This window comes from Hypanus sabinus, chromosome 5 (genome assembly GCF_030144855.1).
Source record: "Hypanus sabinus isolate sHypSab1 chromosome 5, sHypSab1.hap1, whole genome shotgun sequence".
NCBI lineage: Eukaryota > Metazoa > Chordata > Chondrichthyes > Myliobatiformes > Dasyatidae > Hypanus > Hypanus sabinus.
This window is the reverse complement of record NC_082710.1, coordinates 162,742,602-162,814,690: the sequence shown is the minus strand read 5'-3', so window position 1 is coordinate 162,814,690 and position 72,089 is coordinate 162,742,602. Positions and strand designations below refer to the sequence as shown.

At 45.2% G+C, this 72,089-nt stretch overlaps 1 protein-coding gene across 1 annotated transcript; it reads left to right on the top strand.

The window, feature by feature from the left end:
- The first annotated feature begins 26,614 nt into the window (after positions 1 to 26,614).
- LOC132394526 (uncharacterized) lies at positions 26,615 to 58,228 on the top strand. The gene is made up of 6 exons (XM_059970801.1): positions 26,615 to 27,137; positions 27,803 to 28,219; positions 37,650 to 37,751; positions 41,494 to 41,549; positions 53,314 to 53,430; positions 57,428 to 58,228. Exons 1-6 carry the CDS (start codon positions 27,071 to 27,073, stop codon positions 57,557 to 57,559), a joined length of 891 nt encoding a protein of 296 aa, XP_059826784.1. The 5' UTR covers positions 26,615 to 27,070; the 3' UTR covers positions 57,560 to 58,228.
- The last annotated feature ends 13,861 nt before the right edge of the window (positions 58,229 to 72,089 follow it).

Here is a 72,089-nt window from a genome sequence, read left to right as displayed (position 1 = left end):
GCTCTGGCAGCCTGTTCTATATACCCAACACCCACTATGAAAAACTTGCCTCACAGGTCCATTTTACCTTTAACCTTAATTCTACGCACTCTAGTTTTGAACTTTCCTACCCTGGAGAAAACACCTTGGCCATTTGCTTTTCCCATGCACCCCCACATCATTTTATAAACCACTATATGGTCATCTCTTAACCTCCTTACTCCAGGAAAATGTCTTCTAGCCTATTCAGTTTCTCCTTCTACCCTAAACCCATCAAACCCAGTAACATACTCATTACATTTTATTTTGTGCTCTCTCCAGTTTAATGCATAGTAGAGTAGACAGCCAGTCTCTTTTTTTTGCCCGTGATTGAGATTTCAAACACTAGAGGGCATTTATTTGAGATGGGAGTGGGAAAGGTACAAAGGAGATGTACAGGGCAAGTTTTTTTTACACAAGGAGAGATTGGATAAGATGGGACTGTTTGTCCTAGAGGAAAGGAGGCCAAGGGGCAACGTTATGCAAATTTCTAAAATCATAAAGAGATTTTCAAAGACTAGGGGAGTCTAAAACTAGAGGGCAGAGGTTTAAGGTGACAGGTGAAAGGTCAAAGGGGAACTGAGGGGCAAGTTCTTCACAAAAGAGCATGATGAGTCTCGGGAATGAGTGTCCAGAGGAAGGGTATTTTTGGACAGGTAAATGGATAGGAAAGGTTTATGGATATGGGTCAACTGCAGATAAATGAGAGTAGCTCAGGTAGGCTCCTCGCTGGGCATGGATGATTTGGTGTAAAGGGCCTGTTTCCATGCTGTGTAACTCTATAACTCTGTGAGATGGGTCAGGAGAGTCTGTATCCAACTGGTCACTATCATTTGGAACAGCTCTGGCCCAGAGTTTCAAGCAAAAGAAAATCTGCAGATGCTGGAAATGCAAGCAACGCACACAAAATGCTGGAGGAACTCAGTAGGCCAAGCTGCATCTATGGAAAAGAGTACAGTCGACGTTTCGGGCTGAAACCCTGCTGCAGGACTGGAGAAAAAAAGATGAGAAGTCAGACTGAGAAGATGGGAGGAGCAGAGGAAGAAGCATGAGGTGGCAGATGATAGGTGAAACTTGGAGAGCAGGGAGGGGGTGCTGGGAAGTTGATTGGTGAAAGAGATAAAGGGCTGGAGAAGAGGAAATTTAATAAGAGAGGACAGAAGACCATGGTAAAGAGAGAAGGGGAGGAGCACCAGAGGGAGGTGATAGGCAGTTAAGGAGATAAGATGAGAGAGGGAAAAGGGAATGGGGAATGGTGAACTGGGGGGGCATCACAGGAAGTTTGAGAAATTGATGTTCAGGCCATCAGAGGCCGCCCAGATGGAAGCCGTTGCTCCTCCAACCTGAGTGTGGCATCATCGCAACTGTGGAGGAAGGCATGGATGGACGTGTCAGAATGGGAATGGGAAGTGGGTGGCCACTGGGAGATTCTGGTTCTTGCGGACGGAGCGTAGGTGCTCCTAGTGTGGCCTCCTGTATACCAGCTAGCCCCGACATCGACTGGCAGACCATTTCGCCGAGCTCTGAGGTCTGTGCAGACTGGATGGGTCACAGGGTTTGCTTCAGCACTGTAATTCTCTATGGTTCACCATGAATTAACAGCAAAGCCCGGAGTAGGAATATACGGATCTTTATCATGTTGTAGTGGGTTCACAGGTTCCATTGCTGGAGCCTCAACATCTTAGAATTTATACAGATTACTTGATGAAGGCACCAAAAGAATGGGTGCTAAACTTGATGAAGGGAAAATAGGTTGTATTGTGAACACGGGAAGGTGAGGGTGAGTTCTGAGTGGACAAAGGAGAAGAATGTGAAGAAATGTCAAGCTACCCACTTTGGAAGGATCTTCCTGGAAGAAGCATGCTGGTGATTATTTATTGTTTTTTTTAATTGAAATCAGTGAAAATCTTTGTTTGTTTGCCACCATACAAATCATTCTAGAGGTAATACAAAGCAATATCAGAATGCAGAATATAGTGTAAAGGTCACAGAGAAAGTATAGCTGTGATAGGCAATCAGGCAGAAAAGGCACAATGAGTTAGGCTGAGAGATACGGGTAGCCTCCAACCTGATGGCATGAACATTGGTTTCTCTAACTTCCTCTCTCCTTCTCCAGTCCCATCCCTCTTACCTCATCTTCTTACCTGCCCATCACCTCCCTCTGGTGCTCCTCCTCCTTCCCTTTCTTCCATGCTTTTCTGTCCTCTCCTATCCGATTGCCCCTTCTCCTTTATCTCTTTCACCCATCAACTTTGCAACTCCTTACTTCACCCCTCTCCCTCTCCCGGTTTTACCTATCACCTACCACCTTGTAGTTCTCCTCCCCACCCCCACCCCCCCCCCCACCTTCTTACTCTGACTTCTCTTTTTCCCTGTCCCGATCTGAAAAGTCAACTATTTACTCTTTCCCATAGATGCTGAGTTCCTCCAGCACATTGTGTGTGCTGCGTGAGAGACCACCTTTATTGTACAGTGGCCAATCCATTAAGCAAGGAATCTGTGGACCCTGGACTGGGAACACCTACAACTATACCTTTCCTATTCCATGTCTAAATGACTTTAATACATTATACTGTGCAACATTGGCCACTTCTTCTGGTAATGCATTCCACACAGCCAACAGGCTCTGTATGAAGAAGTTGCCCCTCAGGTCTCACTATAAATCTTTCCCCCTCATTTTGAATCTATATTGGACTAGTTGAGAACCTAAGTTAGATTAATTCAGTTCCTCCAGCAGTTTGCTATATACCTCAAGGGGTTCCTTTGTACTGAAGCACTGGCAAAATAGGTTGTCAATCTGCTTTACACAAGTGGGCTGAGAAGTGGCAGATGGAGTTCAACCTGGAGAAGTGTGAGGTGGTACACTTTGGAAGGACAAACTCCAAGGCAGAGTACAAAGTAAATGGCAGGATACTTGGTAGTGTGGAGGAGCAGAGGGATCTGGGGGTACATGTCCACAGATCCCTGTAAGTTGCCTCACAGGTTGATAGGGCAGTTCAGAAAGCTTATGGGGTGTTAGCTTTCATAAGTCGAGGGCTAGAGTTCAAGAGATGCGATGTAATGATGCAGCTCTATAAAACTCTAGTTAGGCCACACTTGGTGTACTGTGTCCAGTTCTGGTCGCCTCACTATAGGAAGGATGTGGAAGCATTGGAAAGGGTACAGAGGAGATTTACCAGGATGCTGCCTGGTTTAGAGAGTATGGATTGTGATCAGAGATTAAGGGAGCTAGGGCTTTACTCTTGGGAGAGAAGGAGGATGAGAGGAGACATGATAGAGGTGTACAAGATATTAAGAGGAATAGACAGAGTGGACAGCCAGTGCCTCTTCCCCAGGGCACCACTGCTCAGTACAAGAGGACATGGTTTGAGGTAAGGGGAGGGAAGCTTAAGGGGGATATTAGAGGAAGGTTTTTCAAACAGAGAGTGGTTGGTCTGTGGACTGCACTGCCTGAATCAGTGGTAGAGGCAGATACACTAGTGAAGATTAAGAGGTTACTAGACAGGTATATGGAGGAATTTAAGGTAGGGGGTTATATGGGAGGTAGGGTTTGAGGGTGGGCACAACATTGTGGGCCAAAGGGCCTGTAATGTGCTGTACTTTTCTATGTTCTATGTTCTATGTTAACTGGTGACATAATTTCACTCAGTGCACAGTGGACAACCGGAAGAAGAGTAAAAGGACACTAAAGTATAACCTGTAGATGCTAGATATCTGAAATATTTTGTGCCTCCTTGTGATGTTGAAAGATGCCTCTCAGCTCAATAAGTCTATTGCAGTTCATGAGAAATCTGATCCCTAACTAGCTTCATTGCATCTATTCTTCCAGTGCTCCAATCAATTGCCCACCTCCCCATCCCTCTTAGATTCCATGTCACCACTGGGTCCAAGTAACCTGTCACCTGAACTGCATCCACCCCCCACCACCACCACCAAGTCTGTGAGAGGTAGGAGGAAATAGTCCGTGAGCCAGTAGGGTTGGTCAGTACCATCTGAGGGGAGCAATGCTCATAGTGATTTTTGGCAAGGTATACATCTCTAAAGTTGGAAAATACGGGATAGCGTTGCACCAGTTGTAGCTTTATGCATTTTATAACACTACCCTAAAATAAGCATTTCTGAAAAATGGCCAATATAAAGTACAACATATATATTCAGCCTAGTGGTATTTTGTCATCAGTGATCCCTCAACATTGAAATTTGTCAGAGTGATAACTGAGTTCAAGCACTTTTCATCAAATGTTGCTCTAAAATTCTACATTGAAAACTCTGCCATTGGTGGCACTCACAGTACAGTGCCCACTTTCAGTAGAGTGAATCATCTCATTTTTAAAAAGATATTTGTCTGTTGTTTATTTGGGAAAAGTCAATAAAAACCCTAGGACACATATAATCACATGGATTTGTAGAGAATTTATTCAGGAATTCAAATGTAATCACTTTTTGTATATATTCCATATTAACATCAGTACGGCAGAAAATGTTACCCCACCCTCTGAAAGGTAAAAGACCTCATTTGGAGAGATTTCTGGAGTTTTATCAATGTCATGATATTTTCCATATTGTTGTATCAAATCAAAACAATCTTAAGCTTTTGTCATAGCATATAGAATTACAGTACAATAACTCATATGTGGGGTTCCACACTGCCATAACCTAGGCCCCATTTGGCTGTAAAATGAATATATTTACTCAAAGACTGCTTTCCATAGTTCATTTTCATACTTTCATAACCTATTAATAATCATAATAATTTTCCGAGTCTTCCACGTTTTTCACATCTTCATCTGAACTTTCCACACTCTCTGAGGGGGATGCCTGGTTCTCACTGTCTGCCAGTCTACACATGTCAGTACACCTGAGGCCATTTGCAACACATGTACATCTTGGGAGTGAACATTTTTTTGGATGGCTACAGGCCCGTAGATCCAGGATGACATCGGGTGCTGGCTGGCCTTCCATCCAGTGTGTGTCTCTGTTCACTGTGGCTTAATAGCCTGGTCCACAGGGATCTGCCCAAGGGGGTTGTTACTGGACAGCTGCACTGAGAATTGGTCTGTCCTGAAGGCCTCAAACACTGAAGGATTCTTTTCTGGGAGGTTCATCATCTGAGCAAAGTAAGGGGACAGGTACCTGGCATAATTCATCTTATCATAGGCAAAACACCATGGTTCTTATAGCATGGAGGTGCAACCCTCAGTCCCTCTCACGAGAGGCGTGCAGAAGCCCAAGTACCACGTTCTTTACCATGTCAGTGTATGGTATCCAGAATGCAGATAGCTCTCCATTATTGTGATGGAGTTGTTCCAGAATGTCTGTCCACTGGGTTATCAGCTCAACTAAGAGTGGACTTTGCAGCAGATTGTTCAGCTTCTGTTGGTTCAAGTCACTGGCCATGTCACTCACATGGTCTAAGAATGATTTGATCACCCCACCCCTCTCTGGAATGTTGTCCTCAACCCACGGTGTGAACTCTGCCCGTGTGAGTCTCATCAGTGCTTCATAGATGTACTTGTGGACCCTGACAGCACGATTGTAGTGTTTACCATTAATGACTCCATTGATGAACCTCTCTGCGACTATTCCAGCCTCTATGCATACGCCCTTCAGACCAGCATCCAAAAATCGCTTTCCTAGGATGGCTAAGGCATTACATATGGTATGGAATGTCCCCATCCTGAGAAGAATGTTGGAGAAGCACTCTTTGTGCTTCCAGGCAATTTCAATGGCTTTTGCATAGAGTGCTTGATCCATGACTACCACAATTGTTTCCAGATGAAGTTCCTTCCTGATTATCAGGATTTCAATACTGTAGTCAATTCTGTGGCTGGTGAATTGAAGGTTGGCAGATACTCAACAATACCTTGTGAGTTCTTGGTCGCTGGCACTGATATTAAAACCAGTCCAGTTTGGGATTGTCTGGCTCTCTGGATCTGTTTGCCTTGCAAGTGTCCACAGCAGGTTCTTCCTGCAGGCAAAAATAGCAGCTTTCTTGGTTTCCTGGACACAGTGTTCCCTGGTTGGGAGAGGCTCTGGGCCCACGTGCACTTGCTCATATACCTCCAGTTCCTGGTCCTCAATCGTGACTGATCTCTGCTTCAGGTTCTCAATGTGTGGAAGCTCAGCTCTTGGCAGATGTGGTCCATAGACTCTGGCCTGTACCACTATGCCATTGACTGTATGTGATGCACCCTTTTCAGTGAGGGTTTCCTCAAGTCTATCGATATTGTCCCATGCAAGACTGGTGAAGGCATGAGGCTTAATGGAGGCTGGAAGTACATTTCTCTGGTTGGAGGCTGTTGCTAGCTTTTGGCGACACAGAGTAGCGTCATTTTCTTCAGGTTGGGAGTGAGACACCCCATGCCCAAGCCGGTTCAGTGTCTGGATGAGCTCAGTGTTACCCGTCAGTGATTTTACTGCGTAAGGAAGTAGACGGTGCCTTGGTGGTTTATGCTGAACACATGTCACAGCATAGATCATGTCCTGACTAACTGACTGAACCAGAGCAGAGTGTTTGAGTCTTGGTGTCAGGATTTCCAGTGAGTGGGTCCAACAAGAAGCCGCTCTAGCTGATCCGGTGTGGAGTATGAGCACTATTGTCCACACCAGATTGATGGAGTGGCCAGGAACTCACAGTCATCTCCTGTCTAATGATTGATCTGATATGTGATGAAGTATGATCTATGATCTTGTCGAAATTGGTTGCCTTGGCCCTCCAAACCTTCAGTTCCCTCTGTAGAGTTTGATTTTCCAAGACAACGTCCCTTAACGATACACTTTCAGGAACCATTAACAATTTTCCTTTGTCATCTGGAAATATATCTACTGAATTTCCCAGCTCAGATTCCAGTTTCCTACGAATGTGCTTCCTTGTAGAATCTTGAAGGAGTGTAACTCCACCAGATAGCATGAAAGAATCAAGTTTTGTGACCAAAGAAGTGACTTGTACAATCAACTTGTTGGGTATGATATCAGTTCTGATTTACACAGAAAGCTACCATCGCTGCAATGCTATCACATATTTTCAGCACTAGGGGTGTATACCTTGCCGAAAATCACTGTAAGAACTATTCCCCCCAGATGGTACCGGTGGCCCACATTGGCGTCCTGGCTCCCGGACTAAAACTGGAGCCCTTGGGGAACCCACGCAGTTGCAGAATGTGCAAGCTTCCTGCAGATGGCGCCAGAGTTCCAGATGGAGCCTGGGCCTCTGGAGGTTTGAGGTGCTGGCTCGACCACAGTGCCTGGAACAAAACGGTGGTTAGTGGAAAGAGAAGTGGGGTTTGTTTCATGCTGAGACCCTTCCTCAGACTCATAGGAATCAAGGGACATTGGAATAATAGAACCTATGCAGAGCTCTAAGCACACGATAGTGACCCTTCAGCTCACGATAGTCAGCCGATCTTTTAACCTTCTCTAGGATCAATCTAACCCTTCTCCCTACATAACCCTCCATTTTTCTATCACCCATGTGTCTATCTAAGAATTTCTTATATATCCCTAACGTATCTGCCTCATTCTTGGCAGGGATCTCGATGTTCTCACCACTCTCCATGTAAAAATTTACCTCTGACATTCTTCTATACTTTCCTCCAATCACCTTAAAACTTACCCCCCCCACCCCCATGTTTGCAATATGGGATAGTGGTTTAGGATTGTCTGCGGCTAATTGAACAGCACAGTGTGTAACAGACTCTTTGGAACTGACTCCTCTCCCTACCGCATTTACAACAGTCTAGTAGCAGTATGTTAGTTTTTGGGGTAATCAAAGACTAACCCCATAACTCCATCTACCCCGTGGTCCACATCGTATACGTCTATTGTTCATTTGAGGTAAAGATCCAGCCATTTCCCTCACTGATTCCATGTGGTAGGGCATTGAGCACAATCCTGTGCTCCCATATCCCCCCTCAGTCCTTCTCAGTGATCATCCCCAATTCAATCTTGCCACCTCCCTGATGCCTCTCACCCACTTTTGCGGGTGCACCACGAACAGTATTCTATCCAATGCACGACAGCTTGGTAGGGCAACTGCTTTACCCAAGACCACAGGAAATTACAGATTTGTGGGTAGAGCCCAGTTCCATCTGGCAAACCAGGCTCCTCCTGCCTTAGGAAAACAGCAAACATAATCAAGCTCTCTCTCCTATTGAGCACAGAATACCAAATCTTGAGAATATACACCCCAGGCTCAAGGGAAACTGTTAATGGTCTTGTGAATAGGCCTCCAACTGCCAGAAGTGAATCTCCTGATCCACCTCAATGCTTGTTACTTGTCTGGCTGCACTGCACGTTCTCTGTGACCGTAACACTACATCCTGCATTCTGTTCTCCTGACTGACTCAGTGTTCTTATGTCTGCCAAGATCTATCTGGAAAGGCAATACCTCAATAGAGGTATTGAGTATAGGAATAAGGAGGTCCTTCTGCAGTTGTACAGGGCCCTGGTGAGACCCCACCTGGAATATTATGTGCAGTTTTGGTCTCCAAATTTGAGGAAGGACATTCTTGCTATTGAGGGAATGCAACGTAGGTTCACAAGGTTAATTCCCGGAATGGTGGGACTGTCATATGTTGAAATATTGGAGCAACTGGGCTTGTATACACTGGAATTTAGAAGGATGAGAGGGGATCTGATTGAGACATATAAGATTATTAAGGGATTGGACACGCTGGAGGCAGAAAACATGTTCCCGCTGATGGGTGAGTCCAGAACTAGAGGCAGCAGTCTAAGAATAAGGGGTAGGCCATTTAGAGCAGAGATGCGGAAAGAATTTTTCACCCAGAGAGTGGTGGATATGTGGAATGCTCTGCCCCAGAAGGCAGTGGAGGCCAAGTCTCTGGATGCAGTCAAGAGAGAGTTAGATAGAGCTCTTATAGATAGCGGTGTCAAGGGGTATGGGGAGAGAGCAGGAATGGGGTACTGGTTGAGTATGATCAGCCATGATCACAGTGAATGGCGGTGCTGGCTAGAAGGGCTGAATGGCCTACTCCTGCACCTACTGTCTATTGTCTATTGTCTCAGTATGCATGACAATAATAACCTAACACCTTTACTTTCACACTGAGCTACTCTAGAAGGGAGCAGTTAGAGCTTTCTCTGAGCATGAAACCAACACCACAAGGTGCCACCCATTGTCAAATGTTCCATTTTCATATTATTTTGATTTTGATGGAAATAGAAACATAGAAAACCTACAGGCCCTTCAACCCACAAAGTTGTGCCGAACATGTCCCTACCTTAGAAATTACTAGATTCCCCATAACCCCCTATTTTTCTAAGCTCCATGTACCTATCCAAAAGTCTCTTAAAAGACCCTGTCATACCTGCCTCCACCACCATTGTCGGCAGCCCATTCCACGCACTCACACTCTTCGAGTAAAAAACTTACCCCTGACATCTCTTCCGTACCTACTCCCCAGTACCATAAACCTGTGTCCTCTTGTGGCAACCTTTTCAGCCCTGGGAAAAGGTCTCTGACTATCCACACAATCAATGCTTCTCATCATCTTTTACACCTCTATCAGGTCACCTCTCATCCTCTGTCACTCCAAGGACAAAAGGCCAAATTCACGCAACCTATTCTCATAAGGCATGCTCCCCAATCCAGGCAACATCCTTGTAAATATCCTCTGCACCCTTTCTATGACTTCCACATCCTTCCTGTGATGAGGGGACCAGAACTGAGCACAGTACTCCAAGTGAGGTCTGACCAGGGTTTGACCCAAGTGGGGTTAGAAATAGTAGATCATATCACTACATCACTCGATGCGGTTTAGAGTGGAGTGTGCGGCCTGTAAGCGTGATGGACTGGAGATCATGGCCTCCAACAGGACCCCAGCCACTTTGAAAAGGAAAGAAAATATGTTAAAGAGAAGAAATTAAACTGTTTTATAGAACATAGCCAGTCAGAACCAGAACAGGTCACTTGGCCCTCATTGTTGGGTAGAACTGGCTAAAACACCCAAGCACTAATCCCTCCTACCTACACCATGTCCATATCCCTCCATCCTCCTTGCACCGATGTGCCTACCCAAACGTCTCTTAAAAGCCTCTAACGTATCTGACTCTACCAACACACCAGGCAGTGCATTCCAGGCATCCACCACTCTCTGCATAACAAAACTTACCCCTCACATCCCCTTTGAACCTACCCCCTCTCACCTTCAACGTATGCCCTCTGATAGCAGACATTCGTGGATGAACTGGAAGAAGTCACCCCCTGGAGCTATATTTGCTCGCTTTTTGCTGCTGGTACAATTTGTTTTTTTCACATGTCGGCTGTTTGATGCTTTCTTGAACAGATTCCATGATGTTTCTATGTTTTGTGGCTGCCTGTGGGAGGATGCATCTGTATACATACTTTGATAATAAATGTAGTTTGAACCTTTGAAAATTTGTAACCCAGAGGGAGTGAGATTGAGATCAGAGGGTTGTGGTGTTTAAACTATAACGGCTGGTTTAAACAGAATGGTGCTGCAGTGAAGCATATTTGGTCAAATTGGCGACACGTTTATTTTCCTCTTAATACCTTCTCTGCTTTGAGGTGATGATGTGCAGATTCCACATAAACAAGAACCGGAAATGAAGCTTAAAATATGTCTCACATTTAACAATGCTAACTGGTACATTCGCGGTTCAGTAAACACTGAAGAAGTAAGCACTTAACACCTTGTTCAGGAAGAGCTAAGACATTAACTCTCAAGAAACATCTTTCATATATAAAAGGTGCAAATAAACACAAGCTTTTAATACATTCTTTAATAATAAATGTACTTTGAAACTTTAAAGTTTTCCTACATTTGCATCAGAACTATTGTACGTACATAGATATGAGGCAACATAAAAATAAAGACGTACATTAAAATAAAACACTTAATAATGGAACATACTCATGTCCCACTTTTCTAATGAGCAATATTTTGTATAAACCTGAGGACTAGTTCTGATATGTGTGGTTCCATGCCCAGCCGCATCTCTCGGCTCACAGATATTTCCCTTTATGATCTGCCACCATCGCTCCTCTCCTCAGAGTATCGTGGTGGCACAGACAGGGTCTTTTTGCCAAGGTTGGGGCATCAACAACTGGAGGACATACTGTTAAGTTTGAGGGCTGAAGGGAAAGAATTAGCAGGAACCTGAGAGGTAATTTTTTCACCTGGAAAATGGTCTGGAGGTTGATGCAGGTGCGTTAACAACATTTAAAGGGTGCCTGGAGAAGTATATGAATAGTGAAGGTTTGGGGGATATGAGCTAAATGCAGACAATTGGGACTTGCTTAGATAAGAATATTGCTTGCTACGGATGAATTGGGCTGAAGAGCCTCTTTCCACACTGTATGACCTCCTGATCAAGAGCTATCGCCACTATCACCCAGTACCCTGTCCGGCAGATGAGCGCGAGCTCTCTTAATTTCCAAATCAGTTTTCCCATTCCCAAACCTCTCAGTGGCCAAATTCCTGCCCACATCTGTTCTGTTCCTTCTTCTTGCAAGGAATGAGTCCATCCTAAGATGGGTCAACCAATCTTCTGTCGATGCTGTTGTCTTTCCTGTAATACCAAGGGCTCTTATCTTGCCTTGCAGTCCCCGCGCACCCCCCCCCCCCCGACTAATGACGGCTGGCACACCATTTGTGAGGGGTGACAGCAACATCCCATTCCCACCCCAAACATCACAGATACTCAAGTGTCAGAGTGCAGTTGGCTGATATGGTTTTTTCCTGCATCCTCTGATCAATGTATTGAACTGGTGACAAAATAGAGACCCTGGGATTACACAACCTTCTTTGGGAAAATAAACTGTTCAGCCGTGATGGAATGGTGGAGCAGACATGATGGGTAGAAAGGCCTAATTCTGCTGCTATGTCTTATGGTCTTCTGGTTTTGAGTCTGGTGGTCCTAATGCGGACACTACGTGGCCTCCCTAATGGGACTGGGACAAGCAGTGGATGAGCAGGGTGGGGGGATCTTTCATGATCTTACAGGCCGTTTCCAGCATACTATATGTTCTTGCAGGCAGGAAGGCTGGTGCTGGAGATGTGTTGGCTGGTTTTGACTACCCATTGTAGAGCCTTCTTATTCACTACAATGAAATATCTGCAGCAAAATGATAATAAGACCAACTAATCGAACTTTAAATGCAACTCCACTGATGGTTTATTGTCTGTGCAACAAGTGAGGTTTAAAATGGACGCCCACTGCTTTCATTACATCCCTTTCCAGCTTGGTAGTAAAGTTCAGTCCCCGCTGTGGCTATTCCATTCTGAATCAGAATCAGATTTAATTTCAAACATGAGGAAATCAGCAGATGCTGGAAATTCAAACAACAACACACACAAAATGCTGGTGGAACACGAAGGGTCTTGGCCCGAAACGTCGACAGTGCTTCTCCTTATAGATGCCGCCTGGCCTGCTGTGTTCCACCAGCATTTTGTGTGTGTTGTTGTTCAGATTTAATTTCATTGGCATTTGTCGTGAAGTTTTGTGGCACCAGCACATAATTTTAAAAGACTATAAATTATTTATACACACACACATGAAAATATCCTTGATGCTGGGGAGGTTAGAGCCCATGATGGAGCCGCCTAAGTTTGCAACTTCCTGCAGCTTTTTCCAGTCCTGTAGAGTGCCCCCTCCATACCTGAAGGTGGTGCATCCAGTTAGAATGCTGTCCACAGAACGGTAGAAATTTTTCAGAGTCTTTGCTGACGTACCAAGCCTCCTCTAACTCCACTGTTGTGACTTCTTTGTAACTGCATCAATACGTAGGGCCAGGACAGATCTTCAGTGGTGTTGACACCCAGGAACTTGAAACTGCTCATCTTTTCCGTTGCTGATCCCTCGATGAAGACTCGTGTGTGTTCCCTCGATTTTCACTTCCTGAATTCAACCAAGATGTGAAACCTTTCATTCTAAACTGAGACAATATCTCAAAATTATGTAAACCGCAGATTAATTCTCACATATTGTTACCCCACTGTACAATCTCATAAAATTTCATGAGAAGCTGCTTGGGCTGTTTTGTTCTGTTAATGTTCTATTATTGTGATCTATTATTGTTTTGCTTTCAAGAAGCAATGTTGGCCAAAACACTAGGAATTTCTTTCTCATCTTTTAAATATGCCATACCTTGGAATCAATCCGGACAAAACTCTAATGTTCCGAATTTCAATCTGGTCTAAACGCTGACGTTTTGAATTTCACACTGTGAGCAATATGTTGACACTAGCTGATAGACTGGGAAATGCATGAATATGGTGCCTTATTCAGCTATAAACATTATTCAAAATGCCTTATTTTTGGTATTGCAAATACATGTATGTAATTCCTAATATTCTTTATCCTCAGGCATATTTAGTTCAGTTAGTAGGATCCCATAGTTGGTGTGCTGCTTCAGTCACATTCACCACTCTGTGGAACATATGTGGTCACGGCAGCCAATTAACACGTTTCTGCTGAAATTTCCCAACCTCATTAACCCCTTCCACTCCCTGTACTATGAACCCAAGTCTATAGGACCGACTAGGGCACAACAGCAGATCATTTATTAAGAGAAGCAGGAAACGCAGTGGCGGTCGTGTTGAATCTGGCAAGTGAGACAGGAAATGCACTGACTTTGAATAAGTATACTAGTCACTTCTTTACAAACAGTAAAAATTCAACCAAACATTCATGTTCCCTAAATCACAGAAACTACAAAGCTGATTATTCAACAAACATATGTATGTTCAACATGCATACTTCGTTAAAAGTGTGTATAGAGCATACCTTCCCAATTACTATATGTCCTGCTTACGTTAAACAAAGGAAAGAAAGAGAACCTCACATAAATGCTCTCTATATTCCCAGGATATCCAATGGGAAAAGTAGCTGCAGTTCCTAAAATAACCAGTCACAACAAGGTGACTTTTGACAATCAGAATAAGGCAGGACACTCAGACTTTGAAAGTTTCAAACGTGATGATCCAACCCTCAGACTCGCAAACTCCCTAAGTTACACATAAAACATAAAAGTACAATAACCCAGTGGTCACCTCCAGCCGCTACAGTAGTCCACCGGCCTCCCTGTGCCCCAAAAGGCCACCAGTCACACCATGGAATGTAACATCAGTTCCCTGGGCATTCTTGCTGTATTATGCTGAGAAAGGCTCTCATTCAGAACATCCTTCCTTTGTAATAGCCCTCTCACCAACCAGCATGGGCAAGGCTCATCCAGAGCACTGGGGTGGCATACGTATGGCACCACATACCAACTGCACCACCCTGTGGAAACCACAAACAGGCACAGGAAATGCATAAGCAGTAAGTGCCATTCAATATCCAGCAAGCGCCAAGCTTCACAACGCCATGTGGCACAGACAGAGCTATCCCAAGATACTGTTCCTGCTCCCACTTGCTATCCACCTTGCAGCTTGTACCTGTACTAACATGCCACCTTTACCAAACTCTGTCAGGAGGGGAGAATCAGGACCTTTCAATTAGACAAGTCGTACATCACCTTGTCGTGGTGCAGAAGCTTGTGTGGTCCTGAGATCCCGAGAGCGATGCCGTCTGGAGCTATGCTCCTGGTAGGGTCAGCCATGGCGGTAAGGTCGAGGGTGAGGTCCCTGACAAAGAACAATCCAACCAAGACCTCAACAGTGGAACAAGTGAACGAAGTTACTTCGAACTCAACGGCTGTGTAGGTGGATGAAGGCTGCAACAAATTCATCAGCTCCAAATGTTGCGGTTTCCATGCCATTGGAATCAGTTGGTTGATTTGTGAAGTATTGTGTGCTTCTTGGAGTGCAACGTCAAGTACACGTTGAACAAATACACGCACAGGCATCTTCGTTCTGTTCGAAAATCATCATCTTCAACCTCAAGGGATAGCCACAGCAACGATGATAGTACGTATGGTAGGTAAATACCAACGCATTTACTCCACCAGAGTTATTAAGGGTTAAGTTGTTCCATACTCTGGGTTGAGGTTGGCTGGAATAGACTAGCCCTCCCAGCTCCCCCAAAACAGATAATTTCCCCCAATAGTCTTTTTTTGTCATCAAAGGGATCAATATCATTGGCATCCCTTCTGTGATGTAGTAAGGAGTCCTCAAATTCAGGAATCTGACCCGTTGGTCTAATGTGCAAATTCAAACAACTTCCCAGGAATGTTTGACAGGATCTCCCACCACAAGTCAGCATCCACCACTTTTGCCATTCTGTTATGCGGGCAGATTCAAATGCACTTGCTCCTGATTGGTCACAGGATATTTAGAAAACACAAAAAACTACTAGAATTTCTCTCAAAATGCTCAATTCCCTCTGAAATTTGGGCATCTTGTAATCGGAGCATCACAAGAGGAGTTTAAACTTCCTCCGGGTAGGCATTCCCGGAGGAGACTTTGCAGTGTAGTACTAATCTTCCCTTATTACTAACTGCTGTAGTTTCATTAGCTGACAAGCTATCTGTATATTCATGTCCTCTAATTTTGTAGCCCTACTCCGAGCCATCAATAGTGATTCTCTCAGAATAATACAGCACTGACAAATCTTCCAGACTCACTATCATGTTATACTGATTTCTTGCAATTGCTGAAAACCACCAAAAAACATGGACCAGGCTATCTTTTCTCCTGGGAAATCGCAACGGTGTAGGTATGGAAAATTGTGATGTCCCATTTCAACCCCAGTGAAATCTAACTGGTCTGACCGATCTACTGGCATTCTATAACCCAACAGTAAGGTCGTGAGACTCTCAGAGTCCTCACTATTATCTCTCCATGTTGGGACTCTGCATCTCTTAAACTGATGGTCTTCTCTTTTAAATAACCTCTTTAACACATTCCTGCTTAAAAAGCTAAACCTGCTTGCAGCACCAAAATGTAATGTTGAATATGGTTCTCAGATCTGGCAAGTGAGACAGAAAACGCACTGACTTCAAATAAATATATTCATTATTGATCGACAAATAGTAAAAGATGGACCAAACATTCATGTTTCTAAAATTACAGAAACTGCAAAGTTGAATATTTGGCTGAAGAACTGGAGCAGGAGCAGGAATTCAGGTTTCTGGATCATTGGGACCTCTTCTGGGACAGCTGGGACCTGTACAAAAAGGACGGGTTGCACTTGAATCCATGGGAGACAAATATCCTTGTGGGCAGGTTTACTAGAGCTGTTGGGAGTGGTTTAAACTAATAAGGCAGGGGCATAGGAACCAGTATGATCGTGTTGAGGATGAGCCAGCAGGATTACAAGTAGATGATGTAAGATGTAATATGAATTTAAGGAAGGACAAGCCAATGATTGGGTACAACTGCTGACAGAGCAAAGAGTTAATTTGTACCACAGAGCCAAAAGGGCGAAGAATGCAGGACTGAAGGAGTGCATTTAAATGAAGAATCAGGTGGATAAACTCGTGGCGCAATTAGAGATTGGTTGGTATGATGTTGTGGGTATCACAGAGTTGTAGCTGAAAGAAGGTCATCGTCTGGAGTTTAACATCAAAGGATGTACTTTGCTTTGAAAGGACAGGCAGGAAGTCGTAGCTGGTGGTGTGGCTCTGTTGGTAAGAGATTGAATTAAATCTTTAGAAAGAGATGACATAGGGTCAGAGAATGTTGAATCTTCCTGGGTGGAGTTAAGACACAGCAAGGATAAAAAAAAAACATTATGGTGGTCATATACAGGCCTCCAAATAATAGTGAAGATGTGAGGTTAAGATTGCAAAGGGAGCTGGAAAGAGCATGTAATAAGAGTAATGACACAATTGTAATGGGGGGGGCTGCGCTATGCAAGGGGATTGGGAAAATCAGGTTGGTGTCAGATCACAAGAGAGGGAATTAGTTCAATTCATATGAGATGGCTTTTTAGAGCAGCTTGTGCTCAAGTCTACTCGGGGAAAAGCTATCTTAGATTGGGTGTTGTATAATAACTCTGTTTTTATTAGTGAGCTTAGTGTGAAGAAACCCTTAGGAGGCAGGGATCATAATATGACTAAATTCATACTTCAGTTTGAGAGGGAGAAGTGTAAGTATGGGTATCCCAATGGAATAAAGGGATGAGAGAGGAGTTTCTGAAATACAGAGGAAGTTCTGAAATGGCAGGATTAGGCAACCGTGGCTGACAGGGGAAGTTAAAGGCTGCATAAAAGCCAAGGAAAGGATATATAAGGGAGCAAAAGTGAGTGGGTAGTTGGATGATTGGGACGCTTTTAGAATCCTACAAAATTCAAATGAAAAAATTATAGGAATGTAAAAGGTGAAGTATGCGGGTAAACAAGCAGATAATATAAAGCAGCATACTAAAACGTTTTTGCAGTTATATAAGGAACAACAGGGAGATGAGATTTGATATTGGACCACTGAAAATGATGCTGGTGAGATAGTAATGCAGGACAAAGAATTGACAGATGAACGTAATAAGTATTTTGCTTCAGTCTTGATGCTGGTTGTATGCTAGAGGTGCCAAGAGGGACAGGGACTGGGAGTGAGTGCCATTGCTCTTGCAAAGGAAAAAGTGCCAGCAAGCTGAAAGGTCTTAAGGTGAATCAGTCACCTGGACCAGATGGACTAAATCCTAGAGCCCTAAAAGAGGTTGCTGAAGAGATACCGGATGCATTAGTGATCTTTCAAGAATCACTAGATTCTGCAGTTTCAGAGGACTGCAAAATTGCAAATGTCATCTCACTCTTTAAGAACGGAGGAAGACAAAAGAAAGGGAATTATAGACCTTTTAGCCTAACCTCAATGGTTGGGAAAGTGTTGGGGTCTCTTATTAAGGACGAGTTTCGTTGTACTTGGATTCTAATGATAAAATATGTCAAAGTCAGCATGGTTTCTGTAAGGGGAAATCTTACCTGACAAATACGTTAGAATTTATCAAGGAAGTAAAAGTGCATGTCATTTACCGAGCTTTTCAGAAAGCATTTGATAAGGTGCCACACATATCTTGCTTAACAAGATAAAATCCTATGGTGTTACAGGAAACATACTGGCATGGATAGAGAAATGGCTGACATGCAAGAGGCAATGAGTGGGAATAAAGGGGGCCTTTTCTGGTTGTCTGCCAGTGACTAGTGGTGTTCCTCAGGGGTCAGTATTGGGACTGCTACTTTTCAAATTGTTTGTCAGTGACTTAGATAGTGGAATTGATGGCATTGTGGCAAAGTTTGCTGATGATATGAAGATAGATGGAGGGGTGGGTGGTGCAGAGGAAGCAATGTGATTGCAGCAGGACTTAAACAAATTGGAAGAAAGGGCAAAAAAGTGGAAGATGGAATACATTGTTGGGAAATGTATGATGATGAATAAAAGGAACAATTGTATAGGCTATTGTCTAAATGGGGAGAAGGTTGAAACATCAGAGGTGCAGAGGGACTTAGGAGTCCTCGAGCAAGATTCCCAGAAGTTTAATTCACAAGTTGAGTCTGAGGTAAAGAAGGCAAATGCAATGTTGGCATTTATTTCAAGGGAAGTAGAATATAAAAGCAAGGAGATAATGCTGAAGCTTTATAAGACACTAATCAGGCTGCACTTAGAGTATTATCAAGAGTTTTGGGCTCCATATCTCAGAAAGGATTGGAACGAGTCCAGAGAGGGTTCATGAGGGTGATTCCAGGAATGAAGGGGTTATCCTATGAGAAGTGTTTTGCATCTCTGGGCCTGTACTCCCTGGAATTTAGAAGAAAGCATGTGGATCTCGTGAAAACCTACCGAATGTTGACAGGACTCATAAGGAGGATGTTTGCTCTGGTGGGAGTCTGTGCAATGCTCTGCCACAGACTGTGTGGAGGCCAAGCCCACGGGTATATTTAAAGAGGAAGTTGATCGATTCCTGATTGGTTGGGGAATCAAGGGATATGGTGAGAGGGCAGGAGTATGCGGTTGAATGGGATCCAGGATCAGCCATGATGAAATGGTGGAGTGGACTCGATGGGCTGAATGACCTCATTCCACTCCTATGTGTTATGGACAGTAGAGCAACTGGAAAAGTTACTGAGCCTCACAGCTCCAGGAAGCTGGGTTCAGTCATGGTCTCTCTGCGACTACATGGGTTTCCCTGCATGCTCCGGTTTCCTCTCACATCCCGGGGAAATGTGGATTGAATAGGCCACTCTATGACGGTGATTGTTAGACACAGGGGCTGTGATGTGAACTTAGATCACAGGACAGTGCAGTGCAGGAACATATTGAGCCCACAGTGTTGAGCTCATCACCCCTACTGGGGCATAGACAACCAACACCAGGTCACCTGAGTCCTCTGGCCTGGGTCAGTCCTTCAAGTAGTCCCCAGGTGTAGCCCATCTTTTCAGATCCCTCCTCTCCCAGGGATGAGGGCTTTGGAACTTTTGCTGGCATGCTTTGGGCTTGTACGGGATGGGGTTGCCAATGCCCAACTTTCCCCCTTTAGCAGCTGGGCTTGGGAGCATCAATGTCGGTATTATAATGTTGTGCTGTACCAAATTAAAAATCATATGGCCAACTAAACTAATCCCCTCTGCCTAAACAATGTCAGTATTCCAATGTGGGGTGGTTAAGATTAGGATTAGGAGTAAGGTAAATGGCTTTTCAGTGGTTGGTGTGTCAAAGACGGGTCGACCCGATGCAAAGACACATGTACCATGGATGCAATGAGACCATAAAACAAGCGATTCCTCATCAGACTTTCACTCTTTATTCATGGCATGCTATGGGCGAAGTTACAGAACGATCTCCCAAAGAGCCAGTCCGGACACTGCCCACCTCTGAACCACAATTCTTCACAATTTACAACATTGATCATTACAGGAAAGATTATAATTATGCAAGTTAATACAGTTTTAGAATAGTTTCGATTACATGCTAAGACACAATTAGATGTAAAATCATCATTGGTTAGCCTGGATACAACATTAGTTCCTCATGCTGACACCTCCCCCTACTCTCGAAATTTCTACCCCCCCCCCCCATGCCATTCTTCCCCTGTTTAGTTATGTTATGCCTCATAACAATCTAACATTATTAGGAATGCCTAGTAAGTCACTTGTTGCTGGGTAAGGTTCCTTTTTGGCAGTCCAGCAATTACCTATAAGGTAATTGATCATTAGCTAATCATTGTCTTTTAATCTATATCCCTATTTACCCATCCCTTTACTCCATCAGGTGTGCAAGTGAGCACTTTGGGAGATTGGGGATCGTTTACTCCATGGGAATAACAACGTTCATTTTAGAAAAGCTTGGGAATTGGCTATGACTGGAATCCTTTTCTGCAATGGAAAGTCAAGCACAAACCTACTAACCACCCATACGCTCAAGGCATGCCACAGAAATGCCGCCAGAAGTTCCAAAGACCTCATCCCTGGGAGAGGAAGGATCTTCAAATATGGGGAGGATGTTTCTAAAGTGTGTGACGTCTAGGACCAAAAGGCACGGCCTTGGAATAGAGCGATGTCCTTTCAGTACAGAAATGAGGAGGAATTTCTTTAGTCAGACAGCAGTGAACCTATGGATTTATTGCCACAGGTGATTATGGAGGCCATCTCATCAGATATGTTTAATTCAGAGGTTGATGGGGCCTAATTCTGCACCTATGTCTTATTGCCGTGTGGTAAAGTTTGGCATCTAAACTTTACGGTGTTTCCAAGTCTCATTGACAGTCAGAGAACTGTGTATGAGAACTGAGAAGCACTTGGACACTTGTTAACCACAAGCATGATGTTATGTTCTTGTCAAGGCCCAGTTAGTGTGATTTCTTTTGTTAAGCACGCAATGTCTTATGCACACTGCAAAATCTGTTTAAGTTTCAACATAAAGGTTGTAGTGTAATACAAGAAAGAAACAGCCCCTTTAACTTGTCCATGACAACCATTGTGTCCACCTATGTTTTGTCCATGTTTGGTTCTTATTCCCTGAAATGTTTTCTATCTGTTTGTTTATCCAGATGTTCTTTTGTTGTTCATTATGTACCTATATCAACTACTTTCTCTGGCAGTTTGTTGCATAATTTAAACCCCTAGTTTTAATTGCTTGATATTGAGGTCTCCTCTCTATGAATGGTCCTGATTCTGTGCTGCGATTTGTGGTCATACTGTATGGAAATGGGTTGTTCAGCCCAACTTGTCCATTCTGACTGAGCTACGCAGCAAGTGAACCCCATTGCTCTGATAGTCCCATCGGAAGCTCAGCCATTGCCAGAAGAGTCGGCATGGCAGCAGCCTTCAAGCCAGGCTAAAGCAACAGGGTGCATGGCGATGTAATGTACCGTCACTGCAGAGAAGGATAGTGGACTTACGGGCAAGATTGCTGGACCAGAAGGAAATGAAGTATTGCTGTTTCATGGAGACACACCTCATCCCCGACACTCCGGACACAGCGCTCTGGTTCTCAATCCACTGTATCACCGAACAACGGCATGACACGTGGACATAGCAGTCTTATCCCACTTTCGTTCTCCAGACCTGGAAAATCTGTGCTGGCCTACATACCACCAAAGGTTGACATCAAGCGTGCACTTGATGTATTGAGTGCCACGGTTAACAAGCAAGAAACGTCCTACCCTGAAGCATTTCACATCCTGGTTGGGGACTTGAGGAAATCTCTGCCCAACCATGGTAGTGTAGTGGTTAGTGTGGGGCATCAGAGTTTGGAGTTCAGACTCAGCATTCCCTGCCGGAGTTTCTGTCTGTCCTCTCCATGGAATGTGTGGGCTTTCTCCGGTTCCCTTCCACAGTATAAGGACTCTGGGTTAATTGGTCACTGTAAATTGTTCCGTGATTAGGTTAGGATAAAAGCGGGGTTGTCAGGGTTTCCTAGGTGGTGGGGCTTGAAGAGCCACAAGGGTCTACTTCAAAGGTTCAAAGGTATAATTTAATGTCAGAGAAATGTATACAATATACATCCTGAGATGCTTTTTCTTCACAACCATCCACGAAAACAGAGGAATGCCCCAAGAATGAATGACAGTTAAATGTTAGAACCCCAAAGTCCCCCCCCCAGCTCCCCTCCCTCCCTCACGTAAGTGGCAGCGAACAACAATCCCCCACCCCTCACCGGCAAAAAGCACACCCGCTACCAGCACTCAAGCGTGAAGAAAGCAATAGCAAAGACACAGAACTGCAGTTACCCCAAAGACTACATTGATCACCCGATAATTCGACATGCTGCAGGCTCTCTCCCTCTGTAAAAGGGAGAAAGAGGTGACTCCATTTCCAGCAAGTGGGAGAGACGTAACAAACAACTCACTGGTTTATGGTGTTAAAAGTCCATTACGTCGCTTTTTTCGAGCTCTGTGCCTGAAGATCGCAAAGATCCCGGGTCCCCAGGCACATTGCAGATGTTCCGACTCCCCCAACGACACTCGGGCCTCCCGTCACAACACCGACCTTCGATCCGCCCAGCTCCAGAGCCCGGAGATCCCAGGCTTTTGAAACCGAGCCAAAATCTTAGGCCAAGCCTTCTGCGTGCCGAATAACAATGGCCGATTGTGGAGCCCTGAGAGCAGGTCCCATTCCCGCAAAGAACCAAAGTCAACATGTAACTCGAGGTCAGGGGTCTTCAAAAGAACTCTGAAAGGGAAAATTAGAGACCTTCAGGAAGGAAATGGAGTTGTTTTGGAAGATGCAAGCGAAGGAGTCACCATTAGGCACTGCAACCTCCTTAGCTCTGCCTCCTTGGTACAGTACTGTATTTCTCATTGTATAAATAAACAAACTCCCATTAGCACATCACAGACAGTACCAGAGGGCCCAGCACACTGAGTCACTGCTACACTACTATGAAGAATACCTACCATTTTACCTGGAGACAACTTTTCAGGAAATCTGATCGTCTCGGTGTCCTCCTCTTACCTGCATAAAGGCAGAGACTAAAGAGCAAGGCACCAGAGCTAATGATAAAAAAGAGGTGCTCATTGGAGGCAGAGGAGAGGCTACAGGATGGTTTTGAGTCGGTGGACTTGGCCATGATCAAGGACTCATCAGACAACCTGAATGAACGCACCACAGTTGTGTTGGACTTTATAAAGACACCCATGGAGGAATGCATCCTCAGAAGATCATTCAGTGTCTTCCCCAACCAGAAGTGCTCAATAGTTCAAGTGATCCATAATCCTCCAAGGGTTAGATCAGGGGAGTTGAGGACTGGCGACCCAGCAATGACCTCTGGAAAGCCATCCCTCTTATGAAGAGGCACATCCGGACCAAACTTGAATCACAGTAGGATGCTCGACAGTTGTGGCAGGGTTTGAATTCCAATTCCCCCCGACCCCCGCCACACAAATTAAAGTCAAGCAAAATCAATGACAAAAAGGTTTCATATCCGGATGAGCTCAATGACTCTGAGGCACCATTCAGAGATATAAAGTTTCAAAATTACACATATTACTGAGGAATCTATAAGTTATACTGTTTGAAATTTGCTTGCTCACAGGCATCTTTATAACCTCAGTACCATAGCTTCCCTCTTGTGTGACAGCAGTGTGTTGGAACATAGCAGCTTCTCGGTGGGGGGAAGGTCAAAGGGGCACTTTATTTAAAGTGTGTTTTTTATGATTGCCAGACGATACTGCATTCTAAGGACAATGGGTACAGCAGGTCTACTGCATCAGTGATCTGTTCATTGTTCGGAGCTGGCGGACAGGTGTCAAAGGAGCCAGAAGATGAGTCAGAGAAGGTAAAGCCAGCTCTCGGCTGGGAGAAGGAGAAGCTGATCAACCTGCTGGAGCATTCACCATCCTGTGCTGATCATCGCTGGCATATATAACTTTTTGCTTCAGCTGTTTGATGTACTTACCTGCATCTAGCAGGCTTCAATCATACCAGCATCCAACAAGAACACAGTAACCTGCCTGAATGACTATTTTCCTGTAGCACTTACAGCTGGTTGGAGAGGCTGGCCATGAAGCATGTCAAATCCTGCTGAGGATTGAATTGTATCCTCTCCAATTTGCCCACATTTATGACAGTTCAACAGCCATGGCATTTCATTGGCCCTTCACTCGGCTCTGGAACATCTGGCTATTGAAGATGCATACAACCTCTCATTCAATGTTAGCAAGACCAAGGACCTGATTATAGACTTCATGAGAAGGAAGCAAGTGGTCTTTAACTAGTCCATTTGTGGAGGGTCAGAGAGTGTTAGAAACTTCAAATTCCTAGTGTTAATATTTTGGAGTCTCTGTCCTGGTCCTGGCACATAAGTTAATTTATAAGAAAGCACAGCAACACCTCTACTTCCTAAAGAGCTTGTGGAGGTTCATAGGCATCTGTTAGTCTCGTGAGACTACGGATTTGCGCCTTGGAAGGTTTCCAGGGCACAGGCCTGGGCAGGGTTGTATGGGAGACCGGCAGTTGCCCAAGCTGCAAGCCTTCCCCTCTCCATGCCTCTGATGTTGTTCAAGGGAAGGGCACTAGGACCCATGCAGCTTGGCACCAGTGTTGTCGCAGAGTAATGTGTTGTTAAGTGCCTTGCTCAAGGATACAAACACGCTGCCTCAGCTGAGGCTCGAACCAGTGACCTTCAGGTTACTAGTTTGATGCCTTATCCACTAGGCCATGCGCCAACACATGGAGGTTCAGCATGACATCTAAAACTTTGACAAACTTCTATAGGTGTGTGGTGGAGAGTATATTGACTGGCTGCATCATAGCTTTGTACAGAAACACCAATACCCTTGACCAAAAACTCCTACAAAAAGTAATGGATACACCCCAACCAGTGAGCACATCCAGATGAAACATCGAGGCAGGAAAGCAGCATCCATCATCAAGGACCCCCAACACCCAGGACATGCTCTGTGCATGCTGCTGCCATCGGAGGAAGGTACAGGAGCCTCAGGATCCTCACCACCAGGTTTAGGAACAGCTACTACCCCTCAACCATTCGGCTCTTGAACCAAGGCGGAGAACTTCACTCAATTTCTTTTGCCTCATCCTTGAAATGATTCCACAAGCAATGGCATGCACAAAATGCTGGTGGAACACAGCAGGCCAGGCAGCATCTATAGGGAGAAGCGCTATCGATGTTGACAGCACTTCTCCCTATAGATGCTGCCTGGCCTGCTGTGATCCACCAGCATTTTGTGTGTGTTGTTCGAATTTCCAGCATCTGCAGATTTCCTCGTGTTTCCACAACCAATGGGCTCACTTACAAGGATTCTTCATCTCATGTTCTTGATAGTTGCTGCTTATTTGTTTATTATTATTGTTTATTATTTCTAGTATTTGCACAGTTTGTTGTCTTCTGCACTCTAGTTGAATGCCCTAGTCGACGGGAGGTCTTTCATTTTTTCTGTTATAGTTATTATTTTGTAGATTTGTTGGTTATGCCAATTAGAAAGTGAATCTCAGGATTGTAAATGGTGACATATATGTATGTTGATAATAAATTTGCTCTGAACTTCAAACATCAGGTGCTCTTCATTGACTACAGCTCAGCATTCAACACTATTACCCACTCAAATCTAATCAGTAAGCTCCAAGACCCAGGACTCCATACAACCCTCTATAACTGGATCTTTGATTTCCTCACTTGCAAGCCCCAGTCAGAACATCTCTGCAATCACCATCAGCATAGGTGCACACGAAGCCATGTGCTTATCCCCCTGCTCTATTCACTTCTCACCTATGACTGTGTGGTTAGGTACAGTTCCAATGCCATATGTAAGTTTGCCGATGACAGCACTGATGAAGGCAAATTCAAAGATGGTGATGATTCAGCAGATAGGAAGGGGGTTGAAAATCTGGCTGAATGGTACCAAAACAACTATCTCACACTCAATGTCAGCAAGACTAAAGGGACTTCTTATTCACTACAGGAGAAGAGCCTGAAGGTCCATGAGCCAATCTTTATTAGAGGATTGGAGGTGGAGAAGTTCAGTAACTTTAAATTCCTTGGTGTTGTCATATGAGAGGTTCTGGCCTGGGACCAGCACTTGCCTGTCATCACAAAGAAGGCACAACAGTGCCTTCACTTTCTTAGAAGTATGCACATAGTTACCATGTCATCTAAAACTTAGTCAAACTTCTATAGACGCACAGTGGAGAGTATCCGACTAGTTGCATCACATCCTGGTGTGGAACCACCAATGCCCAAGAATGAAAAAAGCCTAAAAAAAGTAGTGGATGCAGCCCAGTCCATCACAGGCAAAGCCCTTCCCACCAAGGGGCACACCTACAAGGAGCACCATCACAAGAAAGTTGCATCAATCATCAGCGATTGGTACCACCCAAGCTATGCTCTCTTCTCACCCCCGCCATTGGGAAGGGAATTCATGGTGACCCCTCTGATCATACACTTACGACTTTAACCTATATTCCACCAATTTTCCTTAAGATTTCCTAGAAGGGATAGCAAATGCGGCAACAGAGATTTGTCCATTCTAACCAGTAATGCTGGGAGCGACTACCCAAAGTGCCCCGGAAGACTAAACTTGGATTTGCTCCACGGGGTATAATTTCACACTTAGAGAATGAAGTAGGAGACGAATTCGGCGCGGAGAAGAATGGTCAATGTCGCTTTGCTTACATTTAACATTAAAACATGACTTCTCTGTCGTGCGAAACTGGCTTGGTGAACTGTCCGGGGTGATGACCTGGCTCGGCCAGTGGAATACTCAGTACAACTCACAGCCGCCACCGCTGCCTGACTCTGACCACCGTCCCCTGGACCCCACAGACCCTCCTTTCCCTCCGCTCCCGACCACTTCCCCTTGGACCCACTGCCGGTCATCGATCAGAAACCACCGTGCAGGACACCCGAAGGGAAATTTTGTCTTCGTTACAATCAGCGCCAACGTACTTCCGTTCCGAGATCGGGCAGATAAGAGACGCCGTGAGAGCGAGTTAAATGATCGCTTCCACCATTCGGCTGAAGTTGCGGTGTGGGGTCCGCAAGCTGCAGGAAGCCAAAGTCACTCCCCACAGATTAAAACAATGAGCATCCGTGAATCAGAGGGTTGTTGAGGCTGGAATCTCGCCCGCTCCCGGGACCCGAGACTGGATGACATCGCTGTGGATAACTCCGCACAGACAGCGGCTGAACATTCGCTCCGTGAACTCAACATCTCTCAACAGTTTAACACAGGCCGCTGCACCATGCACTTTGCAGAGGCTCCTGGAGTGTGCGGTCTCTGCCTTTTCACTTACCTCTCCGCTGTTACCGGTGAGTTACCGGGGTTCTGTGTCGTGGTGTTGACTTGGGATGTAGATGAATTAAATGGAATAATGCGTCGGTTCAGTAACTCCCGCGGGTGCAAAGCTCGTTCATGTTCGGACTTTGTGTAAATAGTATAACAAGTCTATAGGAAAGAGTGACTGGCGATCCCGGCGTGATTGATCTTTTAAAGAGCCCGTTGCGGCTTGATGGACCGACTGGCCTCTTGAGTTGACTGATTCGAATCAGATTCACAACTGTCCAAATCAGAACTGCTCGGGATGATTCCGAGGTAGGACGGGAGCTGGTTGTCCCGGAACGGACCCGCATCTGTTCCACGACCACGCAACCCCGGCGCTGTCCACCAGTCAGTGTATAACGGGTGACGGGAAGGTACAGGACTACCGCGCGGGTCGGCCCTTCCCCGGGGACCGGTGGGCTGTTAACTGTGAATGGCCCGGGCTCGGGCTGATGTTGGGGATCAGCTTGGCCTCTCTGGCCCGGGGATCAGAAGAATCCCGTTATGGGGCCAAGAACACCGCGCGGGGGTGACATGTGTAAAACACGGGCAGGGTTTATTTCAGTTATTTACACTCTACAGCCCCAAGAATGCTTGTGTTTATTGTTTAAATGTCGACACTTAATATTACAACAATTCCCATCTCCACCTTCAGCCGCTCTCACACTGAAAGTGCATCAGGACAGAGTGAATGGAACCGTCGGCCAGTCCGTGCTCCTGCCCGTCTCTTACACAGTCCCGGACCCACACGGGTATCTGCGGATCACATGGACCAGAGGCGGGAACGCGAGTGTATGTGTAGAATATACCTGCTTCTCGGGGCAAGAATGTCACCTCAATGACGGTAGAACGCACATCACTGTCTCTGAACCGTATAAACACCGGGCGCTGCTTTTCCCGGAGAACGCTTCACTGTTACTGACAGACCTGCAGATCAACGACAGTGGGATTTATGAATTATCCATCAGCCACTCTACGGGGACGGAGAAGGGAAACTTAACGTTAGAGGTCCGATCTGCCACTGAAATCGCAATCGACAGTCGGAGTGGGACCAACGCTGGGATTACAGCGGGTAGGTACCTTTCCTGTGGGAGGGGATTTGTAAACACAGAAGTTGCTGGAAACAACTAAAAGATCAGCAGCTTCAGTAGAAAAAGAAACGAAAGTTAAAGTTTTAGGTTGAGGAGCATTGATCAGAGGGCAAACACGTTCTCTGTGATGAAGTGAGGTCAGGGTTGGCCTGGGGATGAATAGTCTTAAAGAGTGCGTAAGACATAGAACTTAAGAAATAGGAGCAGGAGTTGGCCATCTGGCCGGTCATTCAATAAGATCATGGCTGATCTGGTCATGGACTCATCTCCACCTACCTGCCTTTCCCCCATAACCTTTAATTCCCTCACTTTGCAAAAATCTATCCAACCTTGTCTTAAATATATTTACTGAGGTAGCCTCCACTGCTTCATTGAGCAGAGAATGCCACAGATTCACCACTAACTGGGAAAAACAGATTCTCCTAATCTCCATTCTACTCCCCCCCCCCATATCTTGAGGCAATGTGCGCTAGTTCTAGTCTCACCTACCAGTGGACACAACTTTCCTGCCTCTATCAAATCTACCCCTTTCATAATTTTATATGTTTCTATAAGATCTCCTCTCATCCTTCTGAATTCCAATGAGTACAGTCCCAAGCAACTCAATACCTCCTCATAGTCTAAACCCTCCATCGCTGGAATCGAACCAGCGAACATCCTCTGCACCATCTCCAAAGCCTTCCTCAAGTAAGGAGGGGGTGTATGGGGTCCTGATTAAATATCACGAAATGCCAATAGCGATTATATAGCTTCTCCCACCCAAGACAACTCTGCCTTCACATAGGGCTTAGGTCCGGGTGCACCCTGTCTCGCTGAAGGAGCTCTGTCTATGGCGAATGTTTGGCTCCAGAAAAATAGCCAGACCAATGACGGTGGTGTCACCTAAAAACACTGATGTCTCCGACAGCAGGGAGATGGATTCCAAGCTTTGGTGGAGGATTGTCTTTGTACAACAACAGCAAAGCTTGGGCGACGTCTAGTCTAGGGTATGATTCCTATTACCAAAGAAGAAATAACTAAAGCAATGAAAAGCATGAAACATGATAAAGCCACTGGACCTGATGAAATATTAGTGGAAATGACACAAGCCCAAGAAGGTCTGGGCATAGATATTCTTTTTGAACTGTTTAATGGCATATATGAGTCTGGTGTATTGCCTGACGATCTCTTGAAATCAGTATTTATAACTGCCTAAAATTCCTGGAACTCTTGACTGCAGAGATTATAGAACCATCAGTCTTATGAGTCACGTTATAAAGATTTTGTTGAGAATTGTTCTGAGTCAAATTATAAACAAGTTAAGGCCAGAAACTTCTAAACTGCTATATGGGTTTATTGAGGATAGAGGAACTAGGAACACAATTTTCATAGTACGAATGCTTTCAGAAAGGGCAATTGAATATCAAAATGATGTCTTTTAATGTTTTATTGATTTCACTAAAGCATTCAACAAAGTGCAACATGAAAGATTATTCCAAATTCTCGCTAAACTAAAAATTGATGGAAGGGACCAACAACTGCTTCAAAATTTATATTGGAACAAAATGGTGGCGGTAAAAATTGATGATAATATAAGCAGTTGGACTAAAATTTAAAGAGGAGTTAGACAGGGATGCATTGCCTCACCATAATTATTTAATATCTATAGTGAAATGATTCTCAGAGAAATAGAAGACCTAGATGGGATAAAAATTGGCGGTGTTAACATCAACAATATAAGATATGCAGACGATAGCACCCTGATAGCAAGTGCTGCAGAAGACCCACAAATCCTCCTAGACAAAGTAGTACAAACAAGTGCAGATTTTGGTCTAACAATCAACTGTAAAAAATCCAAATGTATGGTAATATCAAAACAGCAGAATACTCCCAACTGCCAATTGTACATTGGTAACCAAGAGATTGAACAAAAGACCAACTTTAATTAACTTGGTAGCTTTATATCACAAGATGCTAAACTAAAGTAGAAATAAAAAGAAGATTTGCCATTGCCAAAACCAACTTCCAAAAAATGAAACCCATTTTTCTCAACAGACACATTTATATAGCACCAAATGCTTAGGCTACTGAAATGTTACATCTGGTCAATCTTGATGTATGTTTCAGAAACATGGACTATGACACCAGAACTCCAAAGAAAATTAGAAGCAACAGAAAACAACACACACAAAATGCTGGTGGAACACAGCAGGCTAGGCAGCATCTATAGAGAGAAGCACTGTTGACGTTTCGGACCGAGACACTTCGTCGAAGATGATCTATAGATGCTGCTTGGCCTTTTGTGTGTGGTGTTTGAATTTCCAGCATCTGCAGCTTTCCTCGTAGAAGCAACAGAAATGTGGTTTCTTAGAAGAACGCTGAAAATATGATATAGAGATAGGGTAACTAATGAGACAGTACTCCAACGTGCACATATAAAAATATCATTAATGAGAACATTAAATGAGAGGAAACTTAAATTCCTGGGCCATGTCATCAGAAGGGAGAAATAGAATGCTTTACGTTACAAGGCCGTATGCCTGGGAAACGCTGAAGAGGAAGACAAAGAAGAAATTCTATGGACTCTGTGAAAGAACTAACAGATCTAAGTGTGCGAGATATCATTGACGCTGCGTGTCCATGATTGTGCAAGGCACTTGAAGAAGAAGAAGAAGTAAGGAGATCAGAAGTGCATGCATAGTACTCTAAGTGTGGGCTCACCAGTACAGTTGCCCTGTACAGTTGCAGCATAACCTTCTTGCTCTTAAATTCAATCCCTCTAACAATGAAGGTCAATACCCCATTTGCCTTCTTGATAGCCTGCTGCATCTGCAAACCAACCTTTTGTGAACAAGCACTCCCAAGTCCCTCTGCACATCAGCATGCGGCAATATTTTAACATTTAAATAACTGATCTTCCATTTTTCCATCCAAGGTGGATGACTAATATTTACCAACATAATACTCCATCTGCCTGGCCCTTACCCACTCACTTAACCTACCTGTATCTCTCTGCAGATTCTGCACAACTCGCTTTTCCACTCAATTCAGTGTCATCAGCAAAATTAGATACACTACATTCAGTCCCCTCTTCCAGTTCACTACTATATACCGTGAACAGTAGTGGGCCCAGCAGCAACCCCTGAGGCACACAGCTCTCCAATGATTGCCAATGAGAGTAACACCCATGTATACCAACTCTTTGCATTCTATTAGTTAACCAATCCTCTATCCATGCTAATACATCACCCCCACGTCTATGCATCCTTATCTTACGGATAAATCATTTTTGTAGCACCTTTTCAAATGCCTTCTGGAAATCCAAGTAGGTAACATCCATCTGTTTCCCTCTATCCACTGTGCTCCTTATATCCTCAAAGAATTCCAGTAAGTATGTCAAACAGGACCTGCCTTTGCTGAATCCATGGTGCATCTGCCTGATGGATCCATTTCTTTCCAGAAGCTTTACTATTTCTTCTTTAATGATAGCTTCAAGCATTTTCCCAACTGCAGATGTTAAATTAACTGGCCTTTTGTTACCTGTCTTTTGCTTACATTATTTTTTGAACAGTGGTGTGATATTCATCTTCTTCCAAACTACCAGAACCTGCCCTGACTCCAGAGAATTTTGGTAAATTATCACCAAAGTCTCTGTTATAACTTCTGCCATTTCTTTCAGTGCTCTGGGATGCATTCCATCAGGACCAGGGGACTTATCTACCTTCAGGCCCACAAGTTTACTCAGCACTACCTCTTTAGTGATAGCTATTGTATCGAGGCCCTCACCTCCCATTGCAACCATAACATCTCTCTTTGGCATGTTAAATGTGTCCTCCATTGTGAAGACTGACACAAAATAGTCATTCAAAGACTCTGCCATTTCCTCATTGCCCGATTCCCCCTTCTCATCCTCCAAAGGACCTACGTTCACTTTAGCCACCCTTTTCCACTTTATATAATTATAAAAACTTCTATTATCCATTTTAATATTTTGTGCTCGTTTACTTTCATAATCTATCTTCCCTTTCACTATTGCTTGCTTAGTGGTACTTGGTTGCTTCCAGTTTCCCCCTACTCTTGGTGACTTTGCATGCATGCACAAGCTTTTAGTTTGATGCCTTCTTTTATTTCCTTAGTTATCCTAGCTGGCTCTCCCCACTCTTACAGTCCTTGCTTTTAACTGGAATATATTTTTGTTGAGCACTGTGAAAAAGTCTCTTTGAAAATCTTCCACTGTTCCTCAACCATCCCACCACATAGCCTGTGTTCTCAGTCCACACTAGCCAAATCCTCCCTCATCCCATTGTAGGCAGAATACACTGGTTTTAGATTTAACTATTGCACCCTCCATTTGTATGAGAAAGTCAATCATACTGTGATCACTCTTTCCAAGAGGATCCCTGACTACAAGATCACAAGTTTTACTTGTCTCATTGCACAGGACCAGATCTAAGATAACATGTTCCCTTGTAGGTTCAGTAACATGTTAGTAAACGTGAGTTCATCCACTTTGGAAGGAAAAATGAAAGAGCAGATTATCATTTCAATGGTAAAATTATTGCAGCATGCTGCAGTGCAGAGGGACTTGGGAGTGCTTGTGCATGAGTTACAAAAGGATGGTTTGCAGGTGCAGCAGGCTATCAAGAAGGCAAATGGAATGTTGGCCTCCATTGCTGGAGGGATTGAATTTAAGAGCAGGGTTATGCTGCAACTGTACAGGGTATTGGTGACGTTGAACCTGGAGTACTGTGTGCATTTCTGGTCTCTTACTTGAGGAATGATATACTGGCTTTGGAGGCAGTGCAAAGGAGGTTCGCCAGGTTGATTCCAGAGATGAGGGGGTTAGACAATGAGGAGAGATTGAGTCGCCTAGGATTGTACTTGCTGGAATTCAGAATAATGAGAGGAGATCTTATAGAAGCATATAAAATTATGAAAGAGGGATAGAAAAGATAGAAGCAGGAATGTTCTTTCCACTTGTGGGTTAAACTAGAACTAGGGGACATAGCCTCAAGATCTGGGGGAGTAGTTTTAGGATGGAGATGAAGAGAAACTGCTTTTCCCAGAGAGTGGTGGATCTGTGGAATTCTCCGCCCAATGAAGTAGTGGAGGCTACCTCAGTAAATATATTTAAGACAAGGTTGGACAGATTTTTGCATAGAAGGGGAATTAAAGGTTATGAGGAAAAGACAGGTAGGTGGAAATGAGCCCGTGGCCAGATCAGTCCTGATCTTATTGAATAGTGGAGCAGGCTCGATGGGCCAGATGGCCTCCTCCTGCTACAATTTCTTATGTTCTTGTGTCAACGGTGCTCAAAGTTCAGCCTTTCAAAAATAAATCATCACCTCAGCATCTGGAGGGGCAAATGTCATTGAAATAATGTTTAGTTACTGGCCATCACTAATGTTCCTTGAGAAAGGGGTGGTGCGTTCCCTTCTTGAATCACTATAGTCCTTGTGGTGAAGGTGAAGGTGCTCTCACAATGCTGCTGGATAGGGGTTTCCGGGACTTGACCCAGCAAAGTTGAAGTAATGGTGATGTACTTCTGTGTTAGAATGTTGTTTGAATTTGGGAGGTGGGGTGGGGGTGCGTGGAGCATGCAAGTATTCTCCTACATCTGTATAGTATCCTTGTCCTTCCTGGTGGAAGAAGCCTGGGATTTGGAGAGGGAATAGGAATAGACTCAGCAATAACAATTCAGCAGATGGTTCGCACTGAAATTAAGTTAGTGTCTAGGCAGATGTTTAAAAAGTGTGATGTTAGTGTCTAGGCAGATGTTTAAACAGTGCGATGCCAGTGTCTGGGCAGATGTTTATGCAGTGTGATGTCAGTGTGCAAGCAGATGTTTATACAGTGTGATGCCAATGTCTGGACAGATGTTTATGCAGTGTGATGTCAGTGTCTGGACAGATGTTTATGCAGTGTGATGTCAGTGTGCAAGCAGATGTTTATACAGTGTGATGTCAGTGTCTAGGCAGATGTTTATACAGTGTGATGCCAGTGTCTGGGCAGATGTTTATACAGTGTGATGTCAGTGTGTATTCAGATGTTTATACAGTGTGATGTCAGTGTGTATTCAGATGTTTATACAGTGTGATGTCAGTGTCTAGGCAGATGTTTATACAGTGTGATGCCAGTGTCTGGGCAGATGTTTATACAGTGTGATGTCAGTGTCTAGGCAAATGTTCATACAGTGATGTCAGTGTCTGGGCGGATGTTTGTACAGTGTGATGTCAGTGTCTAGGCAGGTGTTTATACAGTGTGATGTCCGTGTCTGGGCAGATGTTTATACAGTGTGATCCCAGTGTGTATGCAGATGTTTATACAGTGTGATGCCAGTGTATTCAGATGTTTATACAGTGTGATGTCAGTGTCTAGGCAGGTGTTTATACAGTGTGATGTCAGTGTCTAGGCAGGTGTTTATACAGTGTGATGTCAGTGTGTATGCATATGTTTATACAGTGTGATCCCAGTGTGTATGCAGATGTTTATACAGTGTGATGTCAGTGTCAGTGTTTCGGGAGTTAGGTGGACTGAGTTACTCTGGATTATTGAGTACTTCCTTCATCCATGCAAGTGGAAAGTATTTCACATATATCTCTCTCCTGAATAAGGCGTGAAGAGTTGAGTCACACTCTGATGATTACCAGGCCTCTTACATATGTGTGCAGCCACAAAACTATGTGATTAGTTCCAGTGAGGTATACTCACAGGATGTTGGTGGCGGGGGACTCAGATGTTTACTGATCTTGAATGTCAAGTGTCGATGTTTAGATTCGCTTTTGTTGAAAATCTCACTCCTTTTACACCTTTACGTTTCTATTTATCACTCTTGGCTCTTTGAGTTGCTGACTTGGAACAATGCTGCCTCAGTGTTAACAGCAACACAGTGAAGGGTCTCGGCCAGAAACGTTGACTGTACTCTTTCCCATAGATGCTGCCTGGCCTGCTGAGCTCCTCCAGCATTTTGTGTGTTGCTCAGATCTCTGGCATCTGCAGATTTTCTCTTGTTTGTCAATGTCAATAGCAATTGCTTTTGGCTTACCTCCAGAATTCAGCTTGGTCCTTCCTTTGGTACCAAGCCTGTGTCAAGGTCTTGAATGGAGTAGACCTGGTGACATTCAAACCTCCCATGCATCAGGACATTATGGGTGAGCAAGTGTGTCTTGGTAGCATGAGCAAGGTGAGCTTCCTGCGGTGGGTGAGCAAAGACTGGTCAGTAATGAGGACGATTGGATTTCTCCTACTTTTTGGAACCTTGGCAATTTTTCACATGGCCTGGTAGGTGCCAGTTGTACTCAAAGCAGGGAGCTTGATAAAGCCACGTGTAGCTCTTGTCATCAGTACTATAATTGGGACGTCCTATAGTCTTTTTTTGTGTCAGTGCTATCAGTCATTTTATGTTGTTTAACGTTGGGGGTAAGATGTAGGAAAGTGACCAGAGTGGCAGAGGTTGTTGATTGTGCTAAGTGCTTTCCCAGGGCAAAGTCAAAGGAGGAGAGCCTGGATTTTGTGGTGGACTGACAGAGTTCACAACTTTGCAGCTTCTTTCAGCCTCAAATTGCTATACCTGACAACAGATTTCTCTTAAATGGAGGGAAGGTATGAAGTATTAATGCTTTGGGTGTCCTTGTAAGTCAATTACTAAAATGTGAATGTGCAGGTACAAGAACCAACTAGAGAGACAATGAGGATGTTGCTCTGTGTTGTAAGGGTGAGGAGTACAAAAATGACAGAGGCACAAAAGACTGCAGGTCACAAATATGAAAAAATCTGCAGATGCTGGAACTCCAAAGCAACACACACAGAATGGGAGAGAAACTCAGCAGGTCAGGCAGCATCTATGGAAATTAACAAATATTTGATGCTTTGGGCTGAGATCCTTCTTCAGGTCTAGAAAGGAAGGGGGAAGATGAAAGAATAAGAAGGGAGAAATGGAAGGGGTACTAGCTAGAAGGTGATAGGTGAAGCCAGGTGGGTGGGTCAGGTAAAGGGTTGGAGATGAAGGAATCTGAGAGGAGAAGAGTGTGGACCATAGGAGAAAGGGAAGGAGAAGGGGACCCAGGAGGAGATGATCGGCAGGTGAGAAGAAGTAAGGGGCAAAAGTGGTGAATATAAGAAGAGGGGAACAGGAGGGAGTGTTTTTACCGGGAGAAGAAATCAATATTCAAGTCATCAGATGCTGGAGTCTGTTGCAAAAAGAAAACAATTGGGGAAACCTTGGGTCAGGCAGCATAAGTGGGATAAAGGATTTGTCAAAGTTTTGGGACAAGTACTTTGCATGAGAACTGAGGGAGAATGAAAGAGACTTGCCACAAACATACAGATCTCAGTTGTGCTCTTGGTCTCCTTAAGGACAAGTTACATTGAAGGAAGTGCAATAAAGGACTGGCAAATTGACAGAGAACAGAAAATGCTTATCAGGGCAGTCTGCATCAATAGAGCAAGACACAAAGAATATTTCAGGTCCGTAGCCTTTCATCAAAGTAAAGCTCTAAACATGTTGTGTTTTAAGTTGCAGAAGAGGGGAGAAGTGCAGAAAAAACAGGGAGTGTTTGTGGACTGTGAGGAGATCCTGGTTTGCTAATAACAGTTGTTCTATCTGTAGGAGCTGCACATAGAGGGAGGTAAGAAAGGAACGTTACCAGAAATACAATGCTGGTTTATTTTGTAATTTATAGTAATTTTGTCTTTGTGCCATTCAGTGAAAATAACCCTGATTCTTACTCTGGTGTAGTGAGTTAAAAGCACTGTAGCTATTGAAAATACCCAACCGGTCAGACAGTACCTGTGGAGGGAAAAGGTCTGATGGTTGCTGACCTTCCATCGGAACTGATCAGTTCTCACACCAAATGGAGAGAGAGCCTGATTATCTGAGATTGTTGAATTCGATATTAAATCCCAGGGGGTCGAATTCCTGATATAGTCTTCCTTCATTGGAGCAGTGTAGAAGAAAAAATGAAAAGTATGATTGGGTTGGAGGACTGATGTGGCAGACAATTCGAAGCTCAAGATCACCCTTTCAGACTCAGTAAAGGTGTTGTGCAGAGCCATCCTCCAAAATGTGTTTTGTTCCTTCAATGTGGGCTTGCTTTGAGGATGAAGAGAAAAATAGAACCAAATAGCTTGCATTTGAGGATGGGACATAGCTTCGGGGTGCGGAGTGGTCATAGTTTAGGATTAACATCAAGGAGAATTTCCCCATTCTTTGTTTTGTGAACCTTTGGCTCCCTCTCAAAGGATTAAAACCTCAGTCAATGAGCAACATTCAGAGGTGAGGCTGAAAGTTATTTGGAAACCCAGGAGTAAGAGATATGGGGTGGAGGAGTGAGTGAGTTAAGGTGGGTCATCAGTCAAGATATTGAATGGACATGATGGCTCAGGGCACCACAAAACTACTGTTGTGATGGTTCCTTCTGCTCTTGTCCACAGCTACAGACAGGCTCCCAGTGATAAAGAATGAAGTCATTATACCACCCGTTGTACTCGCTGCTGCTGTCATCATCTTGTGCCTCGTTGTGAAAACACGAAGAGGTAAGCATGATGTAATCTCAGGTAACTCGAAATGTGATGTGTCTGTCTTTGGATTGATTTTCATGAATATAATTAACCCTGAGTGTTAATCTTAAATGCTATTTTTCATATCTCAAAAGTGAGTAAGAATTATTGCTTCATTGAAAATAATATCTAACTTTTCCTGATGACTATTCATTAGAAAAATAGACTCATTGACCACTTTAATATATACACCTGTACAGCTGCTCATTCCTGCAAATATCTAGTTGGCCAATCATGTGGCTGCAACTCGACGTATAAAAGCAAACAAGCATGATCTAGAAGTTCAGCTGTAGTTCCGACCAAGCATCAGAACGGGGAAGATATATGATCTAAGTGGCTTTGACCGTGGAATGATTGTTGGTCCAGGTTTGAGTATCTCAGAATCTGCTGATCTCCCAGGATTCTCACACTCTGTAGTCTCTGGAGTTTACAGAGAATGCTACAAGAAACATAAAAAAAATCCAGTGAGTGGTGGTTCTGTGTGTGAGAATGCCTTGTTAATGAGAGAGGTCAGAGGAGAATGGGCAGACTGGTTCAAGCTGACAGGAAGGCGACTGTAAATCAAAGAACCATGCGTTACTACAGAGATGTGCAGAAGAGCATCTCTGTCCACACAACGTATCAAACATTGAAGTGGATGTGCTACAGCGACGGTAGCCATCCTATTGAGTTATTTAGTAACCTGTTAAAGTGTTTACTGAGTGTATTTCCCATAGTCACTTTTCAACTAATGTATTACATCACACCAGAGTTGCCATTTAAGCACTCAGTGAGATGATTGTGTGGGTGTGAGCTCCAGCACAGGGATTGGAGAGGAGGAAGGTCCACTAACCCCTTCCAATTAACTTGTGACTAATCTATACCTGAACTTCATCTAATTTTCGTTGTTGTAGATGAGAATTCAATTGATGTTCAAACATCCACAGAATTTGGATACAGAGTTCAGTTTCTCCATCTCGCACGTGTGAAAGTACATTTTCTGGCATCAGCTTGAAATATGCTTGAGCTCAAGTTTTAAAGATACCCTCTTGCATTGGTCGGCATTCTGATCCCACCCCATATCCATCCATCTCAATGCATCCCAGAAGAAATAGGAGAAATTATTCATATTATTTATTTTTATTTCAGATATAGACTTTATTCATAATTTTAAAATATCTAAAGGAAGAAACACAGCAGAAGTGAAACGTTAACATCCGCGGCTGGTAAACTTAAAAGAGAAACACAAACAACCATTACGCCACTTTCCCTCATCTGGTTCCCCTTTCACTGCTTGAGGGGCTTGGTGATGGAAAGAGCCCTCGCTGAAGTCCTTGCTCACTGAGCTTTACGTTGGCCACACCAAAGCTCCAGTGCACGTGCCACCACAGCCTGGACTGTGTCAGTCAGAAGCGTTCCCTTTTTGGCATCACATTGTACTGGGAAAAGAAACTATCACATTCTTTAAACACAAAATGAGTATCCACCAACTCTCTCCTATAATTAAGGGTTTATTTGTCATAGTGTCTTCCATGTGAGGAGAACTCCACTCCAAGGCCAGTTTTTCATTGCTGAGGTATAGTTCCTGGAACTGAATTAGAGCTATATCAGGCGGTGTAGCTTCTTGTTATTTAGAAAGCACTCCAATCGATCTTACTCGGAACCCGGAGTGCATGAGCTTACACTTCCTGAAAGTTACATCCAAGTGCCACAGATTCACTTACTCACTTCAAATGTCAACACCACATTGAAATTTCCTGCTGCCATTTGCACTGTTTGTTTAGTCACTGTTCCGTCTGCTCTCTCGCCCACTTCCTCCCGCCCTCCAATTTCCTTGGCTTAGTTTGGCTACCTCCCGTCCATGAACTCCTATTCTTGTTAAACTGCCTCTTTAATGGCATTTTAGACTATAAAACCATAAGATATTGGGGCAGAATTAGGCCATTTGGCCCATCGAGTCTGCTCTGGCATTCAATCAAGGCTGATCCTTTCCCCCCTCCTCAACCCCAGTCCCCGGCTTTCTCCGCATAACCTTTGGTGCCATGTCCAATCAAGAGCATATCAAGCTCTGCTTTAAATACACCCAACGATGGCCTCCACGGCAATCTGTGGCAACAAATTCCATAGATTCACCACCCTTTGGCTAAAAATATTTCTTGGCATTTCTGTTTTAAATGGAAGCCCCTCAATCCTGAGACTCCACCACCACGGGAAGCATCCTTTCCACATCTACTCTGCTTAGGCCTTTCAACGTTCGAAAGGTTTCAATGAAAACCCCCCTCATCTTTCTAAATTCCAGTGATTACAGACCCAGAAACATCAAACGTTCCTCATATGATAACCGTTTCATTCCTGGAATCATCCTTTTGAACCTCCTCTGAACCCTCTCCAATGCCAGCACATCTTTTCTTAGATGAGGAGACAAAATATATTTGCAATACTCAAGGTGAGGCCTCTCAGTGTCTTATAAAGCTTCAGCATCACATCCCTGCTCTTGTCTTCTAGAGCTTTTGAACTGAATGTGAACAATGTGTTTGCCTTCCTCACCACTGACTCAACCTGCAAGTTGACCTTTAAGGTGTTCTACACAAGAACTCTCAACTTTGGTTGAGTGAACTTGGCCTTTTCTCCTTGCAGCGATGAAGGATGTGAGGTGACCTGATAGAGGTGTATAAGATGATGAGAGGCATTGATTGTGTGGATAGTCAGGGCTGAAATGGCTAACATGAGAGGACACAGTTTTAAGGTGCTTGGAAGCAGGTACAGAGGAGATGTCAGGGGTAATTTTTTTTACGCAGAGAGTGGTGAGTGTGTGGAATGGGCTGCCAGCAGCGGTGGTGTTCGCAGGTATGATAGGGTCTTTGAAGAGACTCTTGAATAGGTACACGAAGCTTAGAAAAATAGAGGACTATGGGTAATTTCTAAAGTAAGTACATGTTCAGCATAGCTTTGTGGGCCAAAGGGCCTGGATTGTGCTGTAGGTTTTCTACGTTTCCCTTTGCATCTCAGATTTTGGATTTTAGCAGGTATCTTTTACATATTCATACAATTAATATCTTTACAAACTCCCTTAGCTACCTGTTTAGGCATCTCTGAAGACCTGACCTGAAACGTTTTGATGCAGCTACAAAGAAGGCAAGAGAGTGGCATATTTCATTAGGAGTTCGTGGAGATTTGATTTGTCAATTAAAACACTTGAAAACCTGTACAAGTGTACTGTGGAGAGCATTGTGACTGGCTGCATCACCATCTGGTTTTGGGGGGGGGGGGGAAATTCCGCAGAATATAGAAATAAGTTGCAGAAACTTGTAAGATTAGTCAGCTCTATCACGGGTACCAGCCTCCGTAGTATCCAAGACATCTTCAACAAGCGGTGCCTTGGGAAGGCATCCATCATTAAGGATCCCACCATCCACAACATGCCCTCTTCGCATTGTTACCATTGGGAAGGAGGTACAGAAGCCTGAAGGCACACACTCAATGATTCAGGATTTGCCATCCGATTTCTAAGTGGACATTGAACCCAGTACCTCTCTACTTTTTTTCTTTCTGTAATTTTGCACTATTTATTCTAACTAGTCAATGGACAGCACATATACTTAATGTAACTCCATATTTTCCCTGTATTTATTTATCATGTATTTCATTGTACTGCTGCCATAAAGTTAAACAAATTTCACAACACATGCCGGTGATGTGAAACCTGATTCTGAAGATTAACAGTGGTTTTCCTCCTCAGTTTGTAAAGGATCTCGGCAAAAAAAGGAAGAGCAAGCCACTACACAGGATCATTGGGTGAGTGAAATAGTCTGCCTAAAACTTGGAAAATTATTCAAATCTTTTCCAAATCTTGTAGAAGTACAAACTCAGTTCCTGGCTGCTCCATGTTCTTATGTATAGACTCTGTATGTTGATTGACAGAGAGTAAGGAGAAGAATATGCCAGAAAAGATTGGGTGTGATTAGATAGGTGAGTTTTCTTATAGAATTAACTTGAGAAGAAAAAAGTGTAATACAGCAATTAGCGGCAAATAAACTAACTAAGAATACGTAATGTAGCGGCACACAAAATGCTGGAGGAGCTCAGCAGGCCAGGCAGCATTTATGGGAAAGAGTACAGTCGATGTTTCCGGCTGAAACCCTTTGGCAGGACTGGCGTAATGAAGCAATGCCCTTTGAATGTAGATGACTCCAGAATGGAAGTGAGTCAGACTGCTCACCACAGAAGGGAAGAGTGTTTTTCATTTTTCATTTTTATGCAATGCAACCAGATATCAGGATCTCAAGAGCTTAACGATGAGAAAGACCAAAAGCAAAATAGTGTGAAAGTTGAAAGTGTGAAATAAATACAAAAGAACACTGGAAATGCTCAGCAGGTAAGGCAGTGCCAGTGGAGAGAGAAATAAAATTTACCGGTATGTTAATGATTCTTCATCAATGTGTTCTGATGTCTTGTTTTTCAGTAAGAAAAATAATCATCCCACATGGTTTATAATTACATTTGTTTCATGATCACATTTATTTTCGTGCTTTGTTTTTTAATCCCAGATTATTTCCTGTGACAGGTAACTATCAAAATGAAAGTACAGGAACTGATTCAGTGTAGAAACAGCCATTCAGCCCATGTGGTCTGCAGTGTTTCTCCCCATCTCCAGCCTCCCCATTCTGCCCACGTGGTCTGCAGTGTTTCTCCCCATCTCCAACCTCCCCATTCAGCCCACGTGGTCTGCAGTGTTTCTCCCCATCTCCAACCTCCCCATTCTGCCCACGTGGTCTGCAGTGTTTCTCCCCATCTCCAACATTCCCATTCAGCCCACCTGGTCTGCAGTGTTTCTCCCCATCTCCAACCTCCCCATTCTGCCCACGTGGTCTGCAGTGTTTCTCCCCATCTCCAACCTCCCCATTCTGCCCACATGGTCTGCAGTGTTTCTCCCCATCGCCAGCCTCCCCATTCTGTCCATGTGGTCTGCGGTGTTTCTCCCCATCGCCAGCCTCCCCATTATGCCCACGTGGTCTGCAGTGTTTCTCCCCATCTCCAACCTCCCCATTCTGCCCACATGGTCTGCAGTGTTTCTCCCCATCTCCAACCTCCCCATTCAGCCCACCTGGTCTGCAGTGTTTCTCCCTATCTCCAACCTCCCCATTCAGCCCACGTGGTCTGCAGTGTCTCCACATCCATCCATTCCACCTGACTTCTCTTCTCCAATAGAAATTATCCTCACTCTAGTCTTTTCCTGTCTATTTGTTCTGGCTCCCTTTTTTATGTAAATAATTAGTACGTTCTCCAGTGCTCCTGCCCTTTAAAAAAAACATGCAGCCCAGGCCAGTGCAAACTGAATACAATCTTGTGAAAAGTTTAAGATAACTTGACTGACATTAACTTTTACGTCCGGGGACAGAAATACAGCTTGTTGTTTTAGTGTTGTTTTTAGTCTTCACTTTACCAGTATATCTGATCTCTTTTCTCTTCTGTCCCATTCAAAGTGTAGCTGATGTTTCCAATTTACTTCCAAAGGCCATCACTTCATTGCTCTTTGTTAAAGCTCATTCCCCACCACTTGTCCTGTATTCATACCGAATATTGTCCTTCCTATCACTTCGGATCTCCCCCTCCGCCTCCCACTTTCAAATCTCTTACTATCTCCTCTTTCAGTTAGTCCTGATGAAGGGTCTTGGCCCGAAACGTCGACTGTACTTCTTCATATAGATGCAGCCTGGCCTGCTGCGTTCCACCAGCATTTTGTGTATGTTGCTGGAACATTGTCTTATATTAAGATTTTCCGTAATATTAGCCATTCCCTCTAATTTGCTCGTTATTATCTTCACTATGTGCTATATTGTATTGACACGGGAAATCATGGTCTTATTCATGACCGTGATTGTTTTTGGCAAATTTTTCAACAGAAGGTGTTAGCCATTTCCTTCTTCCATTCAGTGTCTTGATAAGAGGGTGAACCCAGCCATTATCAATAATCTTCAGAGATTGTCCGCCTGGCGTCAGAGGTCACATAACCAGGACTTGCGATGTGCACCAGCTGGTCATACGACCATCCACCACCTGATCCCATGGCTTCATGTGACTCTGATCCGGGCAGCTAAGTAGCTGCTACAGCTTGCTCAAGGGTGATCTGCAGGCTAGCGGAGGGAAGGTGTGCCGTACTTCTCCTTTGATTGAGATCTATCTGCACCCTGCCACCCACTAATTTGATATCACCTGAAAATCGTGACATTGTACTTGTTCCTAAGTACATATTCTTTAAGTAAATTAGTAAGAACAGTTCTCCCACCATTGGCTTCTTCCACTTTCTTCCCTTTACTCTACTCTCAGCTTCCTAACTTCTGGCCAATCCACTCTCAGTTCAATGCTTCTACATTTGTTCTTACCCTCACTTTGAAGTTCAAAGTTGAAAGTAAATTTATTACCCAAGTACATACATGTCACCATATACTACCATGAGATTCATTTTCCTGCGGGCATTCATAGTAAATGCAAAGAAACATAATAGAATCAATGAAAAACAACACAAAACTTGTTTTGTCTGGTGGTTTTGGAGCACCTTTCCGGGGAACGCGCTAAGATGGTAGCGCAAAATTAATACACAGCAGCCTTTCCGGACTCTGGATTTGGGGAATACCAAACATTAGGTGGATTTTCTAGTGTAGTCTGTTTTGTTGTGTGCTTTGTGATATCATTCTGGAGGAACGTTGTTATATTTTTTAACTGCATTGCATTTGTGGTTTCTAACTGACAGTAAACTGAAACTGAACTGAACTGAACAACAAAGACAGACAGACAACCAAAAGGCAACAAACTGTGCATAGACAAAAAAGAAAAATAAATAAACAAATAAGTAATAAATATTGAGGTTTTGAATTGTAGAGTCCTTAAAGTGACTCCACAGGTTTTGGAATCAGTCAGGAGAGACTGATATTAATCACAGTTAATATGTGAACAACTTGCACCTCCCACAAGCAGGCTGTAGTAGGAAGCATGATTGAGGCTTTAGATCAGGGGTTCCCAACCTTGGGTCTATGGACCTCTTGCTTCATGGTATTAGGCCACAGCTTACAAAAGATGGGAACCACTTGTATATGATTTTCTTATACAAATGTGGATGGGATTGGTAAAGTTTCTGATCCATTATCGTTAAGAGTTTTGACCCACGAGGGACATTAACATTCATTCTCTAAGGGTTGAGATGCCACACTCAATCTGGTTGTGGCTGTCACTTGTGTAATCATCTTGACATGGTAGCATAGTGGTTAGCACAATGCTTTAGAGTGCCTGCTGTGAAGTCAAGTTCAATTCCCACTGCCATCTCTAAGCTGTTTTGTATGTTTGCTGCTCGACTGTCTGGATTTCCTCCTGGTGCTCCTGTCTTCTCCCAGGCAAGCTACACATTTCACTTTATTCAGATTCAGATTTCAATGAGGAATAAAGCTAACGTAATGCACTCTGACTGAGGGTTGCAGCAAGCTGTGGTGGTCTGTGTGGTCACAGCAGTGTGCCAGGTGAAAATGTGCCGGGGTGGATACTGCAAAATATACACCTGGGTTAAAAGCAGATTCAAGATTGTTTAGCACCATTCTTAGTACATGCCTGTGTAGGACAATAAAATAATTGTTGCTCCAGATCTGACACAGCACAAAAACACACACAGTTAGAAAAAAAACACAGTAATAGAAGAATATAAATACACATTAGCTTATATATATTGATTGATTGTATGTCCTTAACATAACACTAGCCACAAGAGTGTCTGTACGTAAGGTGACTTTGACAGGAAATAATAAAGTAGGGGGGTTGGTTAGTATGTGAAGGTTTGGCCTCACAGCTTGGGGAAAGCAAATTACTTTAGAGACTGGTGGTCCTGCCGTGTATGCTATGTAGCCTCCTCCCTGATAGGAATGGGACAACTGGCCCATGAGTACGGTGGGAGGGATCCTTCAGGATATTCCTGCCCATTTTCTGGCATCTTTCTGCCCTTGATGGCAGATGAGTTGGTGCTAGTGATGAATTGGGCAGCTTGTCTTGCAGTTGTGGAGCCTTCCTTTCGGCTGCAGTGCAGTGTCTGTGCCGTGCATTGATGTCGTATGTTAGGATACTCTCTCTATGCATCCGTAGGCTGAGTAGTGATGTGCATGGTCCATCTTTCTTCAGCCTCCTCACAAAGTAGAGGCATTGGTGAGTTTTCTTGACCGTGTCGTGTGGAGGATGTATAGCGTGGCTGAGAGGCTGTGAGCTTGCACATATTTGCAGCGATGCGCAGTTTCATTGCTGTGCTGCTCATGTATAGAGAGGTGTTAGTTCTCCTGAAATTGATAACCATCTCCAAAGGCTTGTTATCATTAAGGAAAAGGTTATCTGCGGCTTCAGCTTCACAGAAAACAAAGGTTACAAGGTGCATAAAGCTCACCTCAAAAAAATGACACAGTATATTGTGCTGAGTTAAATGTGAGCTTACCAATCAGTAAATACAAAAATAGGTAAGCTCTCTCTGTACCTGTGGCAGCCGCACCTGAACTGTCAATTTGTTCCTACGTCGTTAAGTTTCAATGCAATGCAACTGCTCTCCCATCAGTTCACTACAGCTGGTTCACTTTAACTTAGCTTTGGACTCAGTATGAAATTCAACTTCCATGGCCTTTACATCGTTCCCTTCTTCGCTTTCTTTCTCATTCTCTAACTGCAGCTAATAATCTGTTAACCGCACAGCTCAGCACCATGGCAATCACGAGCTAACCCTGTCAGACATTCTCCCTTTGTCCTTTGCATTCCTTCCCCATCCTCACTGACTTAAACCTAACTTGTCTCACTTTTACCGAGGGTCCCTGACCTGAAACATTTAGCTCTGCTTCTCTTTCCACGGATGCTGCCTGACTTGCTGAGTGTTTCCAGCATTTTCTGATTTTAATTCTAATTTGATTTTAAAACCTAGTCCCATGAGGGTCCTCACCAATATTTAATACTTAACATGAAATTGCTGTATTTTCAACATAAATGCAAATTATTCACAAGTCACCTATTTGGAATGGGGTAAACAATACTGCAAAGATATCAAAGCATGCCCTGACACAGCACTCAACCTTAAATGCTCAGAAAGGAAGGGTTGAAGCACGAGAGCTCCAGTGCAACAGGTAGACTTTAACTTCTACAGATGTGCAGTGCAGAGTATATTGACTGGTTGCATCAGAGTCTGGTAATGGAAACACCAGTGCCCTTGAATGGAAAAGCCTACAGAAAAGTGAATACAGCCCAAAGTCCACCCCACCCCCACCACCACCACTGAGTACATTTACATTTCTGGGTATTTTGATAGTTTTGTAATATTCTTAATTTTGTAACATACCTACAGATAGGTAAGAGGTGAGCACATGGACTGCAATAACCTCCCCCTTAGGAGGTCCATGTTTTCTGGTTGAGTTTATTGCCTAGTGCAAGACGCTGCTGGTGAACCATGGCGAGGTTTTGCGGGCTGCTTACGAAGCGTATAAATATGCCTCTTTTGAATTACTCTCACCACAAGCTGCAGCCTGCAATTTTCCTTGAAGCAACATGCTATTGACCCATCTGAATGCAAATTCATTTCAGTAAGCAATTTTACGATCTTTTGAAGGATTTGCTGGACTTCATTCTCAAGCATGCAGGTATGGCACATTTAAGTAGATGAAGGTACATCACCACGGCTGGAGGAGAGGGAGTTGGAGAGGACTCCAAGCCAGGTTGAAGTGCAAAGGAATGAAACTCTCTCTACCCCGCATTTTGTTAGCAAATGTAGTCATTGGAGAACAATATTGAGAACCTAAGGGCAAGATTGCTGTATCGGAAGGAAATGAGGGATTGCTGCATCCTGTGTTTCACGAAGATATGGCTCACTCTAGGCACGCCAGATGCTTTGGCAAGACCCAAAGGCTTCTTGATACTCAATATGGATTGAACCACTGATTCGGAGAAGAGAAAAGTGGGGATTTGTATTTCATGGTAAGGTCTTTGTAGCACTTGGATGTGGCAATTTTTGTCATACTCTTGTACCATGACCTGGAATATCTAACAATTAAGTGCCGACCATTCTACTTACCAAGAGTACCTCCATGATCCTAACTGCCATTTACATACTGCCAAAAGCTGACGTTAATCAGGCACCCAGGAAGCCTGCCATCACTATACATTTAAAAAAATAGTCAGGAACTTCAATCAGGCTTGTTGGAAGAAATCTCTGCCCAATTATCATCAGTACATAACCCTCAGCACCAGGGGTTTCAGCACACTAGACCACTGCTATACTGAGGTAAGAAATGCTTCTGTCCCAAGCCCAGTCTGCATTTTGGGAAATCTGATCATTTGGCTGTTCTTCTCCTGCCCGCATACAGGCAGAAGAGCGAGGCACCAGAGGTAAGGAAAACGAAGATGTGGAGACTGAGCTGTTATGAGATTGCATTTGAAGAAGATGGTGCCAGTGAACAACACGACCAAAGGTGATGTCCTTCGGACGGTTCACAAAGCTACTTCTTGTTCTTCTTTCAAATGTGATTCTGCTACAATCGGATCCTGTGATTTACGTTTTGCTGGTGTGCTTTTGGGCTGATGGAGCGACCTGGCGCTTTGCTGTCTCCAAGGGAGTTTGGCGAGGTTTTAGGTGCAGTACGCGGTCTGGAGTTCGAGAAACCCGGAGACGGGACGCGAGCCCATGATCGATTCCATTTCTCGCTGATCCCATCCAGTCAGATTGAAATCAATGAGACGAGACGGTGCTCAGTGCCGTCTGCCTGCGTTTGACCGGGTCTCTCTCCTCGCTCTCACTCCTTGCTCCCAGAGGAAGGTGCCTGTAGTTGATTGCGCTCTCTCTCTCCCCCTCTCCCTCTCTCTCTCCTCTCTCTCTCTCTCTCTCTCTCTCTCTCTCTCCCTCTCCCCTCTCTCTCTCTCTCCCTCTCCCTCTCTCTCTCCCCTCTCTCTCTCTCTCTCTCCCTCTCCCTCTCTCTCTCTCTCCTCTCTCTCTCTCTCTCTCTCTCTCTCTCTCTCTCTCTCTCTCTCTCTCCCTCTCTCTCTCTCCCCTCTCTCTCTCCCTCTCCCTCTCTCTCCCCTCTCTCTCTCTCTCCCTCTCCCTCTCTCTCTCCCTCCTCTCTCTCTCTCTCCCTCTCCCTCTCTCTCTCCCCTCTCTCTCCTCTCTCTCTCTCTCTCTCTCTCCCTCCCTCTCCCTCTCCCTCTCCCTCTCTCTCTCTCCCTCCCTCTCCCTCTCCCTCTCCCTCTCCCTCTCCCTCTCACTCTCCCTCTCCCCTTCCTGCCGGAGGATGGTGCTAGAGTCCTGGGTTTTGGAGCCATAGAACCACGGAATACGACAGCATAGAAAACAGGCCATTTGGCCCGTCTATTCTGTGCTGAATCGTTATTCCGCTAGTCCCAAGGGCAAGGTTTGGGGATTGGACTCTGCCGTTCATGTTGTATATGTTTTTAGTGTCTGGTTACCCCTTTTCTACTTCTGTATTGGTTGATTTAGATTGGGGCAGGCTGTCTCTGTGGACTGCACCTAGTGAATGATACAGCATTAAATTAAACTGAACTGGACTAATCTGAGGATTCCTCAACTGTTTTTCTGACTTTGAGTTTGATGTTTTGTGTTCTGTGGCTTTTGCTGTATGTGCAATTTGTTGGTTTTTTGTGCATTGGATGTTTGATGTTTCCTCTGAACGGTGTTCCTTTGTTTCATGGCTGCCTGAGGAAGGACGCATCTCAGGGTTGTATACTGCACGTACTCTTTGATAATAGATATACTTTCAATTTTTGAATCTTTTGAACAAAGGGAATATCTCTGACATGCTGAGTTATTGTTGCAATCAGAAGCACATAGAGCTTCTTTGTCAGTGTCACACATCATAGGTAACGGGGCAGTAGGACGTGCCTTGTTAGTAGTGAGTATTCTGCCCTCGCTCGAGAGGAGGGAGACTGAAAATTTGGCTGAGTGGTGCCATAACAACAAACCCTTTCTCAATGTCAGCAAGACCAAAGAGCTGATATTGACCTCAGGAGAAGGAAACCAGAGTTCCGAGAGCCTGTCCTCATCAGGGGATTAGAGGTGGAGAGGGTCAGCAGCTTTAAATGCCTCGGTGTTATTATTTCGGGGGACCCATCCTGGGTCCAGCAAGTAAATACAATTATGAACAAAGCCTGGCAGTGCCTCTACTTCCTTAGGAGTTTGCGAAGATTCAGCAGCTAAAACTTAGCCAAACTTCTTCAGATATGTGGTGAGAAGTCTATTGATTGGCTGCATCATGGATCACCAATGCCTTTGAATAGAAAATCCAACAGAAAGTAATGGAGACAGCCTAGTCCATCATGGATAAAGCCCTTCCCATCACTGAGCACATCTACATGAAACATTGTCACAGGAAAGCAGCATCCCACCGCCCAGGCCATGTTCTCTTCTCACTGGCGCCATCAGGAAAAGGGCACAGGAGCCTTAGGACTCATCACTAGGTGCAGGAACAGTTGTTACCAGTCAACCACCCAACCAAAGGGGATAACCACTTAACTTGCCTTGCCCCATTGTTGAAATGTTTCCACAACCAATGGACTCACCCTCAAGGACTCTTCATCTCATGTTGCCAATACTTGTTACATATTTATTTAATTATTATTAGTATTTTTTCTTTCCATATTTGCACAGTTTGTCATCTTTTGCACTCTGTTTGAGCACCTAGGTGGTCTTTCATTGATTCTGTTATGGTTATTGTTCTATTATGGATATATTGAGTATGCCCACAAGAAAACAAATCTCGGGGTTGTATATGGTGACATATATGTAATTGATAATAAATTTACATTGAACTTTGAACAAAAGCCCCTTCAGATATGGAAAAAGAAAAAGAGATGCAAGGGTGAATGTTGGAGAGGTACTAATGGAGGCAAAGAAATGGTGGATGAGCTTAAAAGTACTTTGCCAGTTAGCCTAATTCAATGGTTGGGAAAATGTTGGAGTCTTTATAACATAGAATATAGAAATCTACCGCACGTTACAGGTCCTTCGGCCCACAATGTTTTGCCGACCATGTAACCTACTCTAGAAACTGCCTAGAATTTCCCTACTGCATAGCCCTATATTTTTCTAAGCACCATGTACCCATCTACTAGTCTCTTAAAAGATCCTATTGTATCTGCCTCTATCACAGTTGCTGGCAGTGCATTCCATGCACCCATTACTCTCTGTCTGAAAAACTTACCCCTGACATCCCCTCGGTACCTGTTTCCAAGCACCTTAAAACTTAGCCCCTCGTGTTAGCCATTTCAGCCCTGGGAAAAGCCTCCGACTATCCACACGATTAATGATGGATGAGGTTTCAGGGTGCCTGAGATATAATATAATAGGCCAAAGTCAGCATAGTTTCCTTAAGGAGAAATCTTGACTGACAAATCGATTGGAATTCTTTGAGGAAATACAGACAGGACAGACAGTGGAGAATCAGTGGATGCTGTTTACTTATATTTTCAGAAGGACTTTGACAAGGAGCTGCATGTGAAGCTGCTTAACAGGTTAAGAGCCCACGGTATTACAGGAAAGATGCTAGCATGGATAGAGCATCGGCTAACTCCCAAGAGGCAAGGAGTGGAAATAAAGGGTGCCTTTTTTTGGTTAGCCGCCAATGACTAGTGGTGTTCAGGAGGGGTTGGTATTGGGACTGCTTTTTTCACATTATATGTGAATGATTTGGATGAAATAATTGATGGCTTGGTCACCAAGTTTGTAATCAAAACAAGAATAGGTAGGAAGTCTGCAGAAGGAACAGACAAAGAAGCGGCAGATGGAGTATAGTGTAAGGAAATGTACGGTTGAGCTCCTTTCATAGAATATTTTCTAAACAGGAAGAAAAATTCAAAAATCAGAATTGGGAGTCCTTGTGCGGGATTCCCAAAAGGTTAATTTGCAGGTTGAGTTCGTGGTGAGGAAAGCAAATGCATTGTTGGTATTCATTTTGAGAAGACTAGGATATAAAAGCAAATACATCATGCTCATGTTTTATAAGGCATTGGCCAGACTGCACTTGGAGAATTGTGAGCAGCTCTGGAGCCCTTATCTGAGAAAAAAATGTGTCAGCATTGGAGAGGGTTCAGAGGGGGTTCACAAAATTGATTCTGGGAATGAAAGGGTTAACATATAAAGGGCATTTGCTGGCTCTTGGCCTGTATTTACTGGAGTTTAGAAGAATGAGATAGCATCTCATTGAAACATATTGAATATTGAAAGGCCCAGATAGTGTGGTTATGGAGAGGATGTTTCCTGTAGTGGGTGAACCTAGGACCAGAGGGCACAGCCTCAGGCTAGAGGGATGTCAATTCAGAACAGAGATGAGGCGGAATTTATTTAGCCGAAGGATGGATAATCTGTGGAATTTATTGCCACAGATTGGCTGTAGACGCCAATTCGTATTTAAAGCAGAGATTGATAGTTTCTTGATGAGTGAGACCATCAAAGGTTATGAGAAGACAGGAGAATGGGATTGAGAGGGACAATAAATCAGCCATGATGAAATGGCAGAGGAGACTCGATGGGCTGAGAGGCATAACACTGCTCCTATGTCTTATGATTTCCTCTCTGGGAGATCAGTCTGTGCAGATCAGAAATAATATCTTCAACTTGCTGAAAATTAGCACTGGCAAAACTCAAGGATGTGGGCTTCCCCGACTGTTCTGCCCTCTCTCTACACCCTGCCATCAGGCAAATACTTCCTTCCCCCTTCCTAACCTACTCATTTTCTCCTTTCTCATTCCATAGTCTGGTTACCCTCTCACCCCTTCTCTTTCCCTACACTCATAGTCTACCCATTACCTCCCTCTGGTTCCCCACCTCCTTCATCATATTCCAAGGTCCACTGTCCTGTTCTATTAGATTCCTTCTTCTTAAGCCCTTTGCCTCTCCCACCTATCACCTCCCTCCTTCTTAAACCATCCCCACACCATGTGCACCCACCATCCCCCTCATGGTCTCATCTATCACCCAATGGTTTGTATTCCACCCTTCCCCCTCCCCTTATTTGGGCTTCTTCCCCTTTCCTTTCCAGCCCTGATGAACAGTCTTGCCTCGAAATGTCGACTGTTTATTCCCCTCCGTGATGATGCCTGACCAACTGAGTTCTTCTGGTATTTTGTGTGTTACTCCAGAATTCCAGCATCCACAGACTCCCCCTTCCCCTACCTCCCTCAATATTCCCATTATCATTCACCCCACTCCCATCTCCCCCCCGACCACTCCTTGGTCCACCAATCACCTCTGACCCCTGTTGTACTCCATCACTTCTCCTCTATACTCTAGCTACCTCACCTCTTCACTTCCAGTGCTGATGTGGGGTTTTACCACAATATGCTGGCATCCCACCCACCCCAACTCCCACTGATGCTGCTTCACCTACTGTCCACCTCCAGCCGATTCTCCATCGAAATCCGATCTACAGTTTTGTGGGTCCCAAACTTCAGTGCGCCCATCAGACAGTGGCGACGCTAGACCGCGCTCACAGAGGGGTTACTGAGTGAACCTTCACCCTCTTCTGAACGTATCTCCCTTTGAAAACAGGAACCGCAGGAGGGAGGTGCTGCGTACTACACTGAAGTCGGTTGGACTCCACAGGCCAATGCAAAAAGGGAAATGCACCCAACCACAGAAATGGATGTGTATTCTTCAGTGCAGGAAGTAAGTACTCAATTTTCACCTTGAGCTATCAGATATACCACAGAGATAAACCTAAATATCAGTGAAAAGAGCTGCTGAAAAAAAAGTCCGGGTGGCATATTGAACACAGAAAATGCCAGAGGAACTCAATAGGTCCGGCAGCATCTATGGAAAGGAATAAACAGTTGAAGTTTCGGGCTGAGACTTTTCATCAGGACTATAACTTGAATAAGATATTATTGGTTTATTATTGCCACATGCACTGACATAGAGGGAAAAACTTTTACTTCTGTGCCATCCCGATAGATAATGTCATACACATGTCCACTGAGGTAGTCAAAAGGAAATCGGAATGCATGATGTAGTGTTACACTTTGAGAGTAAGTGAAGTGCAGGTGGACATATACCCTGCAAGGGCCATGGCGAGGTGGATTGGGAGAGCAAGGATTTAAGAGTTCATTGTTTAGAGTATGAGAGGGTCAGAAACCTAAGTCCGTTGGTCTGTGCTCTCCAGCCTTTGGATCTTCTGCCTAACAAAGAGAAGAGAAGAGGGAATGTCCAAGGTGTGATGATTACATTGGCTGCTTTCCCAGAGCAATAGGAAGTGTAGATGGAGTCAATGGAGTGGAGACTGATTTTTCTGATGCTTTCACAGCTCTCTGAAGTTTCTTGCAGTCTTGGGCAAAGCAATTTCTCCCTCAGGCTCTGATGAATTTGGATGTTTACTGTGGTGTATTTGTAGGAATTGACAGGAGTCATATGTCATCGGTGAATTTATAGATGCTAACACACACAGAATGCTGGAGGAACTCAGCAGGCCAGGCAGCGTCTATGGAAAAGAGTACAGTCAACATTACAGCTGGAAACTTTCCCCTGGTTGTGATTCAAATTTATAAATGGTGTTTAAGATGTTTGTCTAACCTCATCCTCATCAGGAGGCATTGCAGATGAGTGTATGCAGAGCAGAGGGCAAAGCACACATCTTTGAGGAGCACCTTTGTAAATTATCATCAAGGAGCAGATTTTGTACTGCGTACTCCCAACATTAGCCCTCCATACACCTCCCGTCTATTTAGTTATCCAAACTTCTCTGAAATATTGAAATTGAACCCATATCCACCACATTCAATGGCAGCCCATTTCACACTCCCACCACCCTCTGAGATCCCCCATGTTTCCCATAAACATTTTACCTTTCACCTTTAACCCTGACCTTTAGCTCTTGTCTCACAGATCCTCAGTGGAAAAAGCCTGCTTGGATTTATCCTATCTATTTCCCTCATAATTGTGTATACCTCCATCAAATGTCCCCTCATTCTCCTGCACTCCAGGGCAGGAAGATCTAACCTGCATGTATTCAAGCTTTCCCTCAGCTCCTCGTCCTGGAGTATTTCCTCTGCACTCTTTCACTCATTGATATCTTTCCTGTAGGATGGTGTCTACAACTCCAAATTAGACTTCACCAATGTCTTATGCAATTTCAGCATGATATCCCCATATTCAAACATCAATCTATGAAGGCCCATGTGCCCGAAACTCCCTTTAACACCCTTACCAACCTGCGATGCCACTTTCAAGGAATTATGGACGTGTATTCCCAGATCCCTCTGCTAAACATTTCCTGGCACTGCCGTTGTACTGTCATTCAGCTGAATCTGCCATGGCCTCTGAGTGCAACCCCCCAGGTTTGTCTTTGAGGAGTACTGCGGAGGGCATCTGCAACAGCGCTAGGGGGAGGAGGGGAAGGAGGAGGTATGGATAACAAAGCCCATAAAACAATCTGCAATGTTACTGCCTGTGGACCTGGCAGAGATATTCCATTTCCTCGAGACTGTTAGCAACCTTGAACTGATCTAAAGGAGCCATAATGGTATGGGTGGTGAGATAAAGGGTTTGCTCATTCAGTCATGGACAGACTTGTAGTGTAGCAGTTAGCACAGTGCTAAACAGTTTGGGCTTTTGGGGGTTTGGAGTTCAGTTCTGGTGGCCTCTCCAAGGAGTGTGTACGTTCAGGCTTTGCTGTGTTCAGAATTCAATTCCAGTGTAAGGAGTTTATACATTCGAGCCGTGACTGTGTGGGTTTCCTCTGGGTCCGCTGGTTTCCTCCCACATTCCACAGGTATATCAGTTAGTAGGTTAGTTGGTCATTGTAAATTGTCCTGTGTAGGTGGGTTGCTGGGAGCTGCAGCTTGTTGGGTTGTTTCTTGTTGTATTTCTAAATAAAGTAAATGAATATAATACATAAGAATATAAGAAATAGGTGCTCCGCCTTTCAATAATATCATTTCTTATCTGTCCATGGACTCATCTCCACCTCCTTGCCTTTTCCCCATAGCCCATAATTCCCCTGAAATGCAGAAATCTACCCAACCTTGTCCTAAGTATACTTACTGAGGCAGCCTCCACTGCTTCATTGGACAGAGAATTCCACAGATTCACCACTCTACGGGGAAAAAGCAGTTCCTCCTCATCTCTGCCTGAAACAAACAAATAAATTAATATAATTGTTAGCCAATGCCTAAGGATATTAGTAACATGCAGCAGCTTGTTTGGGAGGGGAGCCCCATCAGGGTCAATAAGTCACCACATTCACGGCTGATCAGTGCCATTTTCAGGCGTGAAACCATTCACTTAATGTTCAAAAATCTATCAATCTTTAGCTGAAATGTAATGTCAAGGCCCCTTTGGGTGGAGAATTTCCAGACTTTGCCACACATTGAAGAAATCTTAACTCAGTATTGAATGGCAGAACTTATTAGGTCAATCAGCATCTATGGAAAGTGATAAGTAGTCAACATTTCTGGAAAAAGGATTGACTGCTGGTTCCAGACATCGTACCAAGGGGGAGTATTATTACTCAACCTTCCCGGGCAAGTCCTGTGAACTGGGCAATTCAGAATCACAAACTGTAACTGAGCAAACTGAAAGGGCCACTGTACCAGAGGACGATGCAGAAGCGTACATTTGGTGTCCTTACTAGCTTTGGTGTTTCTTCCAGCTAGGAGAAGGCTGAATCATCTGCTGAGGGGTGGATAGCGGGGGACAAGCAGGAAGTTTTCCTTGCTGATAGGCTGAGACTTCATGGGGCCCGATTCGACCTGAGGACCTACCTGTACAGCAACTTGCTGCCATCTTCTGGTGGGTCACAGCAAATGTAGGGACCTTGATGGGACGGTCTGGCACATGGTCAGATTGGCTCAGCCAGGGTGTTCCTGGCTAGGCAGTGGGACAGCTCTTCCAATTCAGACCCCAGTCCCAGATTTTAGTGGAGGACTGTTCATGGTTGGAGAGCAGTTGTACCATGTCTGATATCGGTGGCCCAGTCAATGTTAGGTAGTCCGTCCAGCTTACAGATATATTGATTGGTCCTCCTTTCCTTACTGTGGAGCTTACTCTCCAGCTATGGGGTTTCCAATCCTGGCACCCTTCTGAAATCACTATTTTAATGGACTGACAATCGCCTTCTGCTGGCCAAGGCTAAACTCTGGGTTTCTGTCGAAAATTATCTATCTCTTTCTGAGAGAAAAATGGAGGGATATATGGGAGGGGAGGGCTAAATTAACTGTAGCGGTGGGTCAGCACAACATTGTGGACTGAATGCTCTGTACTGTCCTATAGTGATCTATTTTCCTCCATTAAGAAGCTTCTAAAATTCATCTCTTTAAGCACATTGTAGCAGTTAGCATGACATGATTACAGCTTGGGTCATTCTAGAATTTGGAGTTCAATTTGTGTGCTCCCCCCCGTCAAGTGCGTCAGCTCCTCTGGGTGTTCAGGTTCCCTCCCACCGTCCAAAGACAAAATGGTTAATTGGTCAATATGAATTGTCCTGTGATTAGGTTGCTGGGTGATGAGCCTTGTTGGGCCAGAAGGGCCATCCTGTTTTGAGTCTCTAAATGAAATAAATAAGCAAGTTTTCACACATCAATCACTTTGTATTCCTTCCTTACTGTCCTGTGGAACACTTTGGCATATTAGGAGTTCAAATTGTAACGAGGCTTATTTTATTTCATCTCAGAGTTCATCAGCGAACTGCCTGGCTGTGTTGAATACAGAGAGGATGTCACGGGGCATTACTGGAACTGGCGGCAAGAAGGTGGAAAATCCTGAAGAGAATGTGGAATATGATAAGATTTGGTTTGGGAAATAAGCACAAGATGTTGATTTCCCTATTTCTGTTGGACCGTGTTTCGGTAAGAAAACTGATGAATTGCAGTTGTTACTGTAGTGAAGAAACAAAGCAATACCATTGTTGTTCACCATAGTGGAACCACTGCTGCTTGTGACTTTAACAGCTCCATGTGTGGATGTTTGAATTAATCCAATATGATACATTTAAACATACGGAAATAAAGCTGTCATTGAAGCACATCCCTGTGAATAATATTATGCCTAAGTGATTTATCTATTAAAGATTAACAATCTCAAAGATGAGCTTTATTTGTCAAGTGTCAAAACATACAGTGCATTGTGATGTTTATCTTTTTGTGTTAGAGGTGCTGGGGGCAGCCTACAAGTTCTGGCACCAACAAAGCATGCCTACAGCATGCCTCACTAACGCCAACCCGTACGTCTTTGGAATGCGAGAGGAAACCGGAGCACTTGGAGGAAACCTACAGGGTGTTGACAGACAGTAGCAGAAATCATTAGTGATTCCTGATATTGTAAAGCTACCATCACGTTACAGTGCCTTTTAAAAATATTTCTATTACAGATGATCATCTAAATGATGTCTAATCAATGATACGTCAAAATGATGTCTTTGATTATGTCTATTAAATGCTATTTCTAAACATACAATTGAAGTACTGTTGTTACTGTGTGCGCATAACTGTGAATATTAAACTCGGTTTGCAGTTCGTTGAAATTGCCGTTATATTTATTTCCTCTTTTCACTGTTGACTTTTGACTGTCAGAGGAAGGATGTGGGAACCGCACCAGTACGGGATTGACTTGAGCTGAAATATTGGTCAAAATAATGTATTTTTGTTTGACTTGAGAACAGATTTGTGTGTGTGAACCTCCTGTTCCTCAGCAAAACTAATTTTCCACATAAGGTTACATACAACATAGAAGACAGTAATACAGTTCAGGCCCCTTGACCCACAAGGTTATGCCTATCTTTTAACCTACTTGAAGATCAATCTGAACCTTCCCTCACACATAGACCAACACCCCCACCATTTCTCCATCATCCATGTGCCCATCTCAGAGTTTCCTCAATGTCCCTAATTTATCTGCCTCTACCACCACCCCTGACAAGACATTTCACCACTCTCTGTGTAAAAATCCTACCTTTGACAACCCCTTTGGCCCACAATGTTCTGCTGAACCAATTACATTAGCAATCAAATCCCAGCTAAACTAATATATTCTGCCTACACCGCGTCCATCTCCTTCTATTTTCCTCACATTTGTGTGCCTATCTAAATTTCCCTAATAAGTCCCATAATGGAAGCAAACATGAAAATCCACCACAAATATCAAAGAACCAAGAGTCAAACAAGATGACCTAACTGAAGGAAATTAATAAAAGCACGGCACTGGGGAGGTTGGTGAGACTGATAAATCACAACGACCCAATGATGCTATCACAACATTTTCATAAGTTACAGTGCATACATTGATCATAATTTTTCAGAATTCCATAGATCCTGGAATGGTCCCTGCAGATTGGATGGCAGAAAATGACACCGCACTATTGAAGAAAGGGGGGAGAGAAAAACAGGGAACTATCCAAAATGCAAACACGAGGAAATCCGCAGATGCTGGAAGTCCAATCAACACACACAAAGTGCTGGTAGAACGCAGCAGGTCAGGCAGCATCTATAGGGAGAAGCACTGTCGACATTTCGGGACGAGACCCTTCGTCAGGACTAACTGAAAGAAGAGATAGTAAGAGATTTGAAAGTTGGAAGGGGAAGGGGGAGATCCGAAATGATAGGAGAAGACAGGAGGGGGAGGGATGAAGCTAAAAGCTGGAAAGTTGATTGGCAAAAGGGACACAGAGCTGGAGAAGGGGGAGGATCATGGGACAGGAAGCCCTCTCCAGCTCTGTATCCCTTGAACCCCTCAAACCCCTGTGTTCCTCCAGCATCTTGTAGGTTACTCTGGATTCTAGCATCCACAGTCGTCTACTAGCATCCAGCACAGTAGTCTCCAACTACTGACCTGTTAGCGTAGTCTCAGTAGTAGGGAAAGTGCTGAACTCTATAATGAAGTAATGGAACAACTGGAAGAGTATAATAAGATTGAACAAAGTCGGCATGGATTTCTGAGAGGAATACCATATTTCACTAATTTATTGGAGTTATTTGAGAACTTCATTAATGCAGCGGACAAGAGGTATCGCTGGATGTGACTTGCTTAGGATTTTTAAAGGATCCTACCAAGGAGGTTGGACTTTAAGGTCAGGGCAAATGGAACCGGGGCTAATGTACTGGCATGGACTGAGAATTAATTAACAGGCAGAAAGCAGAAGTAAATCACAAACCTCAGACTGCAGATGCTGGAAATCCAAGCGACACACAAAACACAGGAGGAATACAGCGTCTATGGAAAAGAAATTTTAAGTGGATATAAACATGCTAAATGAGTGAGCAAGGCCAGAATATAGGGCAGAGAAATGAGAGGTTATCCATTTAGGTTCATAACCAGAAGAGTTTTTAAATAGTGAATTAATGGAAAATGTTAATGTTCAATGGATTTGGGTGCATTTATCTACAACTCGATCAAAGTTAGCATGCAGATGCAGCAAGCAGTTATGAAGGCAAATATATTGACCTTTATGGCAAGAGAATTTGAGTATTAGAAAGGGCTTACAGTGATTATATAGTGCCTTGGTGCGATCGCATCTAGAATTTAGTGTATAGTTTTGATTTCCTTATCCAAAATATGTTTATTTGGCATAGAGGGGTGCAGTACAGATTCAGTTGACTGGCTCCTGGTTTCTTTACTCAGAGGATGGTACATCTTCAGCATCTTCTACCCTGGCGCACTGTAGAGTAGTTTTCATTCAAAACAAGGATGCACAAGTCACAGGATATTAAAAAAGAACAGGATAGAAAATCAGCCCCAAAATCCTGATGAAAGATGAATGTCCTACTCTGCCTGTGAGGAAATAGTTCAGGTGCAGTCTAGGCATGTTCTCACAAGAAGTAAAGGTCCACATGACCTAAACAAGAAGCACAGATAAAGCTGATAAGATTCTGCATATGAAGTGAGTGTTTGACAGTGGAATGTACAAGAAAGATCTATGCTGCATGTTGAAAGATTAGAGAGGAAGCGAAAAAGGAAATAAGAGAGTCAAACAGAGAGCAGGATAGAGGATTCACTTTAAATATCAATATAATCCAAAAGTTTTCTTTTGGCACATAAGTAGCACATGAATAGCAAGAAGAATGGTGGGGCTGCTTAGAAACCAAAGGGGAGAGGTATGTTCAAGTTTATTTCTGTTATGGACCACTATATACAGGGCATAATGAAATTTAGCGTTTTCTAGCAGCAGCACAATACATTGCAAATAAAGATAAACATAGGTAAAAGTAAACTTTAGAGACTCTCCATTGCTTGAGGTTGACCTTGGAGGTTTGTGCCAACTATCTACATTATCCACAAGCTAGGACAGTAAGAGACTGGGAGTCAGGGCAGTATGAAGTGGGGAATGAGAGCAGGATGAGATGGAGAGTGAGGGCAGTATAAGGTGGAGAGTGAGGGTAGTTTGAGATGGAGAGTGAGGGCAGTATGAGGTGGAGAGTGAGGGTAGTTTGAGATGGAGAGTGAGGGTAATTTGAGATGGAGAGTGAGGGCAGTATGAGGTGGAGAGTGAGGGTAGTTTGAGATGGAGAGTGAGTGTAGTTTGAGGTGGAGAGTGAGGGCAGTATGAGGTGGAGAGTGAGGCTAGTTTGAGATGGAGAGTGAGGGCAGTATGAGGTGGAGAGTGAGGGCATTATGAGGTGGAGAGTGAGGGCAGTATGAGGTGGAGAGTGAGGGCAGTATGAGGTGGAGAATGAGGGCAGTATGAGATGGAGAGCGAGGGCAGTATGAGGTGGAGAGTGAGGCTAGTTTGAGATGGAGAGTGAGGGTAGTTTGAGATGGAGAGTGAGGGCAGTATGAGATGGAGAGTGAGGGTAGTTTGAGATGGAGAGTGAGGGCAGTATGAGGTGGAGAGTGAGGGTAATTTGAGATGGAGAGTGAGGGTAGTATGAGGTGGAGAGTGAGGGTAGTTTGAGTTGGAGAGTGAGGGCAGTATGAGTTGGAGAGTGAGGGCAGTATGAGTTGGAGAGTGAGGGCAGTATGAGTTGGAGAGTGAGGGCAGTTTGAGATGGAGAGTGAGGGCAGTATGAGGTGGAGAGTGAGGGCAGTATGAAGTAGAGAATGAAGGCAGTATGAGATGGAGAGCGAGGGCAGTATGAGATGGAGAGTGAGGGTAGTATGAGGTGGAGAGTGAGGGTAATTTGAGATGGAGAGTGAGGGTAGTATGAGGTGGAGAGTGAGGGTAGTTTGAGTTGGAGAGTGAGGGCAGAATGAGTTGGAGAGTGAGGGCAGTATGAGTTGGAGAGTGAGGGCAGTATGAGTTGGAGAGTGAGGGCAGTTTGAGATGGAGAGTGAGGGCAGTATGAGGTGGAGAGTGAGGGTAGTTTGAGATGGAGAGTGAGGGTAATTTGAGATGGAGAGTGAGGGCAGTATGAGGTGGAGAGTGAGGGTAGTTTGAGATGGAGAGTGAGGGTAATTTGAGATGGAGAGTGAGGGCAGTATGAGATGGAGAGTGAGGGCAGTACAAGGTGGAGAGTGAGGGTAGTTTGAGGTGGAGAGTGAGGGCAGTATGAGGTGGAGAGTGAGGCTAGTTTGAGATGGAGAGTGAGGGCAGTATGATATGGAGAATGAGGGCAGTATGAGATGGAGAGTGAGGGTAGTTTGAGATGGTCAGGGCAGTATGAGGTGGCGAGAGGGTAGTTTGAGATGGAGAGTGAGGGCAGTATGAGATGGAGAGTGAGGGTAGTATGAGGTGGAGAGTGAGGGTAATTTGAGATGGAGAGTGAGGGTAGTATGAGGTGGAGAGTGAGGGTAGTTTGAGTTGGAGAGTGAGGGCAGTATGAGTTGGAGAGTGAGGGCAGTATGAGTTGGAGAGTGAGGGCAGTATGAGTTGGAGAGTGAGGGCAGTTTGAGATGGAGAGTGAGGGCAGTATGAGGTGGAGAGTGAGGGCAGTATGAAGTAGAGAATGAAGGCAGTATGAGATGGAGAGCGAGGGCAGTATGAGATGGAGAGTGAGGGTAGTATGAGGTGGAGAGTGAGGGTAATTTGAGATGGAGAGTGAGGGTAGTATGAGGTGGAGAGTGAGGGTAGTTTGAGTTGGAGAGTGAGGGCAGTATGAGTTGGAGAGTGAGGGCAGTATGAGTTGGAGAGTGAGGGCAGTATGAGTTGGAGAGTGAGGGCAGTTTGAGATGGAGAGTGAGGGCAGTATGAGGTGGAGAGTGAGGGTAGTTTGAGATGGAGAGTGAGGGTAATTTGAGATGGAGAGTGAGGGCAGTATGAGGTGGAGAGTGAGGGTAGTTTGAGATGGAGAGTGAGGGTAATTTGAGATGGAGAGTGAGGGCAGTATGAGATGGAGAGTGAGGGCAGTACAAGGTGGAGAGTGAGGGTAGTTTGAGGTGGAGAGTGAGGGCAGTATGAGGTGGAGAGTGAGGCTAGTTTGAGATGGAGAGTGAGGGCAGTATGATATGGAGAGTGAGGGCATTATGAGGTGGAGAGTGAGGGCAGTATGAGGTGGAGAGTGAGGGCAGTATGAGGTGGAGAATGAGGGCAGTATGAGATGGAGAGTGAGGGTAGTTTGAGATGGTCAGGGCAGTATGAGGTGGAGAGAGGGTAGTTTGATATGGAGAGTGAGGCTAGTTTGAGATGGAGAGCGAGGACAGTATGAGATGGAGAGTGAGGGCAGTATGAGATGGAGAGTGAGGACAGTATGAGGTGGAGAGTGAGGCTAGTTTGAGATGGAGAGTGAGGACAGTATGAGGTGGAGAGTGAGGCTAGTTTGAGATGGAGAGAGGGTAGTTTGAGATGGAGAGTGAGGGCACTATGAGGAGAGTGAGGGCAGTATGAGGTGGAGAGTGAGGGTAGTTTGAGATGGAAAGTGAGGGCAGTATGAGATGGAGAGTGAGGGCAGTATGAGGTGGAGAGTGAGGGCAGTATGAGGTGGAGAGTGAGGCTAGTTTGAGATGGAGAGTGAGGGCAGTTTGATATGGAGAGTGAGGACAGTATGAGGTGGAGAGCGAGGGCAGTATGAGGTGGAGAGTGAGGGCAGTATGAGGTGGAGAGTGAGGGCAGTATGAGATGGAGAGTGAGGGTAATTTGAGATGGAGAGTGAGGGCAGTATGAGGTGGAGAGTGAGGGTAGTTTGAGATGGAGAGTGAGGGCAGTTTGATATGGAGAGTGAGGACAGTATGATATGGAGAGTGAGGGCATTATGAGGTGGAGAGTGAGGGCAGTATGAGGTGGAGAGTGAGGGCAGTATGAGGTGGAGAATGAGGGCAGTATGAGATGGAGAGTGAGGGTAGTTTGAGATGGTCAGGGCAGTATGAGGTGGAGAGAGGGTAGTTTGATATGGAGAGTGAGGCTAGTTTGAGATGGAGAGCGAGGACAGTATGAGATGGAGAGTGAGGGCAGTATGAGATGGAGAGTGAGGACAGTATGAGGTGGAGAGTGAGGCTAGTTTGAGATGGAGAGTGAGGACAGTATGAGGTGGAGAGTGAGGCTAGTTTGAGATGGAGAGAGGGTAGTTTGAGATGGAGAGTGAGGGCACTATGAGGAGAGTGAGGGCAGTATGAGGTGGAGAGTGAGGGTAGTTTGAGATGGAAAGTGAGGGCAGTATGAGATGGAGAGTGAGGGCAGTATGAGGTGGAGAGTGAGGGCAGTATGAGGTGGAGAGTGAGGCTAGTTTGAGATGGAGAGTGAGGGCAGTTTGATATGGAGAGTGAGGACAGTATGAGGTGGAGAGCGAGGGCAGTATGAGGTGGAGAGTGAGGGCAGTATGAGGTGGAGAGTGAGGGCAGTATGAGATGGAGAGTGAGGGTAATTTGAGATGGAGAGTGAGGGCAGTATGAGGTGGAGAGTGAGGGTAGTTTGAGATGGAGAGTGAGGGCAGTTTGATATGGAGAGTGAGGACAGTATGAGGTGGAGAGTGAGGGCAGTATGAGGTGGAGAGTGAGGGCAGTATGAGGTGGAGAGTGAGGGCAGTATGAGATGGAGAGTGAGGGCAGTATGAGGTGGAGAGTGAGGCTAGTTTGAAATGGAGAGTGAGGGCAGTATGATATGGAGAGTGAGGGCATTATGAGGTGGAGAGTGAGGGCATTATGAGGTGGAGAGTGAGGGCAGTATGAGGTGGAGAGTGAGGGCAGTATGAGGTGGAGAGTGAGGGCAGTTTGATATGGAGAGTGAGGGCAGTATGAGATGGAGAGCGAGGGCAGTATGAGGTGGAGAGCGAGGGCAGTATGAGATGGAGAGTGAGGGCAGTTTGAGATGGAGAGTGAGGGCAGTTTGAGATGGAGAGTGAGGGCAGTATGAGGTGGAGGGTGAGGGCAGTATGAGGTGGAGAGTGAGGGCAGTTTGAGATGGAGAGTGAGGGCAGTATGAGGTGGAGAGTGAGGGCAGTATGAGGTGGAGAGTGAGGGCAGTATGAGATGGAGAGTGAGGGCAGTATGAGATGGAGAGTGAGGGTAGTATGAGGTGGAGAGTGAGGGTAGTTTGAGATGGAGAGTGAGGGCAGTAGGAGATGGAGAGTGAGGGCATTTTGAGTTGGAGAGTGAGGACAGTATGAGGTGGAGAATGAGGGCAGTATGAGGTGGAGAGTGAGGGCAGTATGAGATGGAGAGTGAGGGCAGTTTGATATGGATAGTGAGGACAGTATGAGGTGGAGAGTGAGGGCAGTATGAGATGGAGAGTGAGGGCAGTATGAGGTGGAGAGTGAGGGTAATTTGAGATGGAGAGTATGAGGTGGAGAGTGAGGGTAGTTTGAGATGGAGAGTGAGGGCAGTAGGAGATGGAGAGTGAGGGCAGTTTGAGTTGGAGAGTGAGGGCAGTATGAGATGGAGAGTGAGGGCAGTATGAGGTGGAGAGTGAGGGCAGTATGAGATGGAGAGTGAGGGCAGTTTGATATGGAGAGTGAGGACAGTATGAGGTGGAGAGTGAGGGCAGTATGAAGTGGAGAGTGAGGGTAGTTTGAGATGGAGAGTGAGGGTAATTTGAGATGGAGAGTGAGGGCAGTATGAGGTGGAGAGTGAGGGTAGTTTGAGATGGAGAGTGAGTGTAGTTTGAGGTGGAGAGTGAGGGCAGTATGAGGTGGAGAGTGAGGCTAGTTTGAGATGGAGAGTGAGGGCAGTATGAGGTGGAGAGTGAGGGCATTATGAGGTGGAGAGTGAGGGCAGTATGAGGTGGAGAGTGAGGGAAGTATGAGGTGGAGAATGAGGGCAGTATGAGATGGAGAGCGAGGGCAGTATGAGGTGGAGAGTGAGGCTAGTTTGAGATGGAGAGTGAGGGTAGTTTGAGATGGAGAGTGAGGGCAGTATGAGATGGAGAGTGAGGGTAGTATGAGGTGGAGAGTGAGGGTAATTTGAGATGGAGAGTGAGGGTAGTATGAGGTGGAGAGTGAGGGTAGTTTGAGTTGGAGAGTGAGGGCAGTATGAGTTGGAGAGTGAGGGCAGTATGAGTTGGAGAGTGAGGGCAGTATGAGTTGGAGAGTGAGGGCAGTTTGAGATGGAGAGTGAGGGCAGTATGAGGTGGAGAGTGAGGGTAGTTTGAGATGGAGAGTGAGGGTAATTTGAGATGGAGAGTGAGGGCAGTATGAGGTGGAGAGTGAGGGTAGTTTGAGATGGAGAGTGAGGGTAATTTGAGATGGAGAGTGAGGGCAGTATGAGATGGAGAGTGAGGGCAGTACAAGGTGGAGAGTGAGGGTAGTTTGAGGTGGAGAGTGAGGGCAGTATGAGGTGGAGAGTGAGGCTAGTTTGAGATGGTGAGTGAGGGCAGTATGATATGGAGAGTGAGGGCATTATGAGGTGGAGAGTGAGGGCAGTATGAGGTGGAGAGTGAGGGCAGTATGAGGTGGAGAATGAGGGCAGTATGAGATGGAGAGTGAGGGTAGTTTGAGATGGTCAGGGCAGTATGAGGTGGAGAGAGGGTAGTTTGAGATGGAGAGTGAGGGCAGTATGAGATGGAGAGCGAGGGCAGTATGAGGTGGAGAGTGAGGCTAGTTTGAGATGGAGAGTGAGGGTAGTTTGAGATGGAGAGTGAGGGCACTATGAGGAGAGTGAGGGCAGTATGAGGTGGAGAGTGAGGGTAGTTTGAGATGGAAAGTGAGGGCAGTATGAGATGGAGAGTGAGGGCAGTATGAGGTGGAGAGTGAGGGCAGTATGAGGTGGAGAGTGAGGCTAGTTTGAGATGGAGAGTGAGGGCAGTTTGATATGGAGAGTGAGGACAGTATGAGGTGGAGAGTGAGGGTAGTTTGAGATGGAGAGTGAGGGTAATTTGAGATGGAGAGTGAGGGCAGTATGAGGTGGAGAGTGAGGGTAGTTTGAGATGGAGAGTGAGGGCAGTTTGATATGGAGAGTGAGGACAGTATGAGGTGGAGAGTGAGGGCAGTATGAGGTGGAGAGTGAGGGCAGTATGAGGTGGAGAGTGAGGGCAGTATGAGATGGAGAGTGAGGGCAGTATGAGGTGGAGAGTGAGGCTAGTTTGAGATGGAGAGTGAGGGCAGTATGATATGGAGAGTGAGGGCATTATGAGGTGGAGAGTGAGGGCATTATGAGGTGGAGAGTGAGGGCAGTATGAGGTGGAGAGTGAGGGTAGTATGAGGTGGAGAGTGAGGGCAGTTTGATATGGAGAGTGAGGGCAGTATGAGATGGAGAGCGAGGGCAGTATGAGGTGGAGAGCGAGGGCAGTATGAGATGGAGAGTGAGGGCAGTTTGAGATGGAGAGTGAGGGCAGTTTGAGATGGAGAGTGAGGGCAGTATGAGATGGAGAGTGAGGGCAGTATGAGGTGGAGAGTGAGGGCAGTTTGAGATGGAGAGTGAGGGCAGTATGAGGTGGAGAGTGAGGGCAGTATGAGGTGGAGAGTGAGGGCAGTATGAGATGGAGAGTGAGGGCAGTATGAGATGGAGAGTGAGGGTAGTATGAGGTGGAGAGTGAGGGTAGTTTGAGATGGAGAGTGAGGGCAGTAGGAGATGGAGAGTGAGGGCAGTTTGAGTTGGAGATTGAGGACAGTATGAGGTGGAGAATGAGGGCAGTATGAGGTGGAGAGTGAGGGCAGTATGAGATGGAGAGTGAGGGCAGTTTGATATGGATAGTGAGGACAGTATGAGGTGGAGAGTGAGGGCAGTATGAGATGGAGAGTGAGGGCAGTATGAGGTGGAGAGTGAGGGTAATTTGAGATGGAGAGTATGAGGTGGAGAGTGAGGGTAGTTTGAGATGGAGAGTGAGGGCAGTAGGAGATGGAGAGTGAGGGCAGTTTGAGTTGGAGAGTGAGGGCAGTATGAGTTGGAGAGTGAGGGCAGTATGAGTTGGAGAGTGAGGGCAGTTTGAGATGGAGAGTGAGGGCAGTATGAGATGGAGAGCGAGGGCAGTATGAGGTGGAGAGTGAGGCTAGTTTGAGATGGAGAGTGAGGACAGTATGAGGTGGAGAGTGAGGCTAGTTTGAGATGGAGAGTGAGGGTAGTTTGAGATGGAGAGTGAGGGCACTATGAGGAGAGTGAGGGCAGTATGAGGTGGAGAGTGAGGGTAGTTTGAGATGGAAAGTGAGGGCAGTATGAGATGGAGAGTGAGGGCAGTATGAGGTGGAGAGTGAGGGCAGTATGAGGTGGAGAGTGAGGCTAGTTTGAGATGGAGAGTGAGGGCAGTTTGATATGGAGAGTGAGGACAGTATGAGGTGGAGAGTGAGGGCAGTATGAGGTGGAGAGTGAGGGTAGTTTGAGATGGAGAGTGAGGGTAATTTGAGATGGAGAGTGAGGGCAGTATGAGGTGGAGAGTGAGGGTAGTTTGAGATGGAGAGTGAGTGTAGTTTGAGGTGGAGAGTGAGGGCAGTATGAGGTGGAGAGTGAGGCTAGTTTGAGATGGAGAGTGAGGGCAGTATGAGGTGGAGAGTGAGGGCAGTATGAGGTGGAGAGTGAGGGCAGTATGAGGTGGAGAATGAGGGCAGTATGAGATGGAGAGCGAGGGCAGTATGAGGTGGAGAGTGAGGCTAGTTTGAGATGGAGAGTGAGGGCAGTATGAGGTGGAGAGTGAGGGCAGTATGAGGTGGAGAGTGAGGGCAGTTTGAGATGGAGAGTGAGGGCAGTATGAGGTGGAGAGTGAGGGCAGTATGAGATGGAGAGTGAGGGCAGTATGAGATGGAGAGTGAGGGTAGTATGAGGTGGAGAGTGAGGGTAGTTTGAGATGGAGAGTGAGGGCAGTAGGAGATGGAGAGTGAGGGCAGTTTGAGTTGGAGAGTGAGGACAGTATGAGGTGGAGAATGAGGGCAGTATGAGGTGGAGAGTGAGGGCAGTATGAGATGGAGAGTGAGGGCAGTTTGATATGGATAGTGAGGACAGTATGAGGTGGAGAGTGAGGGCAGTATGAGATGGAGAGTGAGGGCAGTATGAGGTGGAGAGTGAGGGTAATTTGAGATGGAGAGTATGAGGTGGAGAGTGAGGGTAGTTTGAGATGGAGAGTGAGGGCAGTAGGAGATGGAGAGTGAGGGCAGTTTGAGTTGGAGAGTGAGGGCAGTATGAGTTGGAGAGTGAGGGCAGTATGAGTTGGAGAGTGAGGGCAGTTTGAGATGGAGAGTGAGGGCAGTATGAGATGGAGAGCGAGGGCAGTATGAGGTGGAGAGTGAGGCTAGTTTGAGATGGAGAGTGAGGACAGTATGAGGTGGAGAGTGAGGCTAGTTTGAGATGGAGAGTGAGGGTAGTTTGAGATGGAGAGTGAGGGCACTATGAGGAGAGTGAGGGCAGTATGAGGTGGAGAGTGAGGGTAGTTTGAGATGGAAAGTGAGGGCAGTATGAGATGGAGAGTGAGGGCAGTATGAGGTGGAGAGTGAGGGCAGTATGAGGTGGAGAGTGAGGCTAGTTTGAGATGGAGAGTGAGGGCAGTTTGATATGGAGAGTGAGGACAGTATGAGGTGGAGAGTGAGGGCAGTATGAGGTGGAGAGTGAGGGTAGTTTGAGATGGAGAGTGAGGGTAATTTGAGATGGAGAGTGAGGGCAGTATGAGGTGGAGAGTGAGGGTAGTTTGAGATGGAGAGTGAGTGTAGTTTGAGGTGGAGAGTGAGGGCAGTATGAGGTGGAGAGTGAGGCTAGTTTGAGATGGAGAGTGAGGGCAGTATGAGGTGGAGAGTGAGGGCATTATGAGGTGGAGAGTGAGGGCAGTATGAGGTGGAGAGTGAGGGCAGTATGAGGTGGAGAATGAGGGCAGTATGAGATGGAGAGCGAGGGCAGTATGAGGTGGAGAGTGAGGCTAGTTTGAGATGGAGAGTGAGGGCAGTATGAGGTGGAGAGTGAGGGCAGTATGAGGTGGAGAATGAGGGCAGTATGAGTTGGAGAGTGAGGGCAGTTTGAGGTGGAGAGTGAGGGCAGTATGAAGTAGAGAATGAAGGCAGTATGAGATGGAGAGCGAGGGCAGTATGAGATGGAGAGTGAGGGTAGTATGAGGTGGAGAGTGAGGGTAATTTGAGGGAGAGTGAGGGTAGTATGAGGTGGAGAGTGAGGGTAGTTTGAGTTGGAGAGTGAGGGCAGTATTAGTTGGAGAGTGAGGGCAGTATGAGTTGGAGAGTGAGGGCAGTATGAGTTGGAAAGTGAGGGCAGTTTGAGATGGAGAGTGAGGGCAGTATGAGGTGGAGAGTGAGGGTAGTTTGAGATGGAGAGTGAGGGTAATTTGAGATGGAGAGTGAGGGCAGTATGAGGTGGAGAGTGAGGGTAGTTTGAGATGGAGAGTGAGGGTAATTTGAGATGGAGAGTGAGGGCAGTATGAGATGGAGAGTGAGGGCAGTACAAGGTGGAGAGTGAGGGTAGTTTGAGGTGGAGAGTGAGGGCAGTATGAGGTGGAGAGTGAGGCTAGTTTGAGATGGAGAGTGAGGGCAGTATGATATGGAGAGTGAGGGTATTATGAGGTGGAGAGTGAGGGCAGTATGAGGTGGAGAGTGAGGGCAGTATGAGGTGGAGAATGAGGGCAGTATGAGATGGAGAGTGAGGGTAGTTTGAGATGGTCAGGGCAGTATGAGGTGGAGAGAGGGTAGTTTGAGATGGAGAGTGAGGGCAGTATGAGATGGAGAGCGAGGGCAGTATGAGGTGGAGAGTGAGGCTAGTTTGAGATGGAGAGTGAGGACAGTATGAGGTGGAGAGTGAGGCTAGTTTGAGATGGAGAGTGAGGGTAGTTTGAGATGGAGAGTGAGGGCACTATGAGGAGAGTGAGGGCAGTATGAGGTGGAGAGTGAGGGTAGTTTGAGATGGAAAGTGAGGGCAGTATGAGATGGAGAGTGAGGGCAGTATGAGGTGGAGAGTGAGGGCAGTATGAGGTGGAGAGTGAGGCTAGTTTGAGATGGAGAGTGAGGGCAGTTTGATATGGAGAGTGAGGACAGTATGAGGTGGAGAGTGAGGGCAGTATGAGGTGGAGAGTGAGGGCAGTATGAGGTGGAGAGTGAGGCTAGTTTGAGATGGAGAGTGAGGGCAGTTTGATATGGAGAGTGAGGACAGTATGAGGTGGAGAGTGAGGGCAGTATGAGGTGGAGAGTGAGGGCAGTATGAGGTGGAGAGTGAGGGCAGTATGAGATGGAGAGTGAGGGCAGTATGAGGTGGAGAGTGAGGCTAGTTTGAGATGGAGAGTGAGGGCAGTATGATATGGAGAGTGAGGGCATTATGAGGTGGAGAGTGAGGGCATTATGAGGTGGAGAGTGAGGGCAGTATGAGGTGGAGAGTGAGGGCAGTATGAGGTGGAGAGTGAGGGCAGTTTGATATGGAGAGTGAGGGCAGTATGAGATGGAGAGCGAGGGCAGTATGAGGTGGAGAGCAAGGGCAGTATGAGATGGAGAGTGAGGGCAGTTTGAGATGGAGAGTGAGGGCAGTTTGAGATGGAGAGTGAGGGCAGTATGAGGTGGAGAGTGAGGGCAGTATGAGGTGGAGAGTGAGGGCAGTTTGAGATGGAGAGTGAGGGCAGTATGAGGTGGAGAGTGAGGGCAGTATGAGGTGGAGAGTGAGGGCAGTATGAGATGGAGAGTGAGGGCAGTATGAGATGGAGAGTGAGGGTAGTATGAGGTGGAGAGTGAGGGTAGTTTGAGATGGAGACTGAGGGCAGTAGGAGATGGAGAGTGAGGGCAGTTTGAGTTGGAGAGAGAGGACAGTATGAGGTGGAGAATGAGGGCAGTATGAGGTGGAGAGTGAGGGCAGTATGAGATGGAGAGTGAGGGCAGTTTGATATGGATAGTGAGGACAGTATGAGGTGGAGAGTGAGGGCAGTATGAGATGGAGAGTGAGGGCAGTATGAGGTGGAGAGTGAGGGTAATTTGAGATGGAGAGTATGAGGTGGAGAGTGAGGGTAGTTTGAGATGGAGAGTGAGGGCAGTAGGAGATGGAGAGTGAGGGCAGTTTGAGTTGGAGAGTGAGGGCAGTATGAGATGGAGAGTGAGGGCAGTATGAGGTGGAGAGTGAGGGCAGTATGAGATGGA

Coding starts and splice junctions, on each gene's coding strand:
- LOC132394526 (XM_059970801.1), top strand. CDS start 27,071: ATGCACTTTGCAGAGGCTCCTGGAGTGTGCGGTCTCTGCCTTTTCACT. Junction 28,220..37,649: donor CAACGCTGGGATTACAGCGG/GTAGGTACCTTT, acceptor TCTTGTCCACAG/CTACAGACAGGCTCCCAGTG. Junction 41,550..53,313: donor CCACTACACAGGATCATTGG/GTGAGTGAAATA, acceptor CTTTGAAAACAG/GAACCGCAGGAGGGAGGTGC.